General features: G+C 36.0%; 4 protein-coding genes across 5 annotated transcripts; 2 read left to right on the plus strand and 2 right to left on the minus strand.

Annotated features, from left to right (window-relative positions):
* Positions 1–3,962: 3,962 nt before the first annotated feature.
* Positions 3,963–5,946, minus strand: LOC111883333 (uncharacterized). Its single transcript, XM_052769943.1, has 6 exons — positions 5,716–5,946; positions 5,412–5,612; positions 4,897–5,334; positions 4,626–4,784; positions 4,486–4,582; positions 3,963–4,381 (listed from the first exon to the last, which is right to left on the minus strand). The coding sequence occupies exons 1-6, from the start codon at positions 5,944–5,946 to the stop codon at positions 3,963–3,965; spliced, it is 1,545 nt and encodes a 514-aa protein (XP_052625903.1).
* Positions 5,947–22,497: 16,551 nt separating this feature from the next.
* LOC111883323 (putative disease resistance protein At3g14460) lies at positions 22,498–27,573 on the plus strand. Of its 2 annotated transcripts, none has more exons than XM_023879653.2 (3): positions 22,498–26,385; positions 27,030–27,176; positions 27,307–27,573. In XM_023879653.2, the coding sequence occupies exon 1, from the start codon at positions 22,599–22,601 to the stop codon at positions 26,376–26,378; it is 3,780 nt and encodes a 1,259-aa protein (XP_023735421.1). In that variant the 5' UTR covers positions 22,498–22,598; the 3' UTR covers positions 26,379–26,385; positions 27,030–27,176; positions 27,307–27,573. The 2 variants fall into 2 exon arrangements, with proteins under 2 accessions (XP_023735421.1, XP_042756338.1); XM_042900404.1 differs by having other exon boundaries at positions 27,046–27,176.
* Positions 27,574–37,309: 9,736 nt separating this feature from the next.
* LOC111883334 (villin-3) lies at positions 37,310–43,788 on the minus strand. The gene is given in 20 exon segments (XM_052769944.1): positions 37,310–38,459; positions 38,537–38,599; positions 38,671–38,796; positions 38,885–38,970; positions 38,973–39,035; positions 39,130–39,277; positions 39,377–39,505; positions 39,616–39,753; positions 39,844–39,912; positions 40,000–40,068; positions 40,170–40,328; positions 40,400–40,500; positions 40,625–40,775; positions 40,869–41,028; positions 41,160–41,295; positions 41,473–41,650; positions 41,727–41,779; positions 41,836–42,019; positions 42,098–42,163; positions 43,711–43,788. Coding segments are annotated over 20 exon segments (2,355 nt in total). The 3' UTR covers positions 37,310–38,261.
* A 10,812-nt stretch (positions 43,789–54,600) lies between these two features.
* Positions 54,601–59,862, plus strand: LOC111883296 (putative disease resistance protein At3g14460). Its single transcript, XM_023879631.3, has 3 exons — positions 54,601–58,516; positions 59,145–59,272; positions 59,378–59,862. The coding sequence occupies exon 1, from the start codon at positions 54,678–54,680 to the stop codon at positions 58,512–58,514; it is 3,837 nt and encodes a 1,278-aa protein (XP_023735399.1). The 5' UTR covers positions 54,601–54,677; the 3' UTR covers positions 58,515–58,516; positions 59,145–59,272; positions 59,378–59,862.
* Positions 59,863–72,089: the final 12,227 nt, after the last annotated feature.

A 72,089-nucleotide genomic window follows, 5' to 3' on the forward strand; every position in this document is an offset into this window, starting at 1 on the left:
CTACCCCATTTTTACTCCAAAAAGTATATTCCTAGAATATTCCATTTTTATAACTTATATATATTGTCAAATACACTCCTCTACTAATTAGATATTAACAAATACTATATATAATATTTTTTTCATTACAAAATTATCACAAATTATATTATCATAAATAAAATGTTTATATATAATAATTTTAAATTAATTATTACTTTATTAAAAATAATTTTTAAATAAATAAGATTATATTTGTAATAAATATATCAAGATCACAATCATATTTGATTACTATATTTCATAAATTATGTTATCGTATTTCAAGTCTTTAGTATATATTTAATTTTCTTATATAAATTCGATAAATAAATATTAAACTCTATATTTATGATTAATTAATATAAATTAGTATATAACATGGTATTACAAATATCAAATACTACATTTAATTATAATTATTAGACAAAAATAAACTAAAAATGTACAAAATAAAAACGAAAGGGTCTAAAATTGGCAACCGAAAATTCAACTCCATTATTGAAGATATGGATAGTATAACCCCAAATATGGGGATACTATTCATATCTCTAAAAATGGAGACGTAAATGGGGTTGAGTCGGAGGGGAGTGGGGGAAGAAATGAAGGAAAATAAGAAGTTTGGAATGAGTTGGAGATGCTCTTATATATGTAAAACTGATTGGTACGGTTTTCTATTCGGTTTGGTTTTACAGGCTTTTTATGCGGTTTTCAGTTATTTTGGTGTTGTTTTGGTTTTTAACCGTACAAAAATGATTGTGTTGTTTTTCTTTTATTAATAGGATTAATTTAACGTCCAAAACTTAAATTCCAAAAATGACGAGGGGTTATTTTTTAATATAGTTTAAATTAGAGTCTAAACCCAAAACACTTTTTAACTTAACAAAATAAAAATAACAAGTTTCAACTCATTAAAACTTTAGTAGATAACGGCTTCATGACTAAAACAAAAACCCAATAGCCCACAATGGTAGATTGGTAGGACACTAAACAACTGCCTAACTTTCAACCTTGCATCTCAAACCATTTTTATAGAAGAGCTTCTCTTTTCTTTATACCACAGATGTGGAACAAACAATCAAACAAGTGCTAACTTCTTTTACTGTGAATATTCATAGTTAATTTTGTTATTTTTGTTTGTTACTGTATATTTTCAAATATAAAGAATATCGACAATCGTGATTTAAAAGAAATAAAATTATAAACTACAAAAACTTTTGGATTTCTTTAAAGCGATGAATTTGAATATATATATATATATATATATATATATATATATATATATATATATATATATATATATATATATATAGAGAGAGAGAGAGAGAGAGAGAGAGAGAGAGTTATGTTCATATATATATCTAACATCTATTGTGTGAACCTATGAACCAATCAACATTTAGATAAATTAAATTATGAATTAATCAATAAAGAATAGTATACTTATTATATATACAATTGATTTATCATCCAAATATATAATCCCTATAATGATGGACCAGTTTCCTTAAATCTCTCCAGCGTCTTAACAACCCTACCTTGGGCGTGTTCATCAACTCCATTTCACAATCGCCAACGAAATTTCTCATCACCATATTTTAACAGCACCACCATCAACATTATGTAGTCGAAATTGATGATCTTTTAACCATAACATATCTCCTAGAAGCCCTTGGATCTCATTTGCACCATCTCTGGGATCACACACAAACTCGCTATCGATCAAGCTTGATCAGACATCACCATTTTCGGTCCATCAGAGGACCTTGTTGAGTCGCTGTCCTTGAATCTCCGTTGCACAACAGAATTGCTGCTGAGCCGATGACACATATCCAAGGGACAACCGCTGAACAACAACACCGAATGTTTGATTTTTTACCCCTAAAATTGTTCCTTATTTCTTTCAATCCAAGTCTTCTCTGTTGGGTAATCTTGATGGGTTAAGCTGGGTCACGGGTACGGGTTCAAATGGGTCGGGTCGGTTTCCATATGCACAAGTTGGATAGGTCAGACTTAGTCTAATAATGACCTAGTTTGAAGGGGTTTCAAAACGTGGACTTAGTAGTCCTATATTTGTGGTTCTTAGCTGATAGTTTATTCCTGTTTCTTAGCATGTTTACCAGTATAAGTAGAGTAGAATTTCTTCCATTTGTATGTACGTATATTTTCTGTTTTCTATGTAAGAGATAATCCAGAGAAATGGTGTGTGCATGATTGTTTTTCTTGGGTCTGGACCAACATTCTCTTATATTAATTATATTCGACACAATCTCCCCTGAAAACTATCTTTTACCTGTTGAATAAACCATTTGTGCTTGCTTTCCTTCAACATGTAACAGAATCATGTGAGAGAGTAAAGTGTAGTAGACTAGTAGGCTTTATGTGACAAGTTTTGACAACTATAATCAACCATTCTTCACATACCATGCTTTTATTATAACCATAAATTATCTTTTTTTTCTTTTTTTTTTGCTTATAACATTACTAACAAAAGATAAAAGATAGCAACTTTGTCCTTTACGTATCAGTATTACAATAAAAAGGGATCAATAGCTTTAAATTACAGCCGCCAATATTTCATTTTTTTATAAATAACCATGTGAAAATATGAAATATTTGTTTCACTTTGCTTTTGGTTGACCTTGAAATGTTTGTAGTAACCTACTCTCTTACTCTGAGAATTTGATTATATTATTCCAACATTCACACCTCTTTTGTTTGAAATCTATCCCCACCTTTTTTTATTAACCATCTAATGTAGAAAACAATGCTCTTCACAAGAAAGAGGGATTAACATCATATTGCATTCGTTAATAACCTTAAAGTGGTCAATTTAATAACCTTAGGAAATAAGGAACTACATATTTCTTTTAATATTATATTTATTATTAATTTTTTATTTCAAAATTTTATGCATATTAGTTCATATTTATGCATAAAGTGGCTTATTATTTTACTATAAAATATTAATCGAGTGGATCTGAATATGATTTTATAGTTTTTCTAATTGAAGTTACATAGAAATGGTTAGTGTATACCATATTCTATTAGAATTGTTGTATTGTGTATCTATTATTAAATTTTGTTTTATTATTTGTCATATAAAAACATTCTCACAGAATCTTATTCTTACATAATTCGATGGTATGAGAGTTATTCTCATAGAATGCTCGTTTTCATGGCAATTTTTCTTATAGAATACATGAAGGGATCATGATGATCAAGGGTCAGAAGGTTGCATGATGCTGTGTTGGATGAAGATGAACAATGATCATAGGGGCCGACACAGGAATTAGTAATAGGGGTTGCACAATTTTTTTTCCCGTCACACATAATATAAAATATTTAAAAAAAAAAAATCCGGTCAAACATAATATGAAACATCTATTCATCTAATACAATTTTTTTTTCTGGTTAAACATAATATAACAACGATATACTAGAATTTAAATTTGTCATCTTCGTCCATACATCTTTTGAAACCGCTCCATTACTTTTTCATTCTCAACTTTCGCAAGTGCTTCGGTGTCGACATTACACAACAATGCGTCGTTCAAAAATTCATCGCCAATTTTGTTACGCAAGTCGGTCTTCAAGAGCTTCATCTTTGAAAAACATCTTTCTACACTTGCGGTCGCTACAGGTAATATCAAAGCCAACTTTAATATCTTATAAACCAAAGGATAAGATCGATGCTTCCCCGTACTAACCATCAAACGAGAAAGGTCAGAAATTCCTTTCAAACTAGCGAAGCGCTCATCTTTGATGCAAGAGTGATAAAATATCTCAAGTTGTCCTTCAAGGTCTATCATATCTGAATCATCAAAGTCATACTTGTATAACTTACCCAACTTCAATAACTTTGATTTGTCAAATTGTGCAAATGAATCACAAGGGCTCAAAGCACCCATGTATTCTAGTAATTGGGTGCTTGTTTCACTAAATCAATCGCGATATTCTGTAAGTTGCATATCTACCACCATGTAGAAGATTTCAACCTCAAAATGAAACCTATTAGTCTTTGTAGTCCTACAGTTTCTCGCACCAATATACAACTCTTCCATATCCAAAGTATCAATTTCGTGTGTTTCACAAAAAGAGGATACTTTTGGCAAAATGCTAGCAAACCCTATGTTTCTAAAAGATTGCAATGCCTCCATTGTCCCTCTAACCATCAAAGCCGCTTCTAAAATGTCTAGATCTTTTCTTTGAAGTTGCTTTGACAATGTACCCGTGAGGTGTAAAATGTCATACATCATATGTAAGTAAAACACGAACTCATATGATTTAAAATATGTTAAGATTCCAGATGCTTGTTGACAGTTTGCCAATGACCCTCCCTCATCTTTCACAAAATTTAAAACTACAAGAACATTCGTAAATAACTTCATCAAACTTGTGAGTGTGTTGAAATGTGAACCCCATCTTGTTTCTCCCGCTCAAACAAGTGTAGTCTCTTGATTTAACCCTCTTCCGGTTTCAAGTTCACCACTACACAAGCCTTTTTGCACCCTTTCTCTTGCTTGCTCTCGTAGTAAGTCTTTTCTTTTACACGATGCACAAACTACATTAACCACCAATGAAATTTTCTCAAAAAAGTCACTAACACCATCATGCTTCTTTGCTACAGCCACAACTACTAATTGAAGTTGGTGTGCAAAGCAATATACATAAAAAGCCGTGTCATTCTCTTGTAATATCAAAGCTTTCAAACCATTGAATTCCCCTCGCATATTGCTAGCCCCATCATAACCTTGTCCTCTTATCTATTAAAATTTAAAACAATTAATATATATATATATATATATATATATATATATATATATATATATATATATATATTAAATTGAAATAACAAAAAAGCAAAGAATAAATTACCTGACTAAAACTCAACTTATTACTTGTAAGTACTTCATTTATGGCGTTTTTGAGTGTCAAAGAAGATGTATCCTTCACGTGCACTAGACCTATGAATCTTTCTTTCACAAAGCCAAGAGTATCGACATAACGCAAAACAATAGCCATTTGTTCCTTTTTTGAAACATCACTAGATTCATCAACTAGTAAAGCAAAAACATCTTGACCAATCTCTTCACGAATACTCAAAAGTACTTCTTGTGCAAAACATTGCACAAGTTTCTTTTGAATTTTAGGGGAAATTAGTTGATTGTTTTTTGGAGCATTTTCTAAAGTATTTTTGAAAATATCTTCACTAGTCTCTCGAATGGCTTTTAACACTTCAATGTATAGCTCTCTATTTTCCGAGTTAACCGACTCGTCATGACCACGAAACTGTAACCGGTTTTCAATAAAAGTCTAACAACAATAATAGAAACATGTAATCGAGCTTTATATTTATGATCCTTTGCTTCGGTTTGCCTCCTCAAGACTACATTGATATCTTGTTTTTCCCTCATTAAAAACTCACACTTTTCTTTTGCTTTGTTGTGAAAACTATCAATACCACCCACATGAGTCCGAAATGCATCTTTTTTATTCCAAGTATCAAAACCTTGAGAAACAAATGCATCTCTCCCTCCTTTTTGTCTCATGAGGTCCCCACACAAATAACAATATAAACAATATGCACTATCCTTTTTCACACTATATTCCAACCAGTCAAAGTCATCAAACCATGAAGAAACGAATCTTCTAAATCTATCACCTATTTTTTTTAGGAAACTTATGTGCCCTTACTTGACACGGTCCTTGAAGCAAATATGCTCTTCTTACATCATCTCTTATATTTGGTTTGTAACTTGTAATCAATGGCCTATCCGCCGGGTCCTTTGGAAGATCCTTCAAGTCAACATTATCCTTAGGTTGGTTAGAGCATTGTGTTTGTGGAGTTGCATTAGAAAACGAAGGGATTGATTGATTGGTGATTGGTGTTTGTGGAGTTGCATTAGGATTAGAAATGGAAGGCATTGATTGATTGGTGATTGGTATTTGGGAACATTCTTCACCACTTTCATTAGGATTAGGTCTTTGTCTTTTGGTAAAAAAAACCACTTAGTTTAACCTATAAAAACATAACAATGACTTCAATAAAACAACTTGCTTTCACCTAATCAAACAATAAATTCAATAAAAACATAACAATTACACCTAATCAAACAATGACTTCAATAAAACAAGTTGGTTTCACCTAATCAAACAATAAATTAAATAAAACATATCAATTTCACCTGATCAAACAATCAATTCAATAAAACAAGTTGCTTTCACCTAATCAAATAATAAATTCAATAAAACATATCAATTTCACATAATCAAACAATCAATTCAATAAATAACATAGCAATATAACCTAAGCAAACAATATAACTTCAACAAAACAAATCAATTTCACCCAAGTCAATCACTAACTTAAAAAAAACATATCAATTTCAAATATCTTAATGAATTGGTAATTGGTAAAACTTACTTGCTTCATTATGAAATCAATCAAGACATCAAGTATTGTGAATTGTGATCGATCCTTTTATGAAATCAATCAAGCCTCAAGGTCGATTGATCTGTGATCGATTGAATTTTGGAGGCAAAAGTCGAGTAGTCGTGCCTCGTGCGTCGCCCCTGCCCCTGCCCCTGTGTAATCTTCGATCGGATTTTTTTTTCTTTCAACCGATGGATTAATTACAAATTTACAATTAGGATTATTGGGCTATCTTTTTTACAAGAAATTAGCCCAATTGCTAATGTATCAAATTAAGTTTCATTTGGGTTTTAGGGCCTTAGACAATTGGACTATTAGACTACAATTGAATAAAACATTTGGCTCGTTATTTTTATTTTTTTCGTTCGGTAATTCCCGAAAGAGTGACAATATTTTTTCTATGTAGTTGCACAATTTTTTTAGTAGTTGCACGATTTTTTTTACGTAGTGTCACAATAGGTAAAAATTAAAAAAAAAAAATTCTACTTCGTACGCGGAAGCTAGGTGTTACCGGTGCCACACCGGGCACCTAGCTAGGACCGCCCATGAATGATCATCGATCTTCACAAACTTGAAAACAAAAAAAGTATTAGACATTGTATGCTTCAATAATTCTTTTGTTGTATAAAAAAATATGCTGTTATAGATTTAGAAAACTATATATTCTTTAAAATTTACTTTGGTTGCATCAAACATTTGTGGTGTTATAAAGATAGAACACTTCAATTCCTCAAGAATTCTTTAGTTGTATACAAAATGAAACATATTAAACAATTTCATAATCATCAATTTAAAAGAATATTTGATTTGTTGCTAAGTTAAAATGATTCTTTATGCTAAATTCTAAAAGGATTTTTTATTCGTTGGCATGTTCAACTTATTTTCAATCGTTATTTCTTAAAATCAAGTTAAAGTGGATGGTAGAATACTATATTCTTCAAGAATTTGTTAATATTTCTTTAAAAATTGTCAAATTAGTTTTCAACGTTTGATTCCTATTGTCATATAATATTAGGATTTGTATTAATTTTTATTTGATTTCATTTGATTTTTGTAATTACTTTGACTTAGTTGCCTAAAATATAGTTAATATTAATTATCTCTCTTAATAAAATTTCAAATTTCCCCTACAATTAATTAAGTGAAATTATCTAATAAATGACATCCCATGTTAATACAATTTACCATAAAATCACATTCATTCATTTGTTTTAATCTGATGGACAAAATTTAGTCATACATTCACATAATATTTATGATTTACATTTGATCCTAACCCTATATATATATATATATATATATATATATATATATATATATATATATATATATATATATATATATATATATATATATATAAGGCTAGGTTCAAATGTTTCTAACAACTATTGTGTGCTTGTATGCACAAATCTGGACCAATGGATGGAATATAATAAATGGTCATGATATTAGGGTCTATAATATTATAATAGGGTAACATGTGCCACATAATCATACAAATTTCAGCATAATGGTATTCTAGTCAATTAACCTATATTAAAAAAGGAAATTTTCGTATTTTAAGGATAATTAATTCCCGTTTTTTTTTTAATCTGATTTTTTTATAAATAATTCGAATTTAATTTTAATATAACTTTTAGTAAAAATCAATTTTATTCTGTCAGAATGACAAAAAGTCAACCATAAACTAGTAGATATATTTTCGATTTTATTCATGCAGAATATTGTTACATTCAAGATATATTTTTTCTTTAAATTAACATGCTTAAAGACTTATACAACATATTATCAATAATATTATTTTCTAAAGAATACAGATTTTATTCTTTAAGAATAACGAATTACATTAATTCATAAAGAATAAGACTATAAACAATTATTACATTCATTCTGAAAAAAAAAAAAATTTAACCTATAATTGTTTAAGATTTACATTTAATCTTAAAGATTAAAACTAAACATGGTTACAAAAAAAATCTAACAAAAGAACCAATTCATTCTGAAAGAATATTACTGTTAAGAATCATAATATACGTTATGGCAGAATACATTCTGGTATAATACACTCTCGTTCTCTATATTTTCTTCTTTTTCCACTTCAAAACCTATATCCACAAATAAAAAACATAATCAAGTTTCAAATATTAAAAAGTTAAGTTTATTCTAATAGAATAAAAACTATAAATTCTGACAGAATGTAGTAGAAACTACAAAATCTAAAAAGTTATAATAGAGTATAAAAATATAAATTCTGATAGAATGTTGTAGAAATTAAAGAATTATAATTTATTACCATAAAGAAAAAATAATCAACTTTCAAATATTATAAAATTCAATTCATTCTAAGATGATAAAAACTATAAAAAGTATTATATAAAATATTCTGACAGAATACATTTTTATAAATAAATTCTGACATAATATACTACAAAATGCACTTAAATAATAGACTTATCTTCTAATTTGCCAATCTATATGTAAGAATAAATTGATGTGAAAAGGAAACATCAACAATATTAAGTCAAAAGGAACATCTAAGATAAAAAAAATCATCTATACATAATATGTTGTTCCAATTAACATATGTAATTAATTCAAAGTTCATGGAAGAACGAAGCAAAATGAATTAAGAGCAAAAATATCTTCTATGTTTACCGCTGAGGCAAATATTAGCAAAATAAAGTAATTTAATTTAAGTCCATGCATACATATACACTAACCGACTATATTATGGCTATGTTTACCTACAGTTAATCCCAATTCAAAGTAATATAATAGAAATTCAAGCCAAACCTTAATCAAATGAACTAAAACAAAAACTATCCCATTGAGATTATTTCAAGCACACCATATGCGATTTAACTAATAAAACCTTAAAATTAACGACATAAACTATCAAAATAATTATAAGACAAAATTGAGGAGGAATTATAAGAACCTGTCTATGAAGATGAGATGTTGACAGATCCTCCGTAACAAGACCAACACAATGAAGAAATAAATTGGCTGCCAAAATCAACCTGGAGAGAGTCGTTGGTGGAGTATTGTTCAACAAACTCGACTGAGGGGCTGCTGGAGGTGGGCGACGTTTGTGGATGGAGCTATCAGATGTGGGTATCGTTCGTATTGGTCGAGAATGAGAATGATGTTATGGCAGACGTTTTAATAGGTAGATTAGGTTTTTAATGATAAATAAAAATTGATCCCTTAAATAAAGGGATATCAATTGTTAATTTTGGATATTAATTAATACACGTGTAATATTACTAATTTACCCTTTTTAATTTAATTAATGATTAAATTATTGCTAAATTCTCATTGGTTCATATTTGCACACAATAGTTGTAGAAAACATATGAACCTAGCTCTCTCTCTATCTCTCTCTCTCTCTCTCTCTCTATATATATATATATATATATATATATATATATATATATATATATATATATATATATATATACACACACACACACTAGCCGTTTACCCGTGCCAAGCGATGGGTAAACGACTAGTGTGTGTGTGTGTGTGTGTATATACACACACACACACTAGCCGTTTACCCATGCCAAGCGACAGATGCGAATAATTTTTTCATAAATTAGTTTCTAAAGGCGATAAAAGTATCTGAGGGTAGTATCGCTTCCATTTAGTGGGGTTAGAAGAAACCAAATGACCTCGCATTAATCCTTGTATTCGATCGGATTCCACATAAATTTTTTTCAAAAATCTTTGTATATATATTTTCTTGCACAAATATCTTCTTTATTAAAAAAAAGGAATCAACATTGATCTCTCTCTCAATAATGTTAATCATTGTATCATCATCACTGAACCATCTATTGATTTCGGAGATGTACCTGCAAAGCTATCACAAAAGAGTGGATATGAGAAAATGGGAAGCTAAAATCCTCCATATTGCCTTGGGAGGCAAGACATATCGTGCATCCTGAAACCGTTTTATCTCATTAATAGTAATATGTTATCCATCCGAATCAATATTGATAACTTGTTTGTCACGACCCTTGTAAATATACATAAACACATATTTCATAGAGAATACTCTTGAGAAAACCTCAAAATTTAAAAATAAGACACAATGTATTCCATATCTTTTAAATTCGTGGGTCAAATGGAAAAACTGAAAGGTTAGGTTAAAAAGGGAAAATGCTACGTTATAGAAACACCGACTAGTTTCTTTTGGATGAACTTATAGTAGTTTCTTTTAGGAACATGTCCTATTCTTAAGAGTTGCATTTTGGGAATATCTTCTACATACCTCATAACGCATCGGTTCCAAATAACTCACAATCTATCTGCAACTATTAATTACCAATAAATGTCAAGCTTTGATTGTTATATAGGTGTTCATGTTGAATTGTTTTTTTTCATACACATGTCATTCTAAAGATCAAATAACAAATACGACATTTTTTTAATTAAAAGTAGTGAAATTTTCACAAAAAAACACTTGGTTTTCAACCCTTTATGTAACGTCCAGAAATTTCAACCAATTTAAAATTATCAAAAACAACCCGATTCCATTAAATTTATTACAAAAAGGTTTTCAATACAATTTATTTTAAGTATTCCCAGAATCTCATCACAGCATAAACACGAGGAGCGGTACGATCACGCCTTCGCCTTGCCACGGTCTCTGGAAGAACCTGAAAAACATAAAACCACAACTGTAAGCCCGAAAGCTTAGTGAGATATCCCCAAAATACCAACCACATATACCATACACGCATCACATGCCATAACATATCTGATCACAGAACAGCCATGCACTTCGGGTCTACTGTGGGACTGGTCCGCCGCACCGGCCAACAGTCCACCTGGTCCACCCTCCGAGTCTAGTCATATACCTCGAGTCTACAATGTGATTGGTCCGCCCGCACCGGGCCTTCAATCCACCTGGTCCACTCTCTGAGTCTACAGTGTGACTGGTCCGCCCGCACCAGGCCTTCAGTCGGCCTGGTCCACTCTCCGAGCCTCGGCACGTCTGGTCTGCCCTCTTGGGGCCTACAGCCTATCTGGACCGCTCGCTGGGCCTTCGGGACAACCGATCCGCCCTGGGTATCTTGGCCTACAGCACAAAGCAGGACCTGCCTCAACCCAACTCCATTCCAAACAACCATGTGCACATAAACATACAATCATATAGCAATTCACAGTCAACAAGCCGATCAAACAGGTCACATAACATATCATCATTCTAACCAGGATACCGACCTAACCGGTCACTAGCATAGCATCACCCTACATCTCGGGATACCTATCTCAACCAGGTCTGTAACATATACCATCCTAGCTACCAGGATGCAAACATATCAAAGCAATAACATAACAACAAATATCCGGATCTCAATCCGATAAGGGCCGACCTTGGTGCCTTAGACCCTGTTGATATAGTGAGGATAACTCACCTCGAAACTGCCGACTGAACAGATAACCCAAACTGCTCCGATCACTGATACGATCTCCACCACTGGACAACCACCAAGGCACTGAACTCAAAACAATATCCAACAATTACCAAAATGCCCCTGGAAACCACTAGTAAACCCTTGGTCAAAGTCAACCCCTGACTGACTCTACTCGCCGAGTCAACCCGATGACTCGCCGAGTCCCCATGCTCAGAAATTCCCCAATCCGCGACTCAACTCGCCGAGTCACCCCGAGACTCGCCGAGTTCAACAACTCTGAGTCCGCTCACACACAACTCACCGAGTCATCCCCTTGACTCACCGATTCACGGCTCAACCAGAAAAGATTGGGACTCTTCGACAAGACTCGCCGAGTCCAAGAACAGACTCGTCGAGTCTAAGGCTATCTTCAACCTACTCGCCAAGTTGTTCTTCCAACTCGTCGAGTTCCAAGCCATCTTCATCCAACTCGCCGAGTTGTTCTTCCAACTCGTCGAGTTCCAGCTCATCTTCAAGCAACTCGTCGAGTCTACCCATGTGACTCGCCGAGTACCACCGGTCTGAATCCAAATAGAAGCATTCCAGGCCATGCAACTGATCCAAAACATAGATCTAGCCTCTTACAACCCATCCATCACGTAAAGTGGCAAACTTTACGTGAATCGAAAGAGATCTAGGCCTTTTACACTCTAGGGCTAGGGTTTGGGACATGATGGCTTCACTAAACACTCAAACACATAGACTTTATGCATATTTGGACCATACCACTCCAGATCTGAGGTAGCATCCTCAGATCCATCTTCCAATCCCGAATAACTCATGAATTACACCCAAAAACCCCAAAACAACCCTCATGGAAGACAATAAGGGGGAAAAGAGCTCAAGACAGAGGATCCTTACCCCCAAGATGAGCCTAAGCTGATGTAGACTCCAGATCTCCAAGCCCTCTTGATGCTATCCTCGAATTCCTCCCTCTTCTCTTCACAATCCTTTCTTCCAAGCTTCAATCCTCTCAATAATGGAGTTTATCACGAAATTAGGGCTTCTGGAACTCAAGGGATGATAAGGAGGCTGGGGAGGAAACATAATGTTCTTTATATAGGGCTCAACCTCCGGATTTAGGGTTTTCTCCATTTAGTGCCTACTCGCCGAGTCGGCCACTTGACACGCGATCAAGTCGCGACTCTACTCGCCGAGTCCACCCATGGACTCGCCGAGTCGCTCTTTCCCATATTACTCTTTTAGCCCTTCAACTTTACTCTTGATATTTCGGGATGTTACACTTTATCCATAAACATGGCATGTTGTCTGATTTTTAGAAGTTTGGACTTAATATGTTGTTTTTATTGAACTATAGGGATATTTTTGTAATTTAATCTTTTTATTATTATGATACATGTAAATTAAATTATATAAGAATTATACTTTAGTTATTTTCATACATAATTCATTTATTAAAAAACAACTTAACTTTGTTGCCTTCGACCCCTTAGTATAGTGAGGATAACTTACATCTTGAGTAATGCTGAAATGAACAGAAAGCCTCCAATTGCTGTCTCGTCGAAAATCATGAACTATTCAAATAATAACGAATATTAAGTCAATAAATGGATATACTAATCTTGACTAAGAATCCCCATAGTCCATTTTTCCTTTTCTCTAATTTGGGCCAAGGCCCAATATCAAATTCACTATCTGAAAGTCCATATACACAAGCCCATTAATGGCCTAATTTTCCAAATTTGGCCCCACTTCCTAATTGGGCCTTAATCTAAAATCCATTACCAAAACTGGCCCAAAACATCATTGTTCAGAAAGTCCAGCAAGGCTCATTCCAAACTAGCCCAAGAGTGGCCCAAGCCTTAAGCCCAAAATGTCGAAAGCCTAACAGAGGATGTACGCGGGGCGTACTCCTCTGGTACGCTGGGGCATACTCTTCCTGATGTTGACCACCATCGGGGTGGTTGACTCAGTATGCTGGGCGTACCGGATTTACACGGGGTTTTGCTAAAACCCTAATAAGTACTAAATGGCTTAAGCACTTAAGCCCAAACTTGAGATCCAATGACCAAATGTGCCTAGGACTCATAAAGTCACAAACTTTAACAATTTGGGCGTCCAAAAAACTCTTAACACTTGGTCTTAATCCATTAAGACCTTCCTACTCCATGCATGGGACATCTTAAGCCATTGGGGCCTCATTTTTATCGCTCAAAACCTCTTCAAGAGTCTAGAAGGATACTTTATTTCGTCCAAAAGGACACCATGCACCAACTTGGGACTTTTGGGACAAGAATTGGCTCCATAAAGCTAGTATAGCAAGATCTACTTCATATAAGCATAAAGTTTGAAGCTTTTTACCTTCTGTAGCTCCTATGGCATAAGGAAACTTCAGATCTACAAGCTTGCCTTCCTTCTCCAACTATTTGATGCAATGACTTCACCTTCAACGGCTCAAAACACACACTAAGGTGCTGTTTTTTTTGAAGTCAAAATGTCTGCAGTCTGCAGACCACATCTGCAAGCCTCTACGGCAGAAGAGGTGGACCAAATGTCTGCAGTCTACAATAAGAAAACTGTTTGTTTTTAATGTCTGCGGCTGTTGAAATAAATTGAATTTTCAAACTTAATTTCATGTTATAAACATTAAAAATGCATTTTCAGCAAAAAAAAAAAGTAAGAAAAAAAACTGCACGGTGGCCCATGTTTTTTTTGGTTTACGTTAAAATGAGGTCTAAAGACCTTTAAAGACAGTGGCCCATGTCTGCACCATGAAGACCTCGTGCAGACGTTTTTCGATGTGCACACTTCTAAAAAACAAACACTCTGCGAGGGCATATGTCTGCGTGTTGTTTGCATGGTGTAGACAAAAGTGGTTGCACAGATCTTCACAAAAAAGCCCCTAACTCACACTAACAAACAAAACTAGGGTTTGGGACGTTTCTGGAATATGGAGGCTAAGAATGATGAGAGAAAATGAGCCATAAGGATGTTTAAAATAGCCCCCAACCGTAGATATTAGGGTTTTCCTCCTAACGTAAGTACGCCCAACATATACAAGTTTACACCCAGCGTACTAAGGCGCACCTTAATACGCTTAGCGTACTCTTATGTACGCTCAACGTACTCCTTCCTGGTCCAAAGTTGCAACCTTGGCCCTTAGACTTATCTTGGCTCTACACTTCCAACCTCAAGGACTACACGTGACAGAATAATGATAGAAGGGAGGATTCGGAAATACCTATGAACATCTTGGGATGTTACACCTGTTGAAGCACACACCACATTCTTTATGTCGAAAAATAAAACTAAATTATGATTTCTTTAAAACACATCCCTCTAATGGTTTGATTTAAAACTGATAACTGACTTGTTTTAATTTAATGGATTGTAATCTTTAACCAGAGAAATGTTTCAAGTCTGATAAAGATAGTCATGCTTGTTGGTACATAAATATTAAAAATAGTGATTTGATGTAGAAATAAAGGAAATAGAAAGTGAGAAAAATACGACTGTTATTGGAATTATGCATATTAAAGTCTTGAGATTCATTCCTTACATTGTACGATTTTTTGAGGGTTTTAGGAAAAGAAACCTTCAAAGTCATAAATATAAAGTCAGTTTCTTTAAATTGAGAAGATTCAGTGACAGAAATACAATGTTTAAGAAAAAAACTTGCTCTTTTTAAAGATTACATCATTATTGTTCCAAAGACCTGATAAATGTAAACCCAAAAAATTTAGTTAAAAAGGAAACAATACGGATGCTAGATTCAAAGAAAACACATATGCAAAAAAGAAGAAAAGGGGACTAAATAAAGATGTTTACCGGTCGGATTTTAGCTGCATTTTATAGAGATTGAATGTATATTTTGCTCAATTTCACGATAGAAAATAACTGATATCAGAAGGCACAAACATAGATGTGTTTCTGGGGAGCCAAAATCTCTTGTTCGAATAGAAGTTGGGGATGCCGATTTAGGGTTGAAGCTCTTTCAAATTTTGGTGATGTTGGTGGTAGTGGTATTTATTATATTTTCCTAGACTTCTTCGTCCATGGAAAATCGAAATTAGACAAAGAATGAAAAGGATCAAAATATAAATTGAGATTTGAAAAGGAGAAAAAAAACCATGCATAACCTGGAGCTGATATTACCTAGAACAATCAAATGAGTTTGCGATGGTCTCCGATTAATGAGTTTGAAGATTATGGCGGCTAGGGTTTTTCGCTGCACCGATCGTCGAGGAGGGTGTCTAGGTGGCTAAAGATGGAGTATGGTATGGGTATAGGTTTGTGATGGTCTCTACTTAAGGGGGGGGGGGGGGAGGAGGAGAACACTGATGGTTGAGTGTCTAGTGATGGCGGTGTAATAGTGGTGCGACGGTGGTGCTGTGATACGGAGCTGATGACGATGGTGGTATTAGATGTGAGGTGGTGGAGACAATGCTGTGAGGTGGTGTTGGTCACTGGTTATGAAGAAAGAGGAGAGTGGTGGTGGAGGTAAATGCGTAGATAGTGAATGGAGAAGAGCGTATCTATATCTATATATCTATATATATCTATATGTATTTATCTATATCATATCATCATATCATCATACTATATTATAAAGGAAACATTTTTTTCTTTCACCACATTCATTTGAAACTCCTATTACTTTTCAATTTCTTTCTAATAATAGTTATAAGTTGGTTAATAAGGTCAAATAAATATCAAACCTAAAGTGTAATCATATCTAAACTAAATTTCAATATTAAAATAATACCTTTACTTCTACTTATTAAGTGATTGTTTTTAAACTTTTAACACATTATACTTAATTTATTAGTTTTAATATATTGTTAGATGTAAACCATTATCATTTTAAAGATACAACTTTAGAACAATTTGTATAAAATACTTAAATTATTAATTTTAATATAACACTACATGATCAACTTAAATATAAATTTTAATTTAACTTAAACAAGCCAAAAAAATATTTTGTAAATAGTTAAAAAGTGATTAGTTGTAGTGCTATTATAATAATGAAGATAATTTGGTTAATAAGGTTAAATAAATATTAAAACTAAAGCGTAATCATAAATAATCTAAATTTCAAATTTAAAAGAATATCTTTACTCATACTTATAAAGTTATGTCTTTAACTTTTAACATATTATACTTAATTTATTAGATTTAATATGTTGTTGTATGTAAACCATTATCAGTTTAAAACTACAACTTTTGAACACTTTTGACAAATACTTAAATTGTTATTTTAAAAATATATAACATTACAATGTCAACTTAAATATAAATTTCAATTCCACTTAAAAAACTAAAGAATATTTTGTAAATAGTTAAAAGTGATAAATTGTAGTGATAAATGCAAAAACTAAATTGTAATCTCAATTTAACTAAAATATTTCCTAAAGATATTTTTATAATCATTAAAACTTTTCAAACAAGTAGCTTAAAATAACTTACAATAACAGTAGTTAAAAATAACTCTATATAAATGATTATATTGTTACCTTTAAAATAAAAAAACAATGTTTGATGTTTTAAATAATTATAATAATAAAAATTAAAACATTAAGCAAATAAATATAAAAAAATTAATTAACAATAACAACAACTATAAATAACATTACACCATATATTATATTTAATTTTATTCATGTGTAACTCGCGGGTAGATGTCATTTAAACGATTGAGATTATGCAGTTATAATAGATGTATATATTTTCTTATAATTCAAAATAATCAATGTATTATATCAATTTAGTATATGAATTATTATATCAAATTTAACAACAACATTATTGCTATATTAAAAAACATATATTTGTAAAAGCTTCATCTATATAGGTGTTTATATGCTACACGCAAGCATTCGCCTAGTATACTTATAAAGGAAACATTTTTCCTTTCACCACATTCATTTGAAACTCCTATGATTTTTCAATTTCTTTTTAATAATAATTATAATTTGGATAATTAGGTTAAATAAATAGTAAACCTAAAGTGTAATTATATATAAACTAAAATTCAATATCAAAATAATATTTATACTTCTACTTATAAAGTTATGCTTTTAACTTTTAACGTATTATACTTAATTTATTACTATTAATATTGTGACATCCCCAATTTCACGGTCAGAAAAGACCGATTTGTTTATGCTTTGTTTTATAAATCAGAGTGATCGTTTAAAGAAAACGGTTGCGGAATTTGTTCCCAAAATAAAATATGATAACCATTTATCAAAACATTTCTCGAAAAGAATGTATTTTCATTAAATAATAAAACCTCGGGATGTCATGTTCGTTACAGACCAAAAGCATAAACAATATAAAATAGATCTTACAATAGTTATTTATAACTACTGATCTATAATCCCAAAATCTCTCGTCAAGTCCACCAACTTATACCCCTGTGCCATTACCTGTAATGAAAAGAAAACTGAGTGGGTCAGGCTTGGGAGCCTGGTGAGCATATAGGGTTTTCAACCCACAATAATATAATTATTATATCTAATCAACAAACAATCAACCCAATTACCCATCCCCATTATCTTCTTAAGGTTTTACCCTAAGAACCAACTATCCTTCCTTCATTTATTCGTAAGGAATTGGCACGAATTCCATTGCTGCCAAAGCTTATTTATCAAGTACTAAATCCATAGTTATCTGGCGCTAACTCCATAGTCACCAAGGTTCACATAACAAGCGCTAACTCCATAGTTGCCAAGGTTTACTCTACAATAGGCGCTAACTCCATAGTCACCAAGGTTTACTCTACAATAGGCGCTAACTCCATAGTCACCAAGGTTTACTCTACAATAGGCGCTAACTCCATAGTCACCAAGGTTTACTCTACAATAGGCGCTAACTCCATAGTCACCAAGGTTTACTCTACAATAGGCGCTAACTCCATAGTCGCCAAGGTTCATCAAATAGGCACGAAGTCACATCGTTGCCAAGGTTTATACAATAGGCGCTAACTCCATAGTCACCAACTATTCCATCTACCTATGTTCTACCCAACAATTTTGTAGATATAAATACTTACACAGTTTAAATCATTTAACACCTGTATAAAACTCCAATTTCCATGCCCATCTCAAATAGACAAATAACATATAAACACATAGCACGTATTTCATAGCAAATACTTCATATTTATGTGTTAGAAGAAAGTAACTACACACCCACACATATAAACAACAATATACTTAATACACTCAAACCATACTTGTATTATTATCGTGTTTATGAAAGGTAGTATACACTCACTTGATCAGAAGATGATCGGACAGCACTACGACTTGCAGAAGTAGAAATCCTCAGCAGATCTGGAAGATCTCTACAAAAATCGAACTTCTCGCGGGCAGAGCTTCGACTCGGGAACCGCACTTCTCGGGATCTTCAGGATCTCGGGACTTGCCTCGGGGCTCGAGAATAATACCGGGGCTTTGGGGTATTTCTGGCATGCAAAACGATGCAAAACGGGAGAGAGAAGAGAGAAAATAGCAACCCTAAACGGCTGGCCCTTCAAATCTATTTATAGGGCAAATTTGGCCCTTGCCACGTCGTGGCAACCTTTTTCCACGTCGTGGGCTTGGTCGTCACTGCATGCGTCATCCCAAGTTGCATCTGGGGGCCTTCCGGAGGTGTCAGGACACTTGCCACGTCGTGGCACTGCTTGCCACGTCGTGGTCTCTGACAGTTTTGGGGTTTCGCGCCCCGAACTTCAGAAATTCATAACTTTCGCATACGAACTCCGTTTTCGACGTTCTTTATATCGCCGCGAAGGTGAGATTATGCTCTACAAATCTTGTTTAGACTCCATTGGCTAATTTTGAATTTATTTTTAATATATTATAAGTATAATACTTATATATTATCTTTAGTAGGCCGGGACAGGAAAACTTCGTTATAAACTCATAACTCCTTCGTTTGATGTCTGTTTTCTTCCGTCTTTCCGTCGTTGCACTACTATTTCAATTATCATTTAGATCACTAAGGATAGATATCTATCTACCTTAAATTCACTATTTACGTCTCGCTGGGTCGCGCTAGGTCGTGCCGGTTCTGTCGCGAAACTTCGACAGGTCATAACTTCTTTGTTATAACTCGGATTTCAGCGTTCTTTATATGCACGGAAACCTTGTGACATATACTACAACTTGGTTAAGATTAATCCTTCTAGATAATCTTCCTTCAAAAAGTCATTTTTGACGCTTATTGTCTCTAAATTGACCAGCCCTGATCTACGGGCGTTACAAATATATTGTTGGATATAAACCATTATCATTTTAAAGATACAATTTGTTTAAAGTAATTAAATTATTAATTTAAATATAACATTAAAGGGTCAACTTAAATATAAATTTTAGTTTAACTTAAATAACTCAAAGAATATTTTGTAAATAGTTAAAAGTGATAAATTGTACTGTCTTTCTAATAATGATTATAAGTTGGTTAATAAAGTTAAATAAATATCAAACCTAAAGCGTAATCATAAATACACTAAAATTTAATTTTAAAATAATATATTTACTTTTACTTATAAAGTTATGTCTTTAACTTTTAACATATTATACTTAATTTATTAGATTTAATATGTTATTGTATGTAAACAATTATCAGTTTAATGCTACAACTTTTGAACAGTTTGGACAAAATACATAAACTGTTAACTTGAACATAACATTATAATGTAAACTCAAATATAGTTTCACTTGAAAAACCAAAGAATATTTTGTAAATAGTTGAAAATGATAAATTGTAGTGATAAATACAAAAACTAAATTGTAATCTCAATTTAACTAAATATTTCCTAAATATATTTTTATAATCGTTAAAAGTTTTTCAAATGAGTAACTTAAATAAACTTACAATAACAATAATTAAAAATAACTCTATATAAATGATTATATTGTTACACTTAAAACCAAAAAACAATATTTGATGTTTTAAATAATTAAATGATAGAAATTAAAGCATTAAGAAAATAAATTTTAAAAATTTATTAACAATAACAACTATAAATAACGTTAAACCATATATTATATTTATTTTTATTCATGTGTAACTCGCAGATAAAAGTGATTCAAACGATTGAGATTATGAAGTTATAATAGATATATATATTATCATATAATTTAAAATAATCGATATATTATATCAATTTACTATACAAATTATTATATCAAATTTAATAACAGTGTTATAGTTAGTGGTATAGCCAGGATTTTGTTTTAGAGTAGGCCAAATAATATATAAAATATGAATGAGTGGCAAAATTATTCTAACGATAACCAAATGTAACTATATATGCATTCTTATCTAAATTGTTTATATAAGTTGCATACGATGTTATCTTACATTAATAAAATAATCTAAAATGGAGTTTAATCGACATAGACAACAATGTATTATCATATACTAATTTCAATTTTTGAATAGAATATTCCATATCGCAACACAAATTCTTTTTATTTAACAAAAATATATATTATCAATACCATATATATGTAACTTTAATTTTGTGTGGGTGCTGTTGCCCTATATTGGCTACGCCCGTGCTGTAGATGAGCAATCTTAAAATTTATTGTCCGTATAATTACTAAATAGTAGTTAGGTAGATTTTAACAAGAACGTTGTAACTTAAAAATACTTAGTATTAAATAAAATCTTATAATTTTAAGTTTATTTTAAAAAAATAGACGGGGACCTTACATTTTTTTTGAGTAAATTACTAAAATCGTCCCTATGGTTTGGTCAAAATTTCACGTTTGGTCCCTAACTTTTTTTTTGCACTCGGATCGTCCATATGGTTTGATTTCGTTGCGTTTTTCGTCTCTATGGTTTGATCAAAATTGCATGTTTGGTCCTTAATTTTATGTAAGTGTGGGACGAAAAACGCAACAAAATCAAACCATAGTGACGATCCGAGTGCAAAAGAAAAATTAGGAACCAAACGTGAAATTTTAACCAAACCATAGGAATGATTTCAGTAATTTACTCTTTTATTTTTTTTCAACTTTATCTAAACAAAAATGTAAAACACCTCATCGTCAATACTCATCAAAATTTTGACCAATGACGAATCATAGGCCCGTTCAGAAATTTCCTTCTCCGTCGCGAAATCGTCGTCGGCTTCGATTCTTTGACTCTTCAGTCTTCACATTAAACATCATGGAGAAGGAGACCAGACGGTGGAGGATTCTGGTCCGCAATGTTTATCTCTGTCGAAATGTAGCAAAAATTGTTGGCTGCCGGAATCAGAATCGTCAAAGTTGGTAACATTGGAGAAATGGAGGATGTAGAAAGAGAAGAAGGCCATGAAGAATAGATGATTTTTGTCCTCATGGGCTGACAGAGGAGTGGGTTCAGTTGTTCGTCCTTTTTCTATGATTGAAAGAATTATGGGTTCATGGAATGTTTACATCAACAAAGAAGTTTCACTTTGTAATGTTTAGGTAAACAATTTTTAATCTCTTTTATCTTTTCGTTGAAACTCCTTAATTTGCAACTTTTGGGCCCACAAATTTGTAGTGGGCATTAATTTAATCTACATCTTTACTGTAAACAATAATTGAAATCGATCTCATTGTTAATCCAATTCGTCAACATCTCTTGATAATTGAAATAATTTTCTCTTTGCATCCACTTCATCTACATCTATACTATATTCTCTTCTCTGCTATTGCCATAAACAATAAACAATGGCTGAAATCGTTCTTTCTGCCTTGTTCACATTAGTCTTTGAAAAGCTGACCTCTGAAGCCTTGAAGAAGATGGCTCGCTCCAAGGGAATTGATTCAGAGCTTAAGAAATTGAAGAAGACATTAGACCAGGTCAAAGATCTGCTTAACGATGCTTCTCAGAAGGAAGTAATTGATGAAGCTGTTAAAAGATGGCTGATTGATCTCCAACAATTGGCTTACGACACTGATGACCTGCTTGATGATATCGCAACAGAAGCTATTCATCGTGAGTTGACCCGTGAAACTGGAGCTTCCGCCAGCGTGGTAAGAAAGCTAATCCCAAGTTGTTGCACAAGTTTCTCACAAAGTAATAGGATGCATGCCAGGTTAGATGATATTGCCGCTAAGTTACAAGAACTGGTAGAGGCGAAACATAATCTTGGTTTAAGTGTGATAACATACGAAAAACCCAAAATTGAAAGAGATGAGGCATCTTTGGTAGATGCAAGTGGTATCATTGGACGTGAAGATGATAAGAAAAAATTGCTTCAGAAGCTGTTGGGGGATACTTATGAATCAAGTAGTCAAAACTTCAACATCGTGCCCATAGTTGGTATGGGTGGGGTTGGTAAAACAACTCTAGCTAGACTTTTGTATGATGAAAAGAAAGTGAAGGATCACTTCGAACTCAGGGCATGGGTTTGTGTTTCTGATGAGTTCAGTATCCTCAATATAAGCAGGGTTATTTATCAATCAGTGACCGGTGAAAACAAGGAATTTGCAGGTTTAAATCTGCTTCAAGAAGCTATTAAAGAGAAACTTCAGAACAAACTATTTCTAATAGTTTTAGATGACGTATGGTCTGAAAGCTATGGTGATTGGGAAAAATTGGTGGTCCCATTTCTTGTGGGGGCTTCTGGAAGTAGAATAATCATGACTACTCGGAAGGAGCAATTGCTCAAACAGTTGGGTTTTTCTCATCAAGACCCTTTCCACAGTCTAGACCCTTTACAGCGTCTATCACAAGACAATTCTTTGTCGTTGTTTGCTCAGCATGCATTGGGTGTGGATAACTTTGATTCACATCCAACACTAAGGCCACATGGGGAACAGTTTGTGAAAAAATGTGGGGGCTTGCCTTTGGCTTTAAGAATACTCGGGAGGTTATTGAGGACAAAAACAGATGAGGAAGAATGGAAATATCTGTTGGATAGTGAGATATGGAATTTAGGAAATGGAGATAAGATTGTTCCTGTTCTTAGACTAAGCTACAATGATCTTTCTGCCACTTTGAAGCTGTTGTTTGGGTACTGCTCCTTGTTCCCCAAGGACTATGAGTTTGACAAAGAGGAGTTGGTTTTGTTGTGGATGGCAGAAGGGTTTTTGCACCACTCTGCTGCAAGAAAGTCAATGCAACAGTGGGGTCACAAATGTTTTGAAGAGTTGCTATCAAGGTCATTTTTTCAACATGCTCCTAATGACAAATCGTTGTTTGTGATGCATGACCTCCTGAATGACATGGCCACATTTGTTGCTGGAGATTTTTTTTCAAGGTTAGATATTGAGATGAAGCGGGAATTTAGGAAGGAAGTTTTGCAAAAACACCGACATATGTCACTTGTTTGTGAGGATTACATGGTGTACAAAAGGCTTGACCCATACAGAGGAGCTAAAAATTTGAGAACATTTTTAGCATTGTCTATTGGGGTGCTAAAAGATTTGGAAAATTTTTACTTATCAAATAAGGTCCTGAGTGACTTACTTCAGGATTTACCATTGTTAAGGGTCCTAAGTTTGAGTAATCTTAGCATAAGCGAGGTACCAAAAGTCGTCGGTAGTATGAAGCACTTGCGGTATCTTAATCTATCTCGAACTAGAATCGCAAATTTACCGGAAAATGTCTGCAATCTTTATAATTTACAGACGCTGATTGTTTCTGGCTGTAAAATGTTAACTGAGTTGCCCAAGAGCTTCTCAAAGCTTAAAAATTTGCAGCATTTTGACATGAGGAATACTTGGAGGTTGAACGAGATACCCTTAGGGATTGGTGAGTTGAAAAGTCTACAAACTCTCTTCAGTGACATTGGCTTGGCAATAACTGAGCTTAAGAACTTGCAAAATCTCCATGGGAAAGTTTGTATTCCGGGGCTGGGCAATGTGCAGAATGCAATGGATGCACGTGCGGCGAACTTATCGCAAAAGAGGTTTAGTGAGTTAGAGTTGAATTGGGGTTCTGAGTTTAATGTTTTCCGAACGGGAACACTTGAAAAAGAGGTCCTCAATGAGTTGATGCCTCATAATGGTACTCTAGAAAAACTCAACATTGTGTCATATAGGGGTATAGAGTTTCCAAATTGGGTTGGGGATCCCTCCTTTCGTCGGTTGACTCATGTGTCAATAGAAGGGTGTGAAGAATGTACATCTCTACCAATGCTTGGGCAACTACCATCACTGAAGGAACTGTTTATTGGTGGGATGAGTAAGGTGAAGATTGTAGGTTTGGAGTTACTTGGGACCGGCCTTGTGTTTCCTTCACTTGAAATCCTACGGTTTGATAGTATGTCAGGTTGGGAGGAATGGTCAACAAATAGTGGGGCGTTTCCTTGCCTTCAAGAGCTTCATATTGAAGATTGTCCTAATCTGGTTCAAGTCTCACTTGAAGCACTGCCTTCACTAAGGGTTCTGAAACTAAGAATATGTGGTCATGGTTTATTGAAAAGACTGGTCTACGTAGCTTCATCAATCACCAAGTTGGAAATAGATGATATTTCAGGGCTTACTGATGAGCTGTGGAGAGGTATGATAGGGTTTCTTGGGGCAGTTGAAGAAATAAACATCAGGGAATGTAATGAAATAAGATACTTGTGGGAATCAGAAGTAGAGGCAAGTAAGGTTATTATGAATTTAAAGAAGTTGGATGTATATTCTTGTTCAAATTTGATGAGTTTAGGGGAGAAAGAAGAGGATAACATTCATAGTGGGAGCAGCCTAACATCCTTTAGGACGTTGAAAGTATGGAAATGTAACAGTTTGGAGCACTGCAGTTGTCCAGATAGCGTGGAGGATTTGGATATTGAAAGTTGTGATTCAATTACATCCGTCTCCTTCCCAACAGGAGGAGGGCAGAAGCTCAAGTCACTTACCATCACCGATTGCAAGAAACTATTGGAAAAGGAATTGGGAGGAAGAGAGAAGACAAATTTGAAGCCGATTAATGAATTGAGTTGTTTCATTTACCTCACCACGTTGGCAATATCAGAATGTCCAAGTATAGAGTCATTTCCCGACCATGAGTTGCCTAATCTCACTTTGTTAACATATCTGAAAATACAAAATTGTATATGTATGGATGCATCCTTTCCTCGTGGGCATTGGCCTCCGAAATTGTGTCGGCTTGAAATAGGAGGGTTGAAGAAGCCCCTCTCAGAGTGGGGCCCCCAGAATTTTCCAACATCACTTTCTAACCTAAAATTACATGCCGGACCATATGATGGCATGAAAAAGTTTGATCAGTTGTCACATCTTCTTCCTTCATCTCTTACTATTTTTGGCATAGATGGATTTGAGAAACTGGAATCGGTTTCTACGGGACTCCAACACCTCACCTCCCTCCAACGTCTCATCATTCAGAAGTGCCCAAAGACCATAGATCTACCAGAAAACTTGTTGCCTTCACTTCTGAGTTTGATAATATTCAAATGCCCAAATCTGAAAGAAAGGTTCGGTAGAGGTGGCTCCTATTGGCCTCGCGTCTCCCTTATCCCATGCTTCAAGATAGATGGATACTTCCATAATTAATATGAAGGCAAGCCCCGCTCCTCAGATACCTTTTGTTAGTTATGCATATATTAAATAACTAATTCAGCTCATTCAAACAAATTTTCTCAATATACTATATCGGTACAACCATACAAGTACATATTTTCAAAAGTTCATGTGTGCCTCAATATTTGGTTTGTAACACGGATATGCTTACTGATTTCAGATTTTACCATTTCATTTTGGAATGAATGTAATTAGGATTGTAACATGGAAGGGTCATGATGGAAGCCAAAATGAATCAAAATGGTTAACAAGTTAGATACTTTGAAATTATAATGTACAAGCAAACAATTTGAAATTCATATTATGAATACGTTCAAATCATGAATCGTTTTGATGATGTATCACTATCACCCAATACCAACCAGGTTTTGTACACATTTTGAGAATGCCAATTAATATGTTGTCCGTCAATGATGCATTTGACCCACGATTAATGCTAATGTATTTTTCATTATATATGTCCATTTTGATGCCTCTAAATATGATTCCATATATTTGTGAAACCATTAAGATCATAAATCTTATTTATCTTTTTAAGATTTTGTAAATATTTGAAAATTTTAATTTTTAGAAATATTTAATTTAATCATATCTTAGTATTCAGTTCAAATGTATATTTCTCAGTTTTCCACACTTACAGCCAAGCAATACAACATGAAAGGTCGGTGGATGCAATGAATTTTTAAATGAAAACATCTGAGGAAATAAAATATCAAATGATGATGGTTTACAAAGAAAGACATTTATATGGTGCTGCTTCTGGTTTACAAGGTTTGTTCCTATCAGACTCACAAAAACCTATGTTGTCTGAAACAAGCACTTATGTGGCCAATTATTTCCAAATTTTTTACTTCAGTTTTTCTTGTTCTAAATTTGTTTAAAATGGAATCTTGATGTACAGGTGAATGACTTACTGTCCAACTATCATCCATGGAAGTTAAGTGCAGAACTCCTAATGATTGAAGCTGTGAAGCTTCAATGCTTTTTACCTGTTGCATCTTTTCAATCATTTAAACTAGGCTCAATTTCTGTATAGCCTTGATGTTGTGATCTTGTTTTGCTTTTACATAAAAACTATGTAAAGCTATACATCTGTCTCAGTTCCAAATTGATTACCTAATGTCTAAAGCCAAACTCTATAGAAATTATTATAAGGTTAATTTTGTGATATTTTCTTGTTTTATAGACTTTTGATTTAACCCAAAGAGAAAGAGAACTTGTTTTCATCAAGAGACATCCTATGAAGCTTGTGTTTGAAAGTTAGATTGAAAACAGAGCAAAAACAGAACTCCATCTGCTGTTCCAAGAAGTTGAAAACAGAGTCCATGTAACTTTGACTATCATTAAATGATGTATAACTTCAGTAACTCATTTAGCTTTCTGATAATGATTAGCTTGGATTTTTTTTTTTTTTTTTTTTTTTTTTTTTTTTTTTTTTTTTGCTTTTGTCCACTCTTGATTGACACCTAATAGGGAGTTATGTCCTTTGGAGAAGTTCCTCCTGTAATGACAATGAGCATATGGTCAGTTGTAGATGCTAAATCACAAGGAATCATCATGCCTTTAGGCTCACCTTATATTTTGTGAAGTAAAGTAAACTTATGTTTGGAGTCATAGTTTATGGTGTTAACTGCTCTTTTACATAGATTCCTGGAACCACTCAAATTTGGTACTACACATGCACACTGTTTTTCTTTTGTAAAAGCTTCTCCTTTATTACTGTCACTAGTTTAATTATGAAACAAAAAATGAGTTTTGTAACCGAGTTAACACTAAAAAACAAACTAACGGCTGTTGAAAAACTTTATATGACACATTAGCAGTAAGAGCTTCGACAGTCACAACCATCATCTTCACTACATACAACTGTCATAGCTGATGACGACCCAAACACCCATTAACACCCATCAGCTAAGGCCATTAATATCATGCATCGGCTGTTAAACAAACTAATCGTAAGAAACAAAATTTATCATGATGATTCACTTCATGTATCAAACATGCTAGAGTGACAATCTCACTTAAATATAACTTAAAATGATGGCTTTATGTATACTGTTAGTAGCTTGTTACACAAAATTAAGTCTTTAATTATAATGTATCTCTATTTTCCCTGCTCCAAATTTGGCACTGATGATTTGTGAGTAACACTTGTTATTTACTAGTCTATGATTTTAGAACGCCAAGTTTCCTCTGTATTTATAGTATGTATCATACTATTTTGTGTGATTACTACTTCTACCTCAAATACAAAATATATAAATTTATTTCTATGTATTTTGTGTGATGTTCCAAATCTACATGTACAACAACAAATATAAACAAATATAAATGACTATGTTTTGACCAACTATAAAAATTGAAGTAAAAGATAAATAGAAGTATCCTACAACTAAAGACTAAAAAACACAAGTTTTTGTAGAAGAACAAGATACCACCGTTTGCTTCTTTGTTTTCCAAGAGATTGGAGACCCACCCAAAAGGAGTAGACAACCCGTTCGAGACCTTCGTGTAAAAGCACATCCTAACCAATCTAAGTCACATAGTAGACAACTAATTTAGTGCATCCAGTTCTAGGAATTAAAATACCTTGACCTAGTGTCCCTTTGAGATAACAAAGTACACATGAGGCAATTTCCATGTGTCTTTGTCTAGGCCTAGTTTCTTGTAAATATAAGTCGACTTTAATCCGAGGAATCTCCACATTTGTCTAGTTGAAGATTTTGTTGCATCGGAAAAGGACTTGGTTTACACCCCATCATACCACAATCTTTTAATATGTCAAGAGTATATTTTATTTGACTCAAGACAAAATCTTTAGGTGTTTTGGCCACTTCAATGCCAAGAAAGTACTTCAATAACTCCAAGTCCTTGATCTAAAGTTGACGTTAAGATAGTCTTTCGTCTCTTGGATTTTTGTTGCACTATTCCCCGTGATGATAACATCATCAACATATATAAGAGTAGCAACATAAATATTACCATTTCATGTATCAACAACGAAGCATGAACATGTGTTTGTTCATAGCCCACAGAAAGTAAAGCCATAGTAAACTTTTGGTACCAATGGCGCGAGGCATGCTATAAGACATAAATAGACTTCTTCAACCTGCATACCATTGTTTCTCCCTCTCTGGCAAACCCTTCTGCCACCTTCATATAAACCTCTTCTTCAAGACCCCCATGTAGAAATGCATTGTTTACATCAATTTTATGTATGATCCAGTCTTTCTTAATAGCTATAGTAAGAAGTCTTACAGTAACCAATTTAGCAACAGGAGCAAGTGTATCATGGAAATCGATTCCCTAGACTTGAATGAAACCTTTAGTTATCAGTCGTGCCTTATATCTCTCAACTTCGCCATCATGTTTGTACTTTATCTTGTGCCCCCATTTTGAGTCAATGGCATGCTTTTCTTCTGGTAATTCTTGAAGAATCCATGTCTTGTTTTCTTCCAATGCCTTTATTTCGTTTTGCATTGCCTCCCTCCATTTCTCACTTTGAACAACTTGTTTGAAATATTTTGGCTCATCATTTAAGCTGATCGTTGTTAAAAAAGCTTTATGTTTATTAAAAAAGTTTTTATAAGAAACAAAATTAGCTATCAGATGTACCATAGAAGAGTCATGATTTTGCGGGGTCCTTGTGGGGTTTATCGATGGCAACATGTTGACAACAAAGTCTTCAAATATTTTCGACAATGTTCTCATTCTTCTTTCCCTTGGAAGACTTTCTGGTTGTGGCATTCTTTCCAAACAAACCCGAATTCCTTTCCCGAATCACACAATTTTTCCGGCTCAAAAACCTCTACAACTTGTTCATGCGGACTTATGTGGTCCGATCACACCTACATCTGTTGGAGGGAGTAAATATTTTCTCCTTTTAGCGGAGGATTTTAGCCGGTGGATGTGGGTTTACATGCTATTGGAGAAGTCTCAAGCCTTGAATGCTTTCAAACGATTCAAGTTGATGGTTGAAAAGAATCCGGGTTATCAAATGAAGACACTTCGAACGGATCAACGGGGAAGGTTCACTTCAAAAGAATTCTCATTATTTTGTGAAGAAAATGGTATTCATAGGCATATTACAACACCATATTCGCCTCAACAGAATGGAGTTGTAGAATGGCGAAATTGGTCCATTATGGACATGGCAAGAAGTCTGCTCAAAGGAAGAAATCGCCCGGGAGGGTTTTGGGGAGAAACGGTTAGACGTTATCTTTTCAACCACCTACCAACAAAAGCACTTCCCGACATGATGCCGTATGAAGCATGGTTTCTCAAAAAGCCCAACCTTGAACATCTAAGAGTTTTTGGTTGTGTTGCATATGCTAAACTTGTAGGTGGTCACTTGAAGAAGCTTAATGATCGAAGTAAAAAGATGATGTACTTAGATGTGGAAGATGGAACTAAAGGCAACCGTTTGTTTGATCCGCACGACCGAAAGTTGCGAGTTAATCGCGATGTTGTTTTCGACGAAAAAGAAGAATGGAATTGATAGAAAAACAAAGAAGAAGAGATGGCGACTCCTAATACCTTTACTATAATTGAGCCACAACCTCAAATACAAATCGAAACACCTCAAAATGGCCCTGAAATCAACCCAAAACAACCAAACAGTCCTGGAATCGATGTTATCCAAGTTGGACAACCATATGTTGAATTTGACGAGCCTGAATCAGCCCCACAAACTCCTGTCTCAGCCCCTTTGTCTTTAGCCTCACCCCATATGGAAAGCCCTTCTAGTGAGATTGGCCAAGGGGATTACGTCCGTTAGCCGATATTTATTTTGACGCCGAAAATGTGTTCCTTAAACCCGAAGAGTTGTTGATGATTGCAGCGGATCAACCCTTGAATTTTAAAAAGGATGTAATCTCTAAAACATGGCAGGAGGCTATGCAAACAAAGTTGGATGCAAGCGAGAAGAACAAGGCATGGCAACTTACCGATTTGCCACCCGAGCACAAAGCAATTGGTTTGAAATGGGTTTTTAAAGTGAAGAAAGACAACTTGGGAAATGTGGTGAAGCATAAAGCCCAACTTGTAGCAAAATGATTTGTACAAAAGGAAGGAGTCGACTTTGATGAAGTTTTTGCACCGGTAGCACGACTTGACACCGTAAGGCTCATCCTTTCCTTAGTAGCTCAACATACGAGGTTGTCCACCATCTCGATGTCAAGTTGGCTTTTCTCAATGGAGATCTCAAGGAGGAGGTCTATGTTACCAGGACATGTTGATAAAGCACACAGTCTCAAGGTATTCAAGCTCTACGAATCTTTTTATGACCTACGACAAGCTCCTCGAGCTTGGAACATTCGTTTGGATAAAAGCTTAAAAAGGCTTGGTTTTACAAAGAGTTCACAAGACCCACCTGTTTACAAAAGGAACTACTAGAAAAACAGCCTTTTACGACGCTCATTGCGCGTCGTAAAAGGCTCAGACGACGCACAAATGCGCGTCAAGGAAGGCCCTGTCATAAAGAGAGACGACGCGCTTTTACGACGCTCATTTACGACGCGCGTTTACGACACGCAATGCGTATCAAGGAAGGCCCTGTCATAAAGGAAGACGACACGCGTTCGCGTGTCGTAACCTTACGACGCGCGTGTTAATGACACGCAATGCGTATCAAGAAAGCCCCTGTCAAGAAAGGCCATGTCATAAATGAAGATGACACACATTTTTGCGTATCGTAAATTTAAATGTTTAAAAAAAATAAATTTATATATTTATTAATTTTTAAATTAAATTTGCATTTAATTTCTCATAATAGAAATAAAACACCATATACAAAAAATACAATCCACTGCACAAAAATTAATGTCATACAAGATACAAAATAAAATATAATAAATAAGTAATATAATTCATTGCATAAAATGTCAAATACAAATAATCATCGATAACTATATAACCTAATACTACATTGCTATTAAGGGACATCATCATAACTCACTTGTAACACCCCAAAGTTTGGAAAGCTAAGAAAAGTAAGAAAACCTCAAGTTTAAGGGGAGACACGGCGAGTCCATGGATAGACTCGACGAGTCTGAGCGGGATCCGGGTTGAAGTGTAAGCGACTGACTCGGCGAGTCGGCCAAGGAGACTCGACGAGTTGGGTTTGAGCGAGGAAAACCCTAAATCCGGGACTTGGAGCCTATTCAAGCGTCTCATTCTCTTTCCTAGGGTTCCTTTACTGCCTCTCCACCCCAGAACACCAAACCCTAGCCACAATATCCGTTTTTGAGCTAGATCTTGCCTTGAAGAGTGCACTAAAGCTTGGAGAAGGAAGAAAAGCCTTGGAGGTGCAAGAAGGGACTGTAGATCCGAGATTGAGAAGACATTTCAGAACAGTTGGAGTTAATAAGCTGTTGCTTGGACTCCCTTTGCACCTAGATCTATTCTTATGTGTGAGTTTTGGTCATTGTTGGTATGATATGTAACCAATTCGAGTTGGAGGTTCAGATCTGAGGTTGCTACCTCAGATCCATGCTTGGTTTGGTCTAGAATCCCCTAAAGTATCAGCCCTTGGTATGTTGAAGAAGTATGTTTGCCATAAACCCTAGTTTAGTGTGTTTTGAGCCTAGATCTCCTAATCTACACGTAAAGTTTGCCACTTTACGTGGGGGATAGGCCCTAGAAGTATGGATCTATGGGTTGGAAGCTCTGTTTGGCTCAAAAAGCCACTGCATGGATTGAGGACTGGATAGACTCGGCGAGTCCTTCGAGTGGACTCGGCGAGTAGCTTGAAGATGAGGAGGAACTCGACGAGTAGGATGAACAGCTCGTCGAGTCGGATGAAGTTAGGCATGGACTCGGCGAGTTGGAAGAGCAAATCGACGAGTTGTTTGAAGATTGTCTAGGACTCGGCGAGTCTGTTCTTGGACTCGGCGAGTCAGATCGCGAAACCCTAAACCCTTCGAGTTGAGACTCGAATCAGTGAGTCGGGTGGTGACTCAGCGAGTTGGTCAGGACAGGACTTGGAACTAGTTGGACTCGGCGAGTCATGGACTGACTCGGCGAGTCGAGTCACGAATAAGAAAGACCCTAAGCATATGAACTCGGTGAGTCGGTAGGTAGACTCGGCGAGTAGGGTTGACCTGGAAGGTTGACTTTGACCAGGATTTTGACCTTGACCAGGGTTGACCTAGTGACCTTTGGAGGTCAGTTGGACTAAGTGTTATATTGGCTTTTGAAGCTCGAAGAGCTATTGGAGCAGCAGTTCGAAGTCAGAGGTTAGGTAGCAGTCAAAAGGATTAGCAGCTTCGGTTCAGCAGTCTCAGGTGAGTTTCCTTCCAGTAGGAACGAGTCTAAGACCACAATGCCGGCCCGTTCAGTTAGCAGTAGTTTCCGGACTTCGGTCCGATGCAGTAGTTAGTATGTTTGATGCCTTCATGGCTCAGACAGGAATTATGTGTTATGTGTTCCGGGCAACAGCCCGATGTAGTATGCAGTATATGTGAGAATGCTAGTTGTTATGTTATGCTATGCTGTATTCAGTCAGTTAGCTTCGGACTTCGGTCCGATGCCGTCAGTTCCGGACTTCGGTCCGATGCAGGGGACAAGGTCCCAGTTAGTTCCGGACTTCGGTCTGATGCAGTCAGTTCCGGACTTCGGTCCGATGCAGTCAGTTCCGGACTTCGGTCCGATCCAGGGGACAAGGTCCCAGTCAGTTCCGGACTTCGGTCCGATGCAGTTAGTTCCAGACGTCGGTCCGATGCAGGGGACAAGGTCCCAGTCAGTTCCGGACTTTGGTCCGATGCAGTTTCCGGGCTTCGGCCCGATGCAGTGGGCAAGGCCCAACATGTGTTTATATGTTATTGTATAGTATGTGGTAGATTGGGGGAGCTCACCAAGCTTCGTGCTTACGGTCCATATGAATTTGAACTTGTCATAAACTTTGGTTTTAACAAATTTACATGGATAGGAACACATACACCGCTCAAATCTAAGTGTCATAAGATTTCCTTCTTCATGAAAATGATTGTGATAAAATGCTTTCACTAAGAAAGATTTTAAGAAGATAGTGATTGTAAAATTGCATTCTCGAATTCAATTATGGTTACGGCATCCCTTTCCATAATTTGAATTGTGAGGTTTGGCAATTAGTCTTAATTGTTTAGACACACATATGAACTATCGAAGGCAAAGGTGTATAAAGAATCCTTGATAAAAGATTATCAAAGCACTAAGTATTAGAAACATGAACTTAAGAAATTCAATAAGCATTGTTTTTCTGAAAGTTAAGATGTTTATGAATACATGTCGAAACTAGTGGGAGCATAAGTGTTATGTTTTATAATAATCATCAAGATAGTGGGAGCATAAAAGTTATGATTGTATGATTATTAAGGAAAGTATTGCAAGATTAGCAATATTAATTATAGAAAACAAGAGTCATACTTTGCAAAGTGGCAATAGTTGAAGAGTTGTTTTTCTATAATTAAGGAAGAGAATATTATGCTTCATTTCAAATCTAAAGTTTTAGGTTGAGAAATGTTAATAAAATTTAGTCAAAGGTACAAAGTGTGTTCTTAAAATTTCGATTATGATTACGGCATCCCTCTTCATAATTTGAATTTTGAGAACATAGCAAATAAAACATTATGCGTTGTGTCCCATACGCTTCGGGTATAGGATCGATTGCAAATGCTTTAATGTTTGACCATTATAAAATTTTCCAAATGTCGAGCACATTTAGAGGGAAAAAGGACTAGAATCGGTTTAGACTAAAATAATTAAACAACTATCAAAGGACAATCCAAGTTCGACGAGGATTGGTCACTTGTGAGTAGTTGGAAGTATTGTATTGGAAAATATGGAAATGTTTCCATATTGGATGGACCATATCGACATCATTACGAACAGATAAGATTCTATTAAGAATGAGTTGTCATATGGAACATATGGAAGTGTGTCCATATTGGGAATTGAATATTGAGAAATCTATGACTAGATTAGAAACTTCTATGCAAAAGGATGTTCAAAGAATGTACTTTGAGTGAGAGACATCACGTCTATGGAATTGTCTTGTAACAATCTCCGATAGAGGACTTTGTAATATCATTGGCAATAGTCTTTATGACTTTGGTGCAGTGACATTACGAAAGGATAAGTTGCATAGAATGTTAGAATCTAGCATATTCTATAAGTAACAAGAATTTGATATTCTTTAACTTATGAAAAACGGATTTGGAGTTGTGAAATGAGAAGGATTGGAAATGTGTTCAATGTGATCTATTTCACAAAGTAAGAACCATAGGTAAACATTGTGTGCATGCTAGGAGCATGGGACACGTGTTGGAATTCAAGTAAGAAGTTGATTACCCGAAACGACAAATAATGAGTAATCGATATGGTGATAAATAAAAGGAGTTTTATTTATACTCAAAGGTTTGAGGCCATATGGGATTAGTATTATTCTTGTGTTTCACTTTGCATGTTTTGACTTCTAGAATAATTGAGTTTATTAAGAATAATCGAATTATTCGAACGGGCCACAGTCGTTCATATGTTGGAAGTAGATATGAATGAAGACTGTCGTGAATTGGTGTGTGGATTGTCTAAAAGAGTATTAGACATAGGCAAATGTTTGCTGCAACGTTCATGAGTGCTTATGAATGTGATTTGAGCATTGGATTAGACCCACGCTCACTTGGATCACTCCATGGATTGTATCACGAGTGATTGGTGAGACGATAACATCTTATATTCTTGAAACCGAGATGTGTGAGTTGTATCTTGCAAATCGGTTGCACATTGATAATATGTAAACGCACCAGTAACTTGGTGTTATAAAACATATTGTTGTGTGTGATTCGGTGCGTGAGTACAAGCAAACATTGTATCGAAGTTTATCCGTTCCTTTTATCCAAAGTAGGATAAAAGCGATATCTTTGGGCCCCTCGATGGTTTAGTGATGACAAACGTAAATGCTCGGCCGGGCTGGGGCTAATTTGATTTGTTCAATTAGTCAGTCGTCATAAATCGGGAATGGAGATATAGTACAAAGAGAATGATTTGAAATCATATCTCATATGATATCTAGAATGGAGGAATATATGATCCCTTATCTAAGGACACGCATATTTGATATGATCAGAGTTGACAGCGGCTTTGGAAAGCTACGATTGCAGATCAGGATCCGAAGTCATACGCAGAATAGTTGTTAGACTTATCCAAGTGGGAGACTGTTGGATTAGTGTCTAAGTCCATAACTATTTTGGTATGTACTTGACCCGATGGTGCATGGTCCTTTTGGGTTGCCTTCACCAAAGCAACTTGATTGGAGAAATAAATAGAGAGAGAGGTTATTATGATTTATTAATATGTTATAAGAATAATATATTAAAGGAGAAATCATATTTGTTTAATTAATATTGGTCAATAATTAATTAAGAATTAATTTTGTGATCAAGTGTAATTAATTAAACTAGAGGGGCTGAATTGTAATTATGTGATAGTTACAAAATAAGGTAAGAATTATCTTATTTATGTGGTGAACGAATTTGAGGTGTTAATCACTTAGAATTTGACTAGGATAAGGATTTCTAGGACTTATCTTATGGTTGCTTGGTGGATAAGCAACTAGATAAGGATAAGGACTAAAACCCTAATCTTTACACCTATATAAACCCCCTAAGGCATAGGAATTCGTCTAACCCTTCCCAAGAGGTCCTAAGGACGAATTCTAACCTCCCTCCTCTCTCTTTATACCTTCTCCACTTGCTTATGGTGTTTGTGAGCCATTAGAGGAGTGACACTTGTGACTCTCTGCTTTCCAAGGTCAATTCAAGGAGGAATTGGATTGTTATTGCTATATAACAATCAAGGTATGTTCTTAAACATATTTACATGTGAATTCTGATTTCCATATGCTAGTATTAGGGTTCAAAGTCTTGGATTCAAAGTATGTACAATAGAGAAACCTAGATCCGAGCTTTAGGGTTTGTATGAGTACATAGGATGTCTTATGACCAAAACCCATCACATATATCTTTCCTGCCCATCAAAAGCCATTTGTAGTTTCAGCTGACTTCTGGTAGAAGCTAGGATTTAAAAAAAGCAATTAAGTTAGCTTTATCAAATTTAATACATAAATTTGGTAACTTTTTAAGGAAATTGATAAAATAGTAAGAACATGTGTCTCCAAAGAGCCGAAACCTCCTTCAGAATCAAGAATGTTGATTAGCCCTTCCAATCCTCCCATGATTGACTCAATGAGCGACTCAACATATAAAACTGCATCTCGACCAATTCTAGTTAACTGCATCAACCAATCAATATTCAGTAAATTTCCCTTCAAAAGATAAAATAAAATTTACATATAAAATTTAGAGTAAGTTACAATTTACAGTGGTGTCCAGGTCAAGAGCATGATATTAACTGCATTGTCGACTGTCATTCCAGGTATAACCTTCATCAACACTTGCACAACGTATTCCCTCTTGTTGTAGTTGTCATTGTGTAGCATCACTCTATATGGTGGTGCCATTTTCCTTGATTTCCTAAAAAAACAAAAAAAAGGTAAATCGACCTAATCTTTTACTATATGCATTTCAAACTTTATTAAAAGTGATACAATACCTCAAGTATGAACATTCCTAATTGTATGAATATTGAAAATCATACCTGGAACATCCATCCATAACTAACTGTATGAATATTGAAAATAATACCTAATTGTATGAACATCCATCCATAACTAACTCAAGATCCTGTTTCAATATCAATTGCAAGAATAGAACAATCTGGAGAACCAGTGAGGATCACTAATGACAAAAACACACATTCAAAATCAAGTTTAAAGAAACAGCAACTATGTTGCTACTGAGGGTAAAAAGTAAATTACATGGTTCAAGAGTATATAAAGTATAAGGCGGCTATTGTCGCCGCTCTCTGGGACCCACGAGCTAGCATTCTTGGAGGTGGTCCATGTTGAGGAGTTTTAGGAGCAGTAGTTGATTTTGAAAAAGCAGAGGTTAAAGCTGCCATGGCTGATGCTCTTTGGGTGGCCCCACTAAGTTTATTTCCCGGGGGCTTAACATCTTGGCTCTGTTGTAATAAAATAATATGATAGGGGCCACTTAAAAAAAATTAATCCAAAAAGAAACTTTTTATATAAGAAATGCCTCTGCTACACAGCCTGAGCCGAAGAGTTGCACAACCTTCTTGTGGAATGCATTTCCGTGAGCCTGGTTCCATTGAGAAAGAGAAAAATGAGATACAAATTAATTATTAATTATTAATACATATGTATACATACAGTAGTTTTTGCAGGATCCCATGAGAAATATGTTGTGAAGAAGCAAGGTTCGTTTCCCTCTGTTACTCTGTATAATATAACAGATGGGGACAAGGAATCCATAGATGCAGCCAGCTCTACATATTTCTGAAATCAACTTATTAAAAAAAAAACATACCAACCAGTACAACGTATAATTTTGCATTTGTATAATTATTATTATTATTATATGTACCTCGCCAGCTTCAAAAGCCTTTTGTTTTTCCGTTGACTGTGCTAAATGACCAACCCAAACGATGACCTCAGCATGTGTATCTAATTCAAGACATCCTCTGGAAACAAGTCATCTTGTTCAAAGCTGTGAACTTCTTCAATCTCTAACTTTCCTATAGAGGAAAATAAGATGATAAAAATAGTTGGTGGATATAATCAGCAAAAATGGACATGTGAAAGATAGATGATGGTTTATGGTTTTGAAACCTTTATTGCTTATTACTTCAAACAAGTGAGGTTCACAGATGATTTCCTGTGTTACTTTGCTACTTGAGTAGCTTTGTTTTCCACCAAGTGCAAGCCAGAAAGCTAAGCTCTCTTTTCCTTCTCTAGAGAAGTTTACAGGTACTCCAGACTAAAGATATAAGAAAAAAAGAGTTGAATAAATTATCAAGGATTGGAAAGGGGTATAAAAGTAAATAAAGATGTAAGATCAATAATTTAAAAAGCATACCTTCAAAAGTTCAACAACTTTTGCTGCTAATTGCTGCTGTTCAGGTGTACTCTGGTTTCCATACCAGGTAGAAACCATTGTACTGGATTGTAGGATAAAGCAGCTATATGAATTTAAAGATGTTGCAACCTGAATGAGATTATGTATGCACATTGTCAAGTCTTAGTTGAATTAAATCCCTTCAACAATCACATGATACACAAAAATAATAGAAAGTGGATCATATTCCTAGAGCATACCCTCTCTACTTGTTGAGCTTTATTATTATGAACTGAAGTTCCTGATATTTCAATCAGTGCAGCAGTATCTGGACTGTAGGTCTCATCATGCAGTCCTTTCTCTGCAATGTAGTTTTTATAACCAGAGCTCAATCCACCCTAGTAAAAGTAAAACCAAATATTTACCATTGTTAACAGCCTTCTTCTAGAGCTATATCTTTTACAACTACTACAAGTGGAAGAGAGTACCTTGAGAACAACCATAGGCTGAAAGATAGCAACAAATTGTGGTGCTTCTTTTCCTTGATGCATTCGACCCTACGATAAGATACTAATATTTCAAAACTAAATTTATATATAATCAGCAGTGCAACAAGTAAAAAAAAGCTATTATATTTATGGCACCTGAACAGGTTTGCATTTCATAGAGTTGAACATTGAAGTAGTTTGTTGAACAACTGTTTTTTGGTCATCCTGTGATCAGACAACATAACAAGTCTTCATCCCAAATACACAATTAAAGATTTTTTTTTCTTAAAAAAAAAAAGAAAAGAAATAATATGGTTTTAGTTTACCTGGATGCTATCCTTCCCAATCCAACAGCACAGGTAGTGATCTTCTTTCTTTTCATCAGAATGGTAGGAGTAAAGACAAATATAGCAATCTCCACTATAAAATTTTCCAATATCCTCCTTGGGTAATTCCGTCTTTTCTTCACCATCAATACGCCATACCTAAAGATCCCACAATTATTTTATCTTTCTACATTAAATCTAAATGTAGCAACAAGTTTATGATCTAAAACCTCAATTTTTCCATTTTCTCCAAGCAAAGGTGGAACTTCCTCCTCTACAGGAGCCGTTTTTGTCTGACCTTTGGCAAAAGCACCTTGTTGCTTCAGCAGAGCTAGTCATTAGAACAAGAGTAGAACTTAGGGTAAGTTTTAGAAAAAGTCAAAACTAGCCCTAGAAAACTCAAACACCCATGTCCCATGTAACAAAAATATATATAAGATATAGAATGAATCTACCTGCTACTTTTCCTCTAGTTTCCTCAGGAGCAGAAGCTGCTGAAGCTACTGACCAAGAAGCAAAGTTGGATTTAAATGAACTTGTCTCATGACCTTGAACAATACGGGTTACAGGAGTTGACTTTGGCAGATTTTCTTTGAGAATAAACTCCTACAAGTGGTGGTTATATTATATAGGGGAGAATCAATAACAGATACACAACATAAAAGATAAAAGATAGTAAAAGGTATAAGAGGGAGGAACCTCAGCAGCATGCATGACAGATTTTTTATCTGGCAATGATGTTGTTCGACCAACCCAAATGAATAAATCGGTGCCACAGTATAAAAGATAACATCTGTCATTATGTAATGATGATTTTGAAAGTTCGTCTTCTATTTCCTGAAATTGACCTTTAACAATGCTGCATTCAAAATAGTTGGAACAGTTTCAAGATTTATAGATTAATTTAATGTACCCTAATTGACCAAAAGAGTAAATAGTACTTGTTACATGTTACGATTAAACATTACAACTGAAAAAATGGAATTATACCAGTAAAGTTTGGGGGGAGTTTTTTCAGGAATTATATCATCATCACTTGATACTTTCTTGCCGCCTATAGGAGCAAATCCACCAAAGAGGGCCCAAAATTCAGCTGATGGCCCCTCTGATTGTAGCTTTCCCTCATCTGCAACATATTTAAGAGAATGAAAAACAGAATATAATAATAATAAGTTAATAAGAATGATGATGGATGGATAATTGAATGTATACATTCAGTCAATTGATAGATCATCCAATCATAAATATTGAAAAAAAGGTAATGAACAAGGAAGGGATAGAACTTGGCTAACAAGTGCCCTACCAACAATTGCAACATTGCAGTTTCCCTCATGATATATTTCCTTCATATTCTTAACAACATCTAATGCTTTGAACCTTTCTTGAACATTCGTGTTGGCCCCATTGAACATAAAGATTTTATCTTTAGTGTCCAATATGAACATTTCATCATGATTCAGGGTGGAGCGCGTAAAAGGGACCTGAATAAAGAGCAGAAAGATGTTTCAAAAGATGAATAAACAATTGATCTAAAATATGTTTGAATTATATATGCACCTGTTTCAATCTGACAACTCGTTTTCCTTTACATGTGTACAACCGTGGTTCAGGCTTTTCTTTTTCTTCTTTTTCTTCTCCATCTTCTTCTTCTTCTTTTTTTCTTTTTCTTCTTCTTCTTCGGGTGTTTTGACTTCAGATCCAAAACCTCCCTCAGGTGGAATTAAACATGGTTTAAAGTATGACAAAAACCTATTAGATTCATGACCTTGAAGTTCTCGATACTCTACTGCACGATTGCTAAGAACTGAATCAAGCTCAACAACTTTTACAGCTGCTGCTCCAGCTTCATCCTAATTTACATCATGAATTTGACTATTTGTTACAGATATACACACAAGAAATTTACAAAAAAACATAGAATGAAATACCTGATTAGCATCTTTTCCCAACCAGAAATGTATATTGTAAGTGTATGCACCTGCCTTTCCAGTAGTCTGCAAGTAAACAAATTGTTGATATGAGTATCAAATTTTACCAATCTTAAAATATCAAGATCCTTGATGTATTTTTGAAGTACCAAGTGCTAACAATCTAGACCCTTATTATAAAAATAATACCTCAAAAAGATTATAGAAAAAAATTTCAAGGTAACGGTACCTGTAGGAGAGAGATTGACCACAATTTCGTTGTTACTATCTTGAAACCCTAAAGGAATTTCATGTCAAAGTCAAATCCTTACAGGTTAAATTCAGTTGCAACCAACCAGAAATTAATGATGATGAACCAACCAACCTACCAAATTTTTTCTTCGTATCTTCACATAATCAATCATATGTATCATCTTCAAGTTGTTTGTAGTTCACCCTGTCACCAGTTTCTTCATTTTACACATCTTTTCTTCAACGAAATCTTTTGATGTTCAGTCTGACATAAAAACAAACGGTTGGTGTGCACGATAAGTGTTTGGATACCGTAGAGAAAATCCTTAATTAGGGGATTTTCACCTTTTTTTAAAACAAATAGTAAAATAGAGAGAATGATAATAGAGATAATGATACGAACTAAGTACACAGATGTAAAATTTCTAGTAAATTCAGAAGAAATTCATTAAGTTCTTACTTTTTGTGAAGCAACCCCTGTTCTTGAAACCTTCATAGCCATGCCACTTTCCCCATTTTGTTAAATTTTTCTCTGGTTAAATGTACAAAAAAAAACGATAGTTAAGCAAACAGAACGAGATCTGTAGTGGTGTAGCTAGAAAAAAAACATACATTTTGTGGATTTAACAACCACATCTTCAAGAACGATGAAGGAGAAGATATGTTGGTGGTGAAAAGACAGTGGTGGAATACAGCAGCTAGAGAGAGAAAAATAGGAGGTGTGCGTTGAAGGTGTTGCTTCGGTATGCTAGTGGTAGAGACGGAGGTGCGATGAGTGATTTGAGGTGTACATGCGTGAGGCCCGACGGTTGTGAATGGTCGATGGCTGTGTAGGGTTAGAGAGAATAAGGGAGATCGAGAATCGGTCTTAGTCAATCGTAAAAACTAAATAAAAAACTAGGGTTAAAGGAGGTTGAAGTTGAAGTAAGAAATGACTAGTACTAGGGTTTACTGTGGAGCTTTAGTTATCGGATCCAAGTGTATGGCGGCTCCATCATCGAAGGATTTGGGAGGAAGAGGTAAACATGAAAGATTGCCTGATGCTAATATCATTCATACAACTTCTTGATGCTTTCGCCTCCTTCTTCGATCTCTAGATCTCTCGACGTCATTGGAAAGATTAAGGAATATCATAGGTGTTCGATTATATTAAAGGTGCTAGCCTGAAGCAGGGTTTTTAATTTTTTAGGGTTGCATTTCCCCCTGAATGCGCGTTCTATTAAAATTTATAAAGCGACATCGTTAGACGACACACATTTTATCATAGGTGTGTTAGAAAATCATGGGACCATTCTATAAATGAACATATATATATTGTTATCATTTAAATCCAAATATTGTGGCAAGTGTATAAGATTGTTGATGGACCGATATTCACTTACCATTTGTGGCTTGAGATCCCGGTTTGACTCAAGATTCTCAAGATCCCTTCCATCTCTCACATTAGGGTTTATCTCCATCTATAAATATATGTGATGAGGAGCAAATCAAAGTGAACGAAATTACTTCACAAGTTCGTTTTTTTTTTTTATTGCAAAGGGTTCTTAGAGCTGTCTTGAGATCAACTGGAAAACCAAGCTTGTTCTTCAGATCCAAAAGCTTCAATGGAAGCAGGTACAAAATCTCCTTCACCTATTTTCTTTTATCCAGATTCGAGTTTAAGATCTGGTCTTGAAAGCTTCCACATATATAGAATAAGTTAATAAAAACTAACAATTGGTATAAGAGCTTTCTCGAATTTGGTACTAGAAATTTTATGTTGGTTTAAGATCTATAACATTATATTTAAACATACCTGGTTCTTCTTCATTACGTCGTGAATTATATATTTCTTCATATGCCTGATTTTTCTTGACTGTTGATTGAAAGAAGGGTGTGAGATATTATATTTGTACTAGAGATCGCACGCTTCGTTAAATATTTTATTATTGTATGTACTCAATGCAACAACTTTGTTTGACAACCCATTTGCTTTTCTGCTTGCTTTCTGACGTTGTTTTTCAATTGTCAATTTTCTACTATTGATTTTGACAATGACCATTCAATGCTTGAAACTTGTACTATATGCACTAAATTTCATTAATATATAACCAGACTTTGGTTCATGTTTTGGTTGAATTTACTATTTAGCGAAATTCATGGTTCATAATATTGTCCTGCGTGAAAAACTAATATTGTTTAGGTAATTGGGTAAGATTTGTCTGTGAGATTATTTTTTTTTGTATAATATTCGATCTTATTAAAATAACGGCAACATTTATTCTCTTTTAAGTTATTATACATAGAATACCTTCATTGATAAATCAACTTTATTTGTTTATATTATTTTGGTATCGTTGTAAAAGAAAAATAAATAAATAAAATACTTCTATGTTATTATCGTTTTATTTGTTTAAGGCTTTATTGTGTAAATTAAAACTGCATGGTTATTTTAAAGTACTCAATTTAATAGCAGTTTATTATTGTCATGTTCAAGTTAATAAATCTGTATTTTATTTTTTACCCGGTCATTTTTTTTATGGTTCGTCAATAAATTCAGTTGTGACATTATTTATTTTCTTAGAAAATTAATTTTCTAAGAATCTAAATATTACGGTTTATGTGTTTATTGTTGCGGATACCAATCGACCCAAAGGTAGGTTGATATTTTGTCGAATAAACACATATATGATAATGAATATGCGACAATTATTTTTGGTTACATGTCGTTAACAAGTCAATCCAAAGAGGGGCTTGTTAAACGAGATGAATTATTGTCAAATATTATTATTAAATTTTATGGTTTATGTGTTTGTTAATGCGGATATTAATCGACCCAAAGGTAGGTTAATATTTGGTCGGATAAACATACATATATATATATATATATATATATATATATATACATATATATATATATATATATATATATATATATATATATATATATATATAGTGGTAAATATATGATAATTTTTGGGTTTCATGTGATTAATTAGTCAATCCAAAGAAGGGCTCATTGATTAACATGTTTTATTGTCAATATTTTTACTGCTTAAACAAGATATCTCTTAAAAGTTAATATTATTGTTCAAAGACTTGATATTAATGTTGTGTTGATACCTTGTGATGTCATAATTTGAATTTTATTGATTATAGTTATGGTTTAAAGAGCATAAAAACTAATTAATATTTTGTTCTGAAATACAGCAAATGCTAATTGTGGTATAATATCTTCCAACTTGAATCACATTCCAGTTCTCAATGGAACTAACTTTAAGGAATAGAAAGAGAACATTATGTTAGTTCTCGGCTGCATGGATCTTGACCTTGCACTTCGGATTGAGCAACCCATCCTTACTGCCACAAGTTCAGTGGAAAATAAAAGGGATGCTGAAAAATGGGATCGCTCAAATCGCATGAGTCTAATGATCATTAAGCGCGGCGTTCCAGAAGCCTTTAGAGGTGCAAACGAGTAGTCTATTAATGCACAAGATTTTCTTGCTGAAATTGAACAACGTTTTGCAAAAAAATGATAAGGCTGAAACAAGTACTTTTTTGCAAAAGATGATTTCAATGAAGTATAAAGGCAAAGGAAACATAAGGGAGCATATCATGGAGATGTCTCATCTTGCTTCAAAACTTAAGGCGTTGAAACTAGAAATTTCTGATGATTTTCTAGTTCATTTGGTATTGCTTTCTCTTCCTGCACAATTTAATCAGTTTAAGGTCAGTTACAACTGCCAAAGGGATAAATGGACTCTTAATGAGCTCATTTCCTTTTGTGTGCAAGAAGAAGAAAGGATGAAGCAGGAAACAACTGAAAGTGCTCATTTTACTAGTACCTCTAAAGGTAAGGGCAAAAGAAAGAGAAAAGAAGCTGCTACTAAGGGACCAGTGCAAAAGAAACAACATTTAGGCAATGATCAAAAGAAAAAGGAATCGGGACCTCCTAAATGCTTCTTTTGTCAAGAACCTAGTCACTTGAAGCCGGATTGTCCAAAATACCACGCTTGGCGAGTTAAGAAAGGTATAATCCATGCTTTAGTCTGTTCTGAGGTTAATTTAGTTTCTGTGCCTAGAAATACTTGGTGGATAGATTCTGGTGCTACTACTCACATAAGTGTTTCTATGCAGGGTTGCCTGAACTACCGAAAACCAAATGATGTTGAAAGATATATCTATGTGGGTGATGGCAAGCAAGTTGAAGTCAAAGCAATTGGCACATTTCGTTTATTACTAGATACTGGTTTTTATATGGATTTTCAAGAAACTTGCATTGTACCGTCTTTTAGACGCAATTTGGTTTCTGTTTCTAAATTGGATAAATCTGGTTATTATTGTTCTTTTGGAAATGGTGAATTTAATTTGTCTTTAAATTCAAATATTATCGGTATTGGTTCTCTAACGTATTGTGATAAGTTATATATGCTTGATATTGTTACTTCATATAATGAAACCTTACACGTGGATTCACGTGGTACTAAACGAAAATTAAATAATGAAAATTCAGCAACATTATGGCACAAACGCTTAGGCCATATCTCAAAAATGAGAATTGACAGGCTTGTGTCAGATGGAGTGTTAAGTAACCTCAACTTCACAGATTTAAAAATTTGTGTTGAATGCATTAAGGGGAAACAGACAAAAACCAAAAGATTAGATGCCACTAGGTCTTCAGACGTCTTAGAATTGATACATACAGATATTTGTGGACCATTCCCTTCGGCTTCATGGAATGGTCAACAATATTTTATATCATTCATAGACGATTACTCACGCTATGGGTATCTATATCTTATTCATGAAAAATCTCAGTCACTGGAAGTGTTCAAATCTTTTAAACTTGAAGTTGAGAACCAACTTAATAAAAAGATTAAATGTGTAAGATCTGACCGTGGTGGTGAGTACTATGGCAGATATGACGGATCAGGTGAACAACGTCCAGGACCTTTTGCTAAATTCCTAGAGGAATGTGGAATCGTCCCACATTACATAATGCCAGGTTCGCCTAGCATGAATGGTGTATCTGAAAGACGCAACAGAACTCTTAAGGATACGGTAAGGAGTATGATAAGTCATTCTACTTTACCAGAGCCACTTTGGGGTGAAGCACTTAAGACTGCAGCTTACATTCTGAATAGAGTACCAACTAAAGCAGCTGTTAAAACACCTTATGAGCTTTGGACAGGGAAAAAGCCTTGTTTAACTCATCTTCGTATCTGGGGATGTCCAGCTGAGGCAAGGCCTTATAGGCCGAATGAAAAGAAATTGGACTCCAAAACCGTTAGCAGCTACTTCATTGGCTATTCTGAACGATCCAGGGGTTATAAGTTTTATGATCCTGCAACAAAATCAATTTTTGAGACAGGAACTGCAACGTTTTTTGAGGATGTTGAGTTTGGGGGGAGAAATAAGGTTAGAGACATTGTCTTTGAGGAGGAATCAATCTCGATTCCTACTGTTACTTTTGACAATACACATATTAATGTGCCTGTCGGAGAAGAAGTAATTCATGAACCTCAACAAGACAATGTTATTCACTCTCCTGTTCATAATGAACAACCTCAACAACCTCAACTTAGGAGATCCACTAGAGAAAGGAGAAGTGCAATCCCTTCGGATTTCCATGTATATCTCCAAGAAAATGAAGAACCATATGGAATGATTGAAAATGATCCAATCAACTTCTCTCAGGCCATGCAAAGTTCAAATTCTCAAAAGTGGATTGATGCCATGAACGAGGAGTATAAGTCCATGCAAGACAATAAAGTTTGGGATCTTGTTCCATTACCTAAAGGTACGAAGCCTATTGGTTGCAAATGGATTTTTAAGACCAAAAGGGATTCAAAAGGTAATGTGGAAAGACATAAGGCACGTCTTGTAGCTAAGGGCTATACTCAAAAGGAAGGAATTGATTTTAAAGAGACATTTTCTCCAGTTTCAACAAAAGACTCTTTTAGGTTGATCATGGCACTAGTTGCACATTACAATCTTGAGTTACATCAGATGGATGTTAAGACAGCATTTCTCAATGGTGACATTGATGAAACTATATATATGGTGCAACCAGAAAACTTCGTATCGAAAGAATCAAAGGAAATGGTTTGCAAAGTAAATAAATCTATCTATGGACTCAAGCAAGCCTCCCGCCAGTGGTACCACAAGTTTCATCAGATAATTGTCTCATTTGGTTTTGAGGCAAATATAGTAGATGATTGTGTATATCACAAGTTCAATGGGAGTAAATATATTTTTCTGGTCTTGTATGTTGATGATATATTACTTGCCACCAATGATTTAGGGGTCTTATATGAGACCAAGAAATTTCTTTCGAAGCATTTTGAGATGAAAGATCTTGGGGAAGCCTCATTTGTATTAGGAATCCAAATTCAACGAGACAGATCTCGTGGAATTCTAGGATTATCACAAAAGATCTATATTGAAAAGATCCTTGAAAGATTTGGCATGCAAAACTGCAAACCAGGAGACACCCCTATTTCAAAAGGAGACAAATTCAGTCTCGATCAATGCCCTAAAAATGACCTTGAAGTTAAAGACATGCAGAAGATTCCTTATGCATCGGTTGTTGGGAGTCTTATGTATGCTCAAGTGTGTACACGTCCCAACATATCTTTCATTGTAGGGATGTTGGGGAGATATCTAAGCAACCCAGGTATGGACCATTGGAAAGCAGCCAAACGGGTTTTAAGATATCTACAGAGAACAAAAGACTACATGCTCACGTATAGGAAATCAGATGTTTTGGAGATCATTGGGTACTCTGATTCTGATTTTGCTGGATGCCAAGACAGTTATCGATCCACATCAGGCTACATTTACTTATTAGCAGGAGGAGCTATTTCATGGAAGAGTGCTAAACAAACTTTAGTAGCTTCTTCCACCATGGCGGTAGAATTTGTAGCATGTTTCGAGGCATCAGATCATGCAATATGGCTGTGGAACTTAGTCACGGGGCTGCGTATTATTGGTATTGAAAGACCACTAAAGTTGTATTGTGACAATAAGTCAGCAGTGTTGTATTCCAATAACAACAGAAGTTACACAAAGTCAAGGCATATTGACATTAAGTTTCTTATTGTTAAAGAAAGAGTGCAAAATGGAAAAATCGCAATAGAGCACATCGGGACAAACTCCATGATAGCGGATCCGCTCACGAAGGGATTACCTCCCAAGGTCTTTCATGAGCATACTACACACATGGGTGTGATAAATATTGATGATATTTTGTTTTGGTGGGAGTTTTACAATTTATTTTTGGGTGCTTTATTTTGGTTTAAGAACAATTATGTTTTTCTGTACAGACTTAAGAATTCGGTAAATTTCATTATTAGTTGCACTTATTTGAAGTTTGATCTCACTTCAAGTTAAAGAGGAACTCGTCGGAAATCAATTTTGATTTTGTGACCACGCATAATGTTTAATCTATGTCGTTAGTTATACTTATATATGTGACCATTGATGGTTTAGTTACATACATTGTAACAAAGACCGCATTGATCCTATACATTTATGATTAATGGACAAGACTATTTAAGGGTACCAATATCATGATAACATACATTAAAGCGCTAATATGGTTATATGTACATTTATATATTCATGGTCTAGTGGGAGATTGTTAGAAAATCATGGGACCATTCTATAAATGAACATATATATATTGTTATCATTTAAATCCAAATATTATGGCAAGTGTATAAGATTGTTGATGGACCGATATTCACTTACCATTTGTGGCTTGAGTTCCCGGTTTGACTCAAGATTCTCAAGATCCCTTCCATCTCTCACATTAGGGTTTATCTCCATCTATAAATATATGTGATGAGGAGCAAATCAAAGTGAACGAAATTACTTCACAAATTCGTTTTTTTTATTGCAAAGGGTTCTTAGAGCTGTCTTGAGATCAACTGGAAAACCAAGCTTGTTCTTCAGATCCAAAAGCTTCAATGGAAGCAGGTACAAAATCTCCTTCACCTATTTTCTTTTATCCAGATTCGAGTTTAAGATCTGGTCTTGAAAACTTCCGCATATATAGAATAAGTTAATAAAAACTAACAAGGTGCCCTCCGTGTTTTTTTAGACACTAATTTTAGGGCACGTGGAAATGCGTATCCTAAATCCTTTAAATTTTGCCAGAGATGACATTATTTTTTGGACACACACAGTTGCGTATCATAAATCACCGGGTGTCATGGTTTGCGCGTCGTAAAAGGCTGTTTTTCTAGTAGTGTCGAAAGACAAAATTCTTATTATTGGTGTATATGTTGATGACTTGATCATTACCGGTTCGAACATCAACGACATTACTGAATTCAAGGAACAAATGAAGAAAGAATTCAAAATGAGTGATTTGGGATTACTTTGTTACTACCTTGTAATCAAAGTTTCGTAAAGGAAGTAGGGAATATCTTTGCACCAAACGGCTTATGCAAAGAAGATTTTAGAGCAATTTGGGTTGCTAGATTGCAATCTGACAACATCACCAATGGAACCTAAGTTAAAAGCTAAGAAGGATGAAGATGGTGAAAAAGTTGACCCATCCGAATATAGGCGAGTGGTAGGTTGTTTGAGGAACTTGACTCACACTTGACCTTACTTATCATTTTCTGTTGGAATTGCAAGTCGTTTCATGGAGGAACCAACCACTTTATATTTTCAAGTTGTGAAACACATCTTATGATACGTGAAAGGAACTGTTCATTATTCATTATGGACTTAAATATGGAAAAGATCGTGAAATTGAAGATTTGGTTGGTTTTACTGATAATGATCTCGGAGGTGACCCTGTTGATAGCAAGAGCACAAGTGGGATGATTTTCTATCTAGGAAGAAATGCAATAATTTGGCAATCCCAAAAGCAAACGATTGTTGCTTTGTCCACATGTGAAGCTGAGTTCATAGCAGCTACAACAACAACATGTCAAGCCATTTGGCTTGCTAATCTCGTGAAGAGCTCACGGGACATCATATCATGCCTATCACCTTATACGTTCATAATAAATCAGCAATCGCATTGATAAAAAAATCACGTGTTTCATGGTCGAAGCAAACACATTGACATTCGTTATAACTTCATACGAGAATATGTAGAACATTGGCAAATTATAGTGGAATATGTCAACTCGAAGGATCAATTGGCGGACATCTTTACAAAGGCTTTAGTATACGTGAAACATGGTGAATTGCGAAACATGATCGACGTGACGATTCTCGAGCCAAGTTCGGTTTAAAGGGGAGAATGTGAGTGTAAACCTAACTTAGGTGACTTGGGTATGGACCTGACATGAGTAGCTACACCACCCTCTTCTGTTGACAAATGAATGCCTCCTTTGTTGACAATAACAACTAGAAATGGCAGCCACTTTATCTCATACAATGAACACAATAAATTGCCATGGTACTTATAGTGGCTAGCTTTAGTATAAATAGATATTGTAATCTCAGTTGTAAGGCACCACAAAACAAAGAGTGATAGAGAAATACTTAGAGTGAGTATATGTAATACAAGATTCTTTTATTTTCTTGTAATATTGAGCTAGTAAGCTCCTCCTTTTGTTCTAGTTTTGAATAAAAGTGTGTTTCAATCCCAACAAACAATATATGTGTGATTAATCATATTATACATTACATCCCCAATGAACGAGTATTGAAGGGTATAAGCGTCATTTTATAAAACCTGATTAGAAAATAACGATAGTATGCCACTTTCGACACAAAAAATTAAAAACTACACGCCCAACAAAATCTGCTTGCTTCCCTATATTAATATTTGAAAAAAAATGGATATTAGTCATCTTGATAAAATATTGTATTGGTAGAGAAAACTATTAAAGTAAAAACAACAATTTTGAAGTTCTTTACCTTTTTTCTGGATAGGACGATTACATCTGCAAGTGTAATGGGTCAAGGAGGAGAGAGATAGCACTATGGATGCATCATCATTTTACGTTGCAACTGCCAAGCATTGTAAGAGTTCAAAGGTATGGCCATTTGGGTTTGAGAGCGAAGCACCGGAATCTATTAGGGTTTGAGGGTGATGAAAAACTGATATACTAACCTAAATTATCCATGTTATAACGAAAAACTCGATAACATTGCAGCTTGATTACGTTCCAGATTCTTTGCTAGTCAATCGAATTCAAATAGAAAGAGGATTATATTACCGATTTATTGGAATAAGATCATATACCAAAGGAAAGATAATGGGATAAAAATCTGAGCCAGAGTCTAAAGCCGAAGGGCAAAAATGGTATTTCACATTTTAAAATACTGAATGTGGAGGAGATGACGCGTGCCTTAAAGGTACTCTTTCATTATAATAGGAGAGGAGATAAATTTTCCTACATTTTTCTTTACTAAGATTGATATAAAGGGCAGTTACACCAGCCGCTGACTCGCTGGTTACACCATAACTGATTACGGGAGGCCCAGTAATAAAACTTTGGCATGGCAATTGTAACAGTTAATTAAAGGCCCAGTTATCTACAATTGCCTTTTATATTCTGCAGTGGTTGATAATAGCTAGAAGGTGCAAAATGAATATTAAAATTGTTTTAGCTTCAAAATATTACCTACTCCCTTTTATATATATCAATGTTCCAGAAGTTGACATGAAATTTGTCAACTGCCAGCTACAATATACAAAATCATATTAAAGATTCACTCACTAATAATATTTACATACCAAATGTTCACATGATTTGGCCTTTAGGTAGTAGATTATGCAACTGTTGACTTTTTAAGACTAATTCAACCTCTAAGTTATATGCTTATAAAAATCAAAGAAATGTTAATCGAGTTATAGAGCTAATGAAAAGTAAAGAAAACAAAGTGAGCTGAATAGTGGAGACAGTTTCACCCATCTAAACACTAAATTCACAATTGACAATCTAGATAGCAAATACCTTGTATAAAAGATTAGAGACAACAAAAGTGGTAAGAGATAAGATCTTGCAAAAAATAGTGGTTATAACGTGTCTGTTTTTGTATTCATTGAGATAAATATTGCTACCTACAATGCTCTTATATCAAACAGTTCATGAAGCGATATTCAGAACTTCAAATCCACAATCCAAATTTTCAGAATTAATATGGTCAAGTAGATAAGCTACAAACTAGCCATTGGCAATGAAACTATTTCAGTACCCAACAAAAAAGCTATGCAAGTATGAATATGGATATTGAAATGAAACAGATTGTTATGCTTAAACTTTGGAAAATCTAAATTTGGTTCATCAAACAGATTAATCAGCTTAAATCCATCAATTTTGCAACTTGAGTTTCATATTCATCCACAACCACCATTGACGTCATCATCAAGAGTAAACATGTTACAAAAAAAATGAAAGCTTATTCCAGATATTTCTTAGGCGTGGCAAATTAATAATTCAATGAGAGATCACATCATTCTTGTTTTGAGATTTCACTCAGGAATTTTATCAAACACATAGCGAGCATGTAAAATTACCAAACAGAAACTTGTTCAGACGGACGATCAGTGAGCATGGAAACTCAAAACGCTTGTTGGAACCTTATAAAGAAAACAAAAAAGTCAAAAAACCTTAGTTGCGTTGCCTATGGAAAATCAACTTGCATCGATTAGTAGAGAAATACATGGAGATATACATATATATACATACATACACGCTGAAACATTTTCTTCAATTAATGGGTGGTCAAAATCTAGAGATAAAATTGATTAGAATACATTCGTTGCAACTTGTTTTCAGATGAATACATGTTTTAATCTGGCAATGATAGATACACATAGGGATATGATTCATTTGAAAATGCCAAGAAAACGGTGTCAGCTGCTTGGAACATGTAAAAAATCGTTATAAGATATGTTGTCCTACAAAATGACGGATTAATTACTCTAGAAAATAGTTGATTAAGAAGATAACCTCATTGAACATATTTTGGTTTTTGGATATAAATGATGTTATTAGATGTAGAACTCAAACTTCCATATTAGAAACATATTTAAAAAAATCGCTTAACTAATTTCAACTGATGTGGAAAAATGCTGATTATTAAAATGATTTGAAATAAAAAAATCACATACTCCCTGTTCATGTTGTCCAGGGGTTGATTCGCATGTGTTGGCTTCCACCTTGAAGTGCAAAGTAATATAAAAAATAAAGAGTAAACGAGTGATTAAATAAATATTGTATTTTAACAGCCAGCTAGCTAGGTGGAAAAGATATTATAAACTGTTGACATGAACAATGGCTTGAAATCAATATAAAGAATGGCCTGAATCCTTCTTTTTTCTGCACTCATTTTATCTGCATCCCCAACATACATACATACCAAGTGCTCCCATTTTACCTGTACACTAAAAGCGATGACTGAGTTAGTTGTTTCTGCCTTTTTTTCATTGTTCTTTAATAAGCTGACCTCTGAAGCCTTGAACAAGATTGCCTGTGACGAGGGAATCGAGTCTGAGCTCAAGAAGCTGAAGATGTCATTAGATCAGATCCAAGCTCTGCTTAATGATGCTTCTCAGAAGGAGGCAACTAATGAATTTGTTAGAAGATGGCTGAATGGTCTCCAACATTTGGCTTACGACATAGACGATGTTCTTGATGATCTGGAAACCGAAGATATGGAACGTGAGTTCACTGAGAACTCTGGATCCACCATAAGCAAGGTAAGACAGCTTATCCTGACTTGTTGCACAAATTTCTCACTAAGTTCTAGGATGCATGGCAAGTTAGATGATATTGTCACCGAGTTACAAGAACTAGAAAAGGCAAAAACTAATCTTGGTTTAAGTGTGATAACAAATGAAATGGCAAAAGTTAAAAGACATGAGGCCAGTTTGGTAGATGCAAGTGTTATAGTTGGACGTGAAGGTGATAAGAACGCATTTGTTCAAAAGTTGTTAAGGGGTAAAGATGAATCGTCTACTCAAAACTTTAGCATCGTGCCAATAGTTGGTATGGGTGGGGTAGGTAAAACAGCTTTAGCTAGGCTTTTATATGATGAAAAGGAAGTGAAGGATCACTTCCAAGTCAGGGCTTGGGTTTGTGTTTCTGATGAATTTGATATTTTTAGTATAAGCAAAGTGATTTATCAATCTGTGACTAGGGAAACCAAGGAATTCACAAATTTAAATATGCTTCAAGAAGCTGTTAGAGAGAAACTTAAGGACAAACTATTTTTAATAGTGTTAGATGATGTATGGTCTGAAAGCTATGATGATTGGGATAAGTTAGTGGGCCCATTTCTTATGGGGGCTCCTGGAAGTAGAATTATCATGACAACTCGGAAGGAGCAGTTGCTTAGAAAAATGGGTTACACTCATCTAGAGCACTTGCCGAGTCTGTCACATGATGATGCTATGCGTTTATTTTCTCAACATGCATTGGGTGTAGATAACTTTGATTCACATCCAATACTTAAGCCCCATGGTGAAGGGTTTGTAAAAAAATGTGATGGCTTGCCTTTAGCTTTAAGAGTACTTGGACGATTATTGAGGACGAAAACAGATGAAGAAGAATGGAAGGTGTTGTTAAACAGTGAGATTTGGAGGTTAGGAAATGGAGATGAGATTGTTCTGGCTCTTAGACTAAGCTATAATGATCTTTCTGCCTCTTTGAAGCTGTTGTTTGCATATTGCTCCTTGTTCCCCAAGGACTATGTGTTCGACAAGGAGGAGTTGATTCTGTTGTGGATGGCAGAAGGGTTTTTGAAACACTCTACTACAAGCAAGTCCATGAAAAGCTTGGGTCACGAATATTTTGAAGAGCTGTTGTCTAGGTCGTTTTTTCAACATTCGTCTGATGACGAATCATTGTTTATGATGCATGACCTCATGAATGACTTGGCCATTTCTGTCGCTGGAGATTTTTTTTTAAGGTTAGATATTGGGATGAAGGAGTACGGTAGGAAGGATGCTTTGACAAAGCTCCGCCATATGTCATTTGTTTGTGAGCATTTCATGGTTCACGAAAGGTTCATGCCACTCAAAGGAGTTAAAAATTTGAGAACAGTTTTAACATTGTCTTTAGGGGTGGTAAAAAGTTGGGAGATGATTTTCATATCGAATAAGGTCATAAATGACTTACTTCAGGAGTTACCATTGTTAAGGGTCCTAAGTTTGAGCAATCTTAGCATAAGCGAGGTGCCAGAAGTCGTTGGAAGTATGAAGCATTTGCGGTATCTTAATCTATCCCGGACTGAAATCCAGAATTTACCGGAAAATGTTTGCAATCTTTATAATTTACAGACGTTGATTGTTTCTGGCTGTAAGTATTTATTTAAGTTGCCCGAGAACTTCTCAAAGCTTAAAAATTTGCAGCATTTTGACATAAGGGATACTCCGCTATTGAAGAAGATGCCCTTAGGGATTGGTGAGTTGAAAAGGTTACAGACTCTCTCCAAGATCATTATTGGAGGTGAATCCGGCTTCTCATTAACCAAGCTTAAGAACTTGCAAAATCTGCATGGTAAAGTTTTTATAGAGGGGCTGGGAAATGTGGAAAATGCAATGGACGCACGTGAGACGAACTTCTCGCAGAAACGACTTACTGAGTTAGTGTTGGATTGGGGTTCTGAGTTTAATGTTTTTCGAACGGAAACTCAAGAAATGGAGATCCTCAATGAGCTGAAGCCTCATAATGGCACTCTAGAAAAACTCCGAATTGAGTCATATAGAGGTATAGAGTTTCCAAATTGGGTTGGGGATCCCTCCTTTTGTCGATTGACTAGAGTGTCGATAGATGGCTGTGAAGAATGTACATCTCTACCAAGACTTGGGCAACTACCATCACTGAAGGAGCTATTTATTGGTGAGATGAGTACGGTGAAGGTTGTAGGTTTGGATTTACTTGGAACCGGCCTTGCATTTCCTTCACTTGAAATCCTACGGTTTGAGAGTATGTCAGGGTGGGAGGAATGGTCAACAAATAGTGGGGCGTTTCCTTGCCTTCAAGAGCTTCATATTGAAGATTGTCCTAATCTGGTTCAAGTCTCACTTGAAGAACTGCCTTCATTAAGGGTTTTAAAGGTAATAAAATGTGGTCATGGTTTATTGAAAAGCCTGGTTGATGTGGCTTCATCAGTTACTGTGTTGGAAATAGACGATATTTGGGGGCTTACTGATAAATTGTGGAGAGGTGTGATAGGGTATCTTGGGACAGTTGAAGAAGTAAGCATCAGAGGGTGTGATGAAATAAGATACTTGTGGGAATCAGAAGCAGAGGCAAGTAAGGTTCTTATGAATTTAAAGAAGTTGGATTTAGGAGAATGTGAAAATTTGGTGAGTTTAGGGGAGAAAGAGGAGGATGATAGTGGGAGCAGCCTAACATCATTTAGGAGGTTGAGAGTATGGGATTGTAACAGCTTGGAGCATTGCAATTGTCCAGATAGTCTTGAGTCATTGATGATTCATGGTTGTGATTCAGTTACATCCGTCACCTTCCCAACAGAAGGAGAGCAGAAGCTCAAGTCACTTTCCATCACCGATTGCAAGAAACTATCCGAAGAAGAGTTGGGAGGAAGAGAGAAGACAAGAATGCTTATAAACTCAAAAATGCAGATGCTTGGCTCTGTAATTATACATAATTGGCCAAATCTGAAATCCATCAATGAATTGAGTTGCTTCATTCACCTCACCTGGTTGACAATATCAGAGTGTCCAAGTATGGATTCATTTCCTGACCATGAGTTGCCAAATCTCACCTCTTTAACACATCTGACAATTCAAAAGTGTAAAAGTATGGACGCATCCTTTCCTCGTGGGATTTGGCCACCGAAATTGAGTTATCTTGGAATAGGAGGTTTGAAGAAGCCCATCTCAGAGTGGGGCCCACAGAATTTCCCAACCTCACTTGTTAGCCTAAGATTATATGGGGGACTATATGATGATGTGAAAAACTTTGATCAATTGTCACATCTTTTTCCTTCAACTCTTACATATCTTGAAATAAATGGATTTCAGAAACTGAAATCGATTTCAATGGGACTCCAACACCTCACATCCCTTCAACGTCTCTACATCTTCAACTGCCCAAAGGTGATAGATCTACCAGAAAGATTGCTGCCTTCACTTCTTGTATTGTGGATTGAAGGATGCCCAAATTTGAAAGAAAGGATCAGAAGAGGAGGCTCCTATTGGCCCCACATCTCCCTTATCCCCTGCTTTGAGATAGACTCTTTAATAACAAGTTCAACTTGAAGGTACGCCCCTCTTTGTGCCTTTGACTTCATTTAGTTTTATTATGTACAAATTGAACAATTGATTTGCTCATTCAAACAAATATAATCTGTATACAAGTATGTAGTTCCTCAAAAATTATGTTTGTGTCTAAATCTTTAGTTAACATGAATTTGCTTACTGATTTTTGGATTGTACTGTTTTATTTTTAGTTTATGAATATGACTATGGTTAATATGGTTATCGTCATAGAAGGGTGATCACCATGAATTGCAAAATGAATGAAAATGGTTACCAAGTCAAATACTTTAGAATTGAAATAAGTATTAAATTTGAACAGGGATTTGTTGTAGAATTATCATTATTTGTTAACGTTGTAATATACCTTAATTATGAAATCATGATAATAATAATAATTTAATAAAGTTTAGACAAACCGATACAAATATGTTTAAATCATGAATATATTCGACGATGTATCATCTAAAAACTACCAGGGTTGTACCCATGAATATATTCCATTTTCACACCTTTAATTCTTTAAATATGATTCCATACATTTGTCAAATTTCATTTGAACACTATTTAATTTAAATTCATGGCTTATTAATTGATTTGAAATTTATTTTTGTCAAAATTCCACACTTACAGCTAAGCAATAAAACATGAAAGGTCGGAGTCTGCAATGAATTTTGAAATAAAAGCATTAGAGGAAATAAAAGATCAAATATTGACTTACAGGGGAAGACATTGATATGGTGCTGTTTCTGCTGTACACGGTTGGTTTCTGTTGGAAAACAAACCCTTATGTTGCCAGTGATTTCCAGAATTTACTTCTTATTTTCTTGTTCTAAATTTGTTTGAAATGGAATCTTGATTTATAGGTGAATGACTTACTTTCCAACAATCATCCAGGGAAATTAAGTGCAGAAGTCCTGTTGATGAAGCTTCAATGCTTTTTATGTGCCAACATCTTTTCAATCATTCAAACTACGCTCAATCTCTTCAAAACCTCTTTGTTGCAATCTTGTTATGCTTTTACATCACTTTGTAAAGGTCTCTATTTATCTGATTGTTAGATTGATTGTCTAATTTCTACGGTCAATGTCGGGAAAATATCACTGTAGCCCTATAAAATCTTGCCTTTTATTTTAAAAGGCCCATTGTATTTTTTTAGTAGCCTAGGGGCTTAAAGTCCAATGTTACATGTTAAAAAAGCCATTATCGACAAAATGTAAGGGTGAACCAGTCATCTTTTATAATCCTCCATAGCTTCAAATAAACTGAACTACAAGTCAAACCCTTAATCTTTGTGTTGCTCTATTCTTAATGGTATTCCCTACGTGAACAAGAGTCCAACTTCTGGGGATTTAATCGTGTTTCGTTTCAAGGAAATATTTGTGCAAAACAACCACATGAATGAAATACTCGAAGTGGAATCTTTTCTGAATGCTTGGTCCATTTGGGTCAACCGAGACGAAAAAAGACCCCAAAGGAATCAAACCTTTTTGTTGTGATTTTCTAATATATGTTTTTGGTGATGAATAATTGATGACATATGCATAAGCCTTAAAAGGGTCGTCCACTTAATCATTATCAAACATGTCGTACGTTACAAGTTATCAATGCTTATTTCTGGCATACGAGTCATCATTCATGAGTATCACCACAAAGAAACTCAAAGCAATCAACATGATGTTCAAGCATTGCATCACAAACCATCCTTCTGAAGAGGCATATCTGAGAGATAGTTTTTTTGGTCATCCACCACAATACTCACCAACTTATTCTAGCTTACATCCAACACACTTAATTTGTAAAGACATGCCACCTCCTTCGACAAACACCCCGCTATATTTGTGTTGGTTAGCAACAACAATAGTTCTTCCATCGTGTGTGCGAAGTTTGCTATGCTTGGTAGGAGTCATCCTCCTAAGTTGTTCTTCACAAAGACTACCACAAAAGTTGTGGTCGACCTCAAATTCGAAGGAATCATAGACGTTAAACGATTGTTGTTAATGAAAATTGTATTTAGATTCTTGTTAAAGATCTGAGGAGGCAATGGCCCTTCGAATTCGATGAAATGTATGCTGACAAATTTTAGGCTATGGGAGGGACATGATGCCGGAAAAGAGAGGTGTAACACCCCAAAATTTTCAAACTTTAAAATGCTATGGTTTTAAAATCTTTTTGGGTAATAATACATATTAAAAATAAATAAATTAATTAATAAACAAATAAATAAAATGGTCCCACAAAAACAGTTAAAATTAAAACTTTGGGTGTTACCATTAAACATCATATAACCATAGCAAGCAAATACGAATTACATCAATAACATTAATAAGGAACTTGACAAGTTCCACTCCATTCTCTATCTCTTGACTTCTAACTGTCATCTAAAATATTTTCTTCTTAATTGCAACCTGGAATACATGGCATTAAAAAGAGATATGTAAGACAAAAATGTCTCGTGAGCTACGTGAGTTTTAGACCATAAAACAATTTCGATCATTTTCAGAGAAAAACTTCTTTCATGCATACCGTAAAACATTTTCAATCATATTAATGAAAAATCATTTCATACATAGCATAACATATCATATCATAAGTATCATTTCTTAGCTTATCATTTCATTAGCTTCTTTTCCATTTTAATTCCATTTCCCTTTTTCAATTAAGGGCTAATTCCGACATTAAACTGTTGCCATTTTTATACTTAGGTCCTAGCAATATCCACAAGTCTATACTAAGGTGGAAATAACAAAATCAGTCCACCAAGTCATCATTCATGTTAGGACATCTATCTCGTGAAGGGGATCAGCTACCCCGATATATTCCTTTATATCCCTTATGGAGACATCATGGCAAGAGCAATATATTCATTTCATTACTTTCGAATTCTTTCCAATTTCTTTCATTTCTTTTTATTAGTTTCCATTTCTTGTCGTTACTTTCCATTCTTTACATATTTCATACATTAACATTAAAAATTCATTTCAAAAGCAAAGCATCTATATTTCAAAACATTCGATCTTCCAAAACGTTCTTTTCTTTCAAAAACATTCTTGCATTCAAAGCATTCTTTCAAAAAATCATTTCCAAAAACATTTGACACTTTCATTTCAAAACCATTTCATATATCAAATAATAGTGTTTCAATATCATAAAATCATTTTTCCATGTATCCCAAAGTGGGAAAATGCCAACAAGTACTCACCTTAATCACAAGAAGGCTAGCTAGCCCTCTTCTACTTCCTTTCCTTAGAGCAGCACTTTCGAACACTACTTATATATCAAGTAGGTGAAAGTAAATCAAATGACCAAAATACCCCTCAAGGGTCCCATTACTAAATTTTACTTCTTTAAACTATTTCTTATGAAAAACTATGAACATAGGCGAAAACCACGCTTAAATCCAAGTTCATATGCAAAAGTTATGAGGAAAATACTAAACTTTAGATTTTTGTTCTAGTTGGACACTCTGTTGTCTGTGTGTGAGCCGCGTGCCTGACAACGCAGGCATGTCCCGTAGCAGCCCAAAAAATCACTTTTGAGTCCTGAACTTGTTTGGGTGGTTTTGGTCTTTTAGGTAACCATTGTTAACACCTTTAAAGGTTTCCAAACACTACTAGAGGATGTTTTATCATCTCAGAATATTCAACTTAATTCATTAAGTCCTCAATCAAAATGCTAAGGTCATAATGCTTATAAACACTCAAATAAAAGGGTTTAAAGAGGTTTGATAATCGAGTAATGAAATGAAATCAGAGTACTAAAGAATTATGAACACCAAGAGTAAATATAATCCTGTTTCAGCTCGATTCTGCTTTTGAATACAAAGAGTTTTTAGACAGAATACAAGGTGAAAAGTTCTTTGTAACTCTAAGTAACAACCCCTATGTGACAACCCGACATTTTTACATTGTGAAATCGATCCATATATCTATAATTCACGTGATATTAGCATCTTTTAGCAATATGTTGGGTCCGCACGAGTGTCTTAGGCTTAGTATATCATAAATATGGACCATAGGAAGGGTCAGGAGGGGTGTTACACCGTAAAATCTAGCCAAAGACACCAAGAGGGGTGTGTGCGGCCGCACACTAGTGTGTGCGGCCAGCCAGCCGCACACCCAACCGCAAACCCCCTTCAGCCTCACACTCGACCCTATATATAGTAGAGAACCCCTTCCATTCACTTTTGGCTGCACTCTCTTCCTCTCTCTACTTTCTCTCTCTAAAAACATCACCTAAAAACACCTAGAAGGCCTCCAAAACGGGAAGAACATCATCTTTCAACTTGTTATAGAGGTAAAACACTTGAATCCAAGCCCAAAACTCAAAATGTTCTTCGTGTTCTTCACTCCTTGAAGGAGTGCGGCCGCACACCTTCATCATGTGGTCGCACACGTTCAAAACACCCTCCAAAGTGAGAGTATGGTCACACAATCGACACATAAGACTCAAACAAGGAGTGTACGGCCGCACACCCCTGTGTACGTGTTGGGAATAAAACCCTAATTGAGATTTGATGAACAAGATGCGGAAAATAAGAACAAACACAAATATGAAGATTATGTTGAATGATCACTCGATTTATTGAATTGTGAGGAACAAATTACACTTAAGAAATAAGAATCTAACTCTACAGAAACCTCACAACGTGGCGGCTACATTTTGCCTCACTCCTTAACCCTAATAATGAATAATACATGACTATTTATAGGAAAAAGACAAGTCTTGGGCTTTTAACCTAGAACTCATCAAAGGGGCCCATTGCCATCATCCATGGAGTGCTTTGAAACCCTACAATCTCCCCCTCAAAGTATGGAATGGATGACAATGCTTTAACTTCCAAAACAAGCATCTAGCAAATTAAAAGATTTGCAACGAGGAATATATGAAGCAATCCACGAATCTTGATTCTTCAATAGTCTTCAAACACGGGCTCTAGGATATATAAATCAAGCACTGAAGTAATGTCTTTAAACTTCATTTTCGAATGTAATCCCAAAGAATCTTCATGAAAACCAAACCCGCCATAAAAACCCATTTCAGAACAAAGAAACTGAATCACTTCTTGTCTTTGAAGAGCTCCCCCTCCAAGTCACAATGATCTTCAAATAAGCTAATGATATAAGCCATCAAAAAATATCATGTAACAACCCAAACTTTAAGATTCGTAATGCCACTTGATCGAGAAAATACAAGAAGTCGGAGATATAACAAGTCCTTAGCAGAGCTCGATGAAAAACTTCCGCTGTAAAGGATACTTCTCTGTAAAAGCTTTAGCAGAGCTCGATGAAGAACTTCCGCTGTAAAATCTACCTTCATAATTCTACCACAAGCTTTATCAAAAATCTTCAACTTTGAAAAGTCACAAATCTAATTTCGAATGGCCATACCAAATTCTCCCCCGATTTATAATCAAAAACATGATTATAAATCCTTCAAATGGTCATGAGAATGATCTTGAATGGATAAAAATTTACTAAGCACCCCCGTGACAAAATGATATTAACGATGAAGTATAAAATACGAAAAAGTCGTGAAAATTTGACGTTATCACGAAAAACGACTTTCCAAACCGCCAAGACTTGATGGAATCCATAATTTTCTGTTCACAAAAAAATATGTGCGTTAAAGAATTCAAAACTGTTCACCAGCCCTCAAATTTGTAAACTTTTCTGAATATAGGGCAGAAACTGTCATTTGTTGAAAGTCAGGGGACTGAAATGGTAATTTAGCAACATTATCCCATTGATTTTGTAACAAATTCAAAAAGGGATGAAAACTGTCAATATGCTGAAGTTATAGGGACCAAAATTGAAGCTTAACACCTTCTTCCTCATTTAGACGCCTGATAAAAAGGATGCATCGACTGGAACAAATGCGAGACCCCAAAATTGATACCCGCGAATCATACTTTCGTTCCAAGTACTAGGATCATTTGAGAGATGTGAGATGCGAATCGACCATTCGTTCCAAGTACAAGCAACCGAAACCAAGTTCGGTCCAGGTTTATTGAACCCCAAATCAATGTCGATGAAAATCAGTGTGACCCTGAAAGCGAGCATTATAAGCACCGAATATATCAACAACAAACAGTCGAGTCAGAAACCGATCTTAATTTTAACTTTCGTTAGGAAATAACTGCAACCCAGAATCCCAGTCCCGATTCCTAGACCATTCGTAGGTAAGTTCATTCATATTGATTTTGACTTCCAATTGAAGAAGATAATCACAATACCACAGTCAGAGAACGTTCGTAGGAGAAGAACGAGTGGTTAGCAGCAAAACCTTCCAACCCAAATTAACCTTTTGAATTGCCGATGCGAATCAGAGTTTCCTTGTGTGCGAGCAATACAAGCTCCAAATCCGACTCCAGCCACTGATTCGCTGTGAATCACGATCAACAAACATTCGCAGGTTGAAGATTTGCGGGTAAGTCTGATTCCTTCATAGTTAACCCCGATTTATAGTCAATTTTGACTTTTTGGGTTTGACCATTCAAATCGAGATACAGTACAGTTCCTGCGTTCACCATCAGTTCCTCATAGGACTTCAAGATTTGCATTCGACAAACATAAAATCGATTCTCCAAAGATCGATTTCACTCAAGGATCATCAGCAATTTCCAAGTTCGACATGAATCAAATTAATAATCATGAAATCAAATTGACGATAAGAGCAGGAACCAGAAAATTGATGAAAAACAAGATCTTGGATTAAGACAAACAAAAATCGATTCTTGATAATTGATGTTCACACGTTGAAACCATTAACCTCAGATGATTAACAAAAAAATCATCAATTGTAGATTTAGAATAGAATACTAAATGAATGAAATCAATTGCAAGTGACGCATACAGGATCTTGAGATAAAATTGGATATGCGGCTCATGAATAGTGGAATGGCCAAGATTTTGGGCCACAAAAAAATCGATTGATTTTTGGATTAAGCGAGCAAACATATCTAATATGAACAGAAGAACGAATCTGATTGAAATAATACCAGATGAACAGTAGATGAACAGCATAAATTCCCATGAACAGTAACTTGAACAGAATTTTGATTCCATATCGCCAAAACACCAATAATCTTCAATATATGTGCAGAAAATCACCAAATCAAGAACCGATACTTCAAAAATCAATAGATCTTCAAAGACCTGCTCTAATACCACTTGTTGGGAATAAAACCCTAATTGAGATTTGATGAACAAGATGCGGAAAATAAGAACAAACACAAATATGAAGATTATGTCGAATGATCACTCGATTTATTGAATTGTGAGGAACAAATTACACTTAAGAAATAAGAATCTAACTCTACAGAAACCTCACAACGTGGCGGCTACATTTTGCTTCACTCCTTAACCCTAATAATGAATAATACATGACTATTTATAGGAAAAAGACAAGTCTTGGGCTTTTAACCTAGAACTCATCAAAGGGGCCCATTGCCATCATCCATGGAGTGCTTTGAAACCCTACAGTACGGCCGCACACACACCCTGTACAGCCGCACAATCTAGTGTGCAGCCTCACACACAAGTCTGGCCGCATTCCCCAGCCGCACAGTCATTTTTGTGGATATACACCCACCCTAAGACTCATATTTAGCCTTAAACTTGCGTAAATCATTGAGTGTAGAATACGGGACACTTAGTCCTAGTGATTAGAAGTCCTTGGGGAAATTTCTCATCATTTTATTCATGAAACACCCTAGCTCTAACTTATATATGTGTCACCATATGATTAATATGGGCTACTTGCGTTCAGAGCATCCATTGACACTCGACACTCATAACGATAGCACACTTGAACCCTACGTCAAACGGTGAGTTCATACCCCCTTAATTGACCTTTCAAATGTTTTTAATTGTTTTATGTGGGGGGGGGGGGGGGTACAAGTTAAATCCAATACACTGCAAAACCAATCACACGTGATTGATGGCTTACTATCATAAGGATTTTTACAATTTAAAGTATTTTATCAGAAAAATTATTGCAACTGTTTATCAAACTCATTTTCACAAATCAATTGTCTTAAAACCATTTTTTTTTAACATTTTCAAAACCTAAAATTATTTCCAAATCATATCTACACTAATATATTTATATAAATAGGTATTGAAGGATTTAGAACTGATAACTGACCTTATTTCATGTTCTTGTTTGATTGTGGGCTTAGGGTATTAGGTTATATGTTCGACTGTCGTTTAATATTTAGTTATATATCTTGTATATTTGTGTTAGATATAAAAGTCTTCATTCTAGATTGATACTTCTACATGCCAACGACACTAAATCAAGGACTCATTTTAACTATAATAGGTATAGTTAAGAATTACTTCTCATTTTGGATATCACTATGATACACACTATGGAAAGTAGAAATCTAAGGCTATATGTACAAAGTACAATGCGAAGAGAACGTTATACACCATACACTATACTAAGAGAACACTATATACCATACGTAAGAGAATACTAAAACAGAATTATAACGACTGAAAAATTCCAACCAATTTAAAATTTTCAAAAACAACCCGATTCCATTAAAGTTATTACAAAAGGTTTTCAATACAATTTATTTAAAGTATTCCCAGAATCACATCACGAAAAAAACATGAGGAGCGGTACGATCACGCCTTCGCCTTGCCACGGTCTCCTGAAGAACCTGAAAAACATTAAACCACCACTGTAAGCCCGAAAGCTTAGTGAGATATCCCCAAAATACCAACCACATAAACCATACACGCATAACATGCCATAACAGCCTATCCGGACCGCTCGCTGGGCCTACAGCCTATCCGGACCACTTGCTGGGGCCTACAGCCTATCCGGACCGCTCGTTGGGCCTTCGGGACAACCGGTCCGCCCTAGGTATCTTGGCCTACAGCACAAAGCAGGACCCGCCTCAACCCAACTCCAGTCCAAACAACCATGTGCACATAAACATACAATCATATAAGCATTCATAGTCAACAAGCCGATCAACAGATCACATAACATATCATCATCCTAACCAGGATACCGACCTAACCGGTCACTAGCATAGCATCACCCTACATATCAGGGAACCGACCTTAACTAGGTCTCTAACATATACCATCCTAGCTACCAGGATGCAAACATAACATAACAGCAATCACGCGGATCTCAATCCGATAAAAGGGCCGGCCTTGGTGCCTTAGACCCTGTTGATATAGTGAGGATAACTCACCTCGAAACTGCCGACTGAACACAAGCTGCTCCGATTACTGATAAGGTCTCCACCACTGGACAACCACTAAGGCACTCAACTCAAAACAATATCTAACAATTACCAAAATGCCCCTGGAAATCACTGGTCAACCCTTGGTCAAAGTCAAAGTCAACCCTTGGTCAAAGTCAAAGTCAACCCCTGACTGTCTCACCTCGCCGAGTCAACCCGATGACTTGCCGAGTCCCCATGCTCAGAATTTCCCCAATCCACGACTCAACTCGCCGAGTCACCCTGAGACTCGCCGAGTCCAACAACTCTAAGTCCACTCACACACAACTCACCGAGTCATCCCTTGACTCACCGATTCTCGGCTCAACCAAAAAAGATTGGGACTCTTCGACAAGACTCGCCGAGTCCAAGAACAGACTCGTCAAGTCTAAGGCTATCTTCAACCTACTCGCCGAGTTGTTCTTCCAACTCGTCGAGTTCCAGGCCATCTTCATCCAACTCGCCGAGTTATTCTTCCAACTCGCCGAGTTCCAGCCTATCTTCAAGCAACTCGCCGAGTCCACTCATGTGACTCGCCGAGTACCACCGGGTCTGAATCCATACCGAGGCTTTCCAAGCCATGCAGATGATTCAAACCATAGATCTACCCTTCCTAAGTCCATCCATCACGTAAAGTGGCAAACTTTACATGAATCCAAGGAGATCTAGGCATTTTCACTCTAGGGTTTGCGTTTGGGACAAGATAGCTCCTTCAATCACTCATTAACAGGGACTTTATGACATACAAGACCATCCCAAGCTTAGATCTGAAGTAGCATCCTCAGATCCAAGCTTCTATCTCCATTTAGATGTCATATCAACCACCACACATGAGCCCATGAAGAAAATAGCTTAAGGAAATGGTTCCTTACCCTTAGAATGAGCCCAACCAACTATAGATTCCTGATTCCCCCAAGCTTCCTGATGCAAGCCTCCAATATTCAAGCTTAAAGCACCAAATATCCTTTTCCAAGCTCTAATTCACTCAACAATGGGGTCTCCTCACGAATTTAGTGCTTCTGGAAATCAAGGAATGATAAGGAGGCTGGGGAGAAGATATGATGTTCTTTATATAGGGCTCAACCTCCGAATTTAGGGTTTTCTCCACTCAGCGCCTACTCGCCGAGTCCATCCTCTGACTCGCCGAGTCGGCTACTTAACACGCGACCAAAGTCGCGACCCTACTCGCCGAGTCCCCCCCCCCATGGACTCGCCGAGTTCCCCTTCCCAATTTACTCTTTTAGCCCTTCAACTTTACTCTTGATATTCCGGGATGTTACAATTCTCCCCCACTTAAATTAGGCTTCGTCCTCGAAGCCTGCGACAACTCAACTCTAGAAATACTCCCGCAACGCGCCACCTGGCATTAACCCAACCAGATTCCTCAAAACACAACCATAGAACCAGAAACTCACTTTCTCCTTTCTTACGGTGTCCTGACCACCGTCTCAAGCTGGCCACCGGCTTTACCCTCTGATAGCCCCACTTAACAACTAAGTACTACTCATGATGCAACATTGCTCCAAATCGCAACCATCACTCGCCCCATATGAGCTAGATAATAACCATGCACCACTGGATTTCCGATCCGAGTCCAACTCTAACCATTTCACTGACAGAAAGACACATTCTTCAGAGCAACTCCCATGAGTTCTCCTCTTGCAATCACATACACATGCTGAACTAGCTCTAGCGACCTCGGGTTGGGAAAACCCGTTACACTGATGACATCTCTAAACATCCCCCAGGATGAACCACTACTGCATACACAATTCCCTGATCAGAATCACACTGAGAGCCCAAGACTCCCTCCCTGCATCCCTTCCGAGCCTCTTGGCTCTACACCCGTGGCATTCCTTCCGCGACCTCAGCAGACATCCCAAACTGGATGTGATTCCATTCCACTGCCGCAAACACGCTGCTCAATGACCATACTTTGATCACTCTAATCATAACTCTGCTCTGCCGCTTTCACTTCTGTGAATTTGCACTCCCTCTCGGAGTTACACTCCTCTCTCTTTCCTTCACCAAGGAAATCCACTTGGCCGCCTTGTCACTCTGACAAGTACCACGGTGCTCGCCCAACGCTACACCACTCCTTCATAGCGTAACCGCTAACCATCCAACACACATGCTCTGACTCTGTTCGCAGGGACTCTCAATCCCATGCACAATCTCCACTAATTAAGATCAATACCCGGGGCCAGACCTTCTAATGCTATTACACCGCACATACACAGTCCATATCCTCGAACTGATCTAACAATGCCTGCAGAGTCTTCATCATGACAGGACCGCCTCACCAGGCCTTCAGCCAATCTGGACCACTCTCAGAACCTTTAGCCAATCTGGACCGCTCTCACTGCCTTCAGTCTGGCTGGACCGTCCTCCGAGCCTTCGGCCTGACTGGTACGCTGACCGACCTTCAGTCTATCCGGACCGCTCAACCAGCATTCCTCATTCCGAGTTATCTCTCCGGTAAATCCTCCCATGCATATTGTTCTAGCCCTCTAGGGGTTCCGAACTCTATCTCCATCACACATAATCGATCCCGGCCTGATCCCAGGCCCTCCACAATCAAATGCCCTAGGTCTGTATCCCGCCCCGCATGCCCGACACTTCCTCCTACCAGCCTACACTTTGGGCTGACAGAACACTGCTGAATCCCAAACAGCTAAGCAACCTCACATGCTCATCGATCTTCCGGAGAATTTTCCAATTCTCCCCCACTTATAGCACTGACTATCAATCACCGGTCGCTATCACCGACCACCCAAAACAACCCTGCACAAAACCAACACTTACACGTGGATTGATTCCCACTAGCACTAACAACCTTAATAAAATCCCATTTCCAAACTGATCATCCCGCTCGAAAGAAAAATCAATCTACAGCTAACCACTCCTCAGAAAGCAGATGCTACCCGGCCTTCAGACCAATGCCAGATTTCCACTATAAACCCCTCATGAAAGATAACCAACGAAATTCCCATCACTAACCCATAACCATACCATAACTCTCAAAGAACAACGAATACCACACCGAAAATCACACAATGAGACTAGCAGATAAACAATATCCACAATAATCACAAGATAATCTAGACATCAAGAAAGAAACATACCCGCGACTGCATCCGACACTGCTCTTGGGGGCTCCGCTCCACCCTGACCACCACCTGTGATCCTTAAAGTGGTCGGTCCTGGAGCCTGCACCGGTCCTGCAGCAATCTGTGGACAGTTGACCCTCAAGTGTCCAACCTGATGACAATGATAACAAATCCTCAAATCTCGAACCGGCGCTGATTGCCGACAATCCCTCGCATAGTGCCCCTCCTTTCCGCACTTGCGACATGCACCACCGGACCTACAAACTCCGGTGTGACTCCTCCCACACTTCCCACAAGTGTGGCTACTAAGATCCCCCACTCTAGAATCAACGGTCTTGGACCGTTTTGGCGCCGGCTGCAACTGCACTGGAGCCTGCCTCAGCTCATGCAACTGCAACTCAATCTCTAACTCACGCCGCCTGGCGGCCTCCTGCAACTCCAACAAAGTCTCGCACCTATGCGTAGACAAAAACTGTCTGATATCCCTCTTGAGCATGCTCAGATATTGGGACATCTGAGCCTGCTCCGAAGCGAACTCAGGGCAAAACATCACCCTCTCAGTGAACATCCTGGTGATCTCAGTCACGGACTCCGAATCCTGCATCAGCTCAAGGAACTCCTGAGCCAATCTCACCCTCTCAACTCGCGGAAAATAATGAGTGCTGAACATCTCTCTGAACTGATCCCATGAAACCGCAGCCCTCTGCGCATCCGAATATGACCCCGTGGTCAATCTCCACCAATCCTTCGCCCCGAGCCTCAACAGGTTCAGAGCACACCTCACCCTCTGATCAGCAGGGCATGAAAACGTGAAGAAACACCCCTCCACGTCCGATAACCACCTCATAGCAACAATCGGGTCCTGAACTCCATCGAATGTGGGAGGCTTCGTATTATCGAAGTCCCGATACTGAAAATCCCGACCAGCTCCTCCCCCTGCCGCTGATACAGCCGCTGTAGCCGCCGCGGTAGCCGTCACTGTGAGGGCTGCATAGCGCTCATCAAAATACTCAACCATGGCGGTCTTGATCGACCCAAACAGTTCCGACAACTCAGCCCGGAACAACGCAACAATCTCATCACGCAGGATCTCACGAATCCTCGCATCCAACTCGCATGTGCTCATCTGACCAATAACTTCGGGCGGCATAGACCCGCCCGGAACTCCCTCTGTTGCTCCTGATCCTGACCCGATCCACTCCCAGCATGCCTCGGAATCTC

This window comes from Lactuca sativa, chromosome 3 (assembly GCF_002870075.4).
Source record: "Lactuca sativa cultivar Salinas chromosome 3, Lsat_Salinas_v11, whole genome shotgun sequence".
Taxonomy (NCBI): Eukaryota; Viridiplantae; Streptophyta; class Magnoliopsida; order Asterales; family Asteraceae; genus Lactuca; species Lactuca sativa.

What these genes read in the sequence shown, in the direction of transcription:
- LOC111883333 (XM_052769943.1), bottom strand. Translation starts at nt 5,946, where the DNA reads ATGCCTTCCATTTCTAATCCTAATGCAACTCCACAAACACCAATCACC. An exon ending in ATAAGTTGAGTTTTAGTCAG is followed by an intron (nt 4,785 to 4,896) that starts GTAATTTATTCT and finishes AAATTTTAATAG; the next exon opens with ATAAGAGGACAAGGTTATGA. An exon ending in TAGCAAAGAAGCATGATGGT is followed by an intron (nt 4,583 to 4,625) that starts GTTAGTGACTTT and finishes TGGTTAATGTAG; the next exon opens with TTTGTGCATCGTGTAAAAGA.
- LOC111883323 (XM_023879653.2), top strand. Translation starts at nt 22,599, where the DNA reads ATGGCTGAAATCGTTCTTTCTGCCTTGTTCACATTAGTCTTTGAAAAG.
- LOC111883296 (XM_023879631.3), top strand. Translation starts at nt 54,678, where the DNA reads ATGACTGAGTTAGTTGTTTCTGCCTTTTTTTCATTGTTCTTTAATAAG.